The 72,089-nt window shown below is 41.7% G+C and overlaps 6 protein-coding genes and 5 pseudogenes across 6 annotated transcripts; 4 read left to right on the plus strand and 7 right to left on the minus strand.

The window, feature by feature from the left end:
* Positions 1 to 12,986: 12,986 nt before the first annotated feature.
* On the minus strand, positions 12,987 to 14,018 carry LOC139475509 (uncharacterized protein F54H12.2-like). Its single transcript, XM_071258703.1, has one exon. It carries the CDS (start codon positions 14,016 to 14,018, stop codon positions 12,987 to 12,989), a length of 1,032 nt encoding a protein of 343 aa, XP_071114804.1.
* A 2,874-nt stretch (positions 14,019 to 16,892) lies between these two features.
* LOC139475793 (toll-like receptor 4) lies at positions 16,893 to 19,362 on the plus strand (annotated as a pseudogene).
* Positions 19,363 to 27,553: 8,191 nt separating this feature from the next.
* LOC139474936 (ATP-dependent RNA helicase glh-2-like) lies at positions 27,554 to 28,156 on the minus strand. Its single transcript, XM_071258129.1, has one exon. The coding sequence runs from the start codon at positions 28,154 to 28,156 to the stop codon at positions 27,554 to 27,556; it is 603 nt and encodes a 200-aa protein (XP_071114230.1).
* Positions 28,157 to 29,931: 1,775 nt separating this feature from the next.
* On the minus strand, positions 29,932 to 31,055 carry LOC139475840 (uncharacterized). The gene is made up of 2 exons (XM_071259043.1): positions 30,556 to 31,055; positions 29,932 to 30,436 (listed from the first exon to the last, which is right to left on the minus strand). Exons 1-2 carry the CDS (start codon positions 31,053 to 31,055, stop codon positions 29,932 to 29,934), a joined length of 1,005 nt encoding a protein of 334 aa, XP_071115144.1.
* Positions 31,056 to 33,573: 2,518 nt separating this feature from the next.
* Positions 33,574 to 35,763, minus strand: LOC139475510 (uncharacterized). The gene has a single exon (XM_071258704.1). The coding sequence runs from the start codon at positions 35,761 to 35,763 to the stop codon at positions 33,574 to 33,576; it is 2,190 nt and encodes a 729-aa protein (XP_071114805.1).
* A 2,735-nt stretch (positions 35,764 to 38,498) lies between these two features.
* On the plus strand, positions 38,499 to 42,293 carry LOC139473604 (toll-like receptor 4). Its single transcript, XM_071256276.1, has 2 exons — positions 38,499 to 38,508; positions 39,805 to 42,293. The coding sequence occupies exons 1-2, from the start codon at positions 38,499 to 38,501 to the stop codon at positions 42,291 to 42,293; spliced, it is 2,499 nt and encodes an 832-aa protein (XP_071112377.1).
* An 8,156-nt stretch (positions 42,294 to 50,449) lies between these two features.
* Positions 50,450 to 53,382, plus strand: LOC139475511 (toll-like receptor 4; annotated as a pseudogene).
* A 12,301-nt stretch (positions 53,383 to 65,683) lies between these two features.
* On the plus strand, positions 65,684 to 67,345 carry LOC139475961 (uncharacterized). The gene is made up of 2 exons (XM_071259180.1): positions 65,684 to 66,362; positions 66,795 to 67,345. The coding sequence occupies exons 1-2, from the start codon at positions 65,684 to 65,686 to the stop codon at positions 67,343 to 67,345; spliced, it is 1,230 nt and encodes a 409-aa protein (XP_071115281.1).
* A 1,110-nt stretch (positions 67,346 to 68,455) lies between these two features.
* LOC139476134 (small nucleolar RNA U3) lies at positions 68,456 to 68,620 on the minus strand (annotated as a pseudogene).
* Positions 68,621 to 68,640: 20 nt separating this feature from the next.
* LOC139476136 (small nucleolar RNA U3) lies at positions 68,641 to 68,724 on the minus strand (annotated as a pseudogene).
* A 13-nt stretch (positions 68,725 to 68,737) lies between these two features.
* On the minus strand, positions 68,738 to 68,774 carry LOC139476137 (small nucleolar RNA U3; annotated as a pseudogene).
* Positions 68,775 to 72,089: the final 3,315 nt, after the last annotated feature.

A 72,089-nucleotide genomic window follows, 5' to 3' on the forward strand; every position in this document is an offset into this window, starting at 1 on the left:
TGTGTATCATCGTTTAATGGGTCATTCAATAAAAGTATGTTTGGAGGAGATATCAAAGGAGCCGCCCAATATACACAGTGTCGTCCGGTGAACTACCACCCCACCCTGTCCGTAAGAGTTATGTAATCGGTACACAAATATATTTGATGCGGTGTCAGTGTGGAAGGAGTTTGAATTACGTCCGCCACCGGCCACAGAGGTAATAATCAAAGTCATGTAACAATAAGCAAGATCAATGCCGTACTAATTACCTAGTGACGCACGTAACAACGACTGTCAATCTGTCTGCTACAGCTACCATACCATCATCCCTGTCACAACTGGCATATCAACGGCTTATTCAAAATATTAATTGTAAAAACGTCGTTGAGAGATTAACGTATGTCCTATACAGTCCTCATATTTGATGAAAAAAAGTAAATACGTCAATTGGGAATTCAACTGGATGTTACCTTCCTTATATCAGTCGACAGCCCTGTTTGTGAAAATATGTACTAGACATAAGATTTATAGACTAATAAAATCAATTGTAAGACAGCATGGACCATAAACCGAATTAAATATGTCTTGGTATTATCTCTTGTGTATTAGATGATGGTAATGACCTGGCATTCCATATACTAATTGAACAGAGTTCACCTGTACATGTCCACATTAGTGAGACAGACTGTAACCAAAAATACAATGAGCTGTAGCTCCCAATCCTTTATAACAACGACAACAACAACCAGGGTGAGGGCACAGTAAGGTTAAACCGTGTCCACCAGACAATCTCAGGTGGCTAACGCCATATCTCCCATCAAGTCAGTTCTATTTTTCAGCGCATAATTTTTGTTTTGTTTTGTGTAAAGGAACATATTCTCGCCCATGGGCCAAGCCTTTTTCTCGCTCATGGGCGAAATATTTCAATATCGCTATAAAATCGTTGAATTAAGTTAAAAGGAGTTAAATTTTGTGTCATGATACTTGATGGAATACAAATTAACTATTTGCGAAACAAAAACATGAGTTTTGTGTAAAGGAAAATATTCTCGCCCATGGGCCTGCCCATGGGCCAAGCCTTCTTCTCTCCCATGGGCGAAATATTTCAATATCGCTTTAAAATCGTTGAATTAAGTTAAAATGAGTTAAATTTTTTGTCATGATACGTAAAGGAATGCAATAAATTATTTTTTTACAATTTGAATAAAAGTGATTAAACAAATCATATTTAACAAGCCTACACATTACCAAATACAAAACTTTATAACCCTTTCTAGACTTCGTTCCAATTAACCTGGATCATATAACTCGCTCGCGAAGGTCGTATACGACTTTAAAGTGAATACATCTTCTGTGTACGAGTAACTTTTAATTGTATCATATATACTCATGATAAGCAATTCATTCCTAATTCGAATGAGTACATTCTGGGGCTAAATCTGCAAAATATTTCTGTGTACAATGCAAACGATAGAAACGTAGCGGCTGATAAATGACAATGAGACAATGACTTAATAATCTGCAATATATTATTTGTTCTCGTTTAATCTATTGTACATATTGAAGTGATTGTAAAGTTTCAAGGCGTACTTAAATGTTGTGGCGTTATGAATGAATTTAGAATATCAATAGCGAAAAACACTCACCATATGGGATGTACATGTATAACTTGTCTTCCAGCACCTAATCATCGGACAGACCAGTCAAGTGTGACCAGTGTACCTGCCTGGTCTTACCTCCTAATTACTGAGCTTCCCAATACTGTCATACTGTGGGCAGAATAAGCTGCTCCAACTCGCTGAGTGATAGAGATTAACCAGATTATAATTGTGTTTGTAAGTTGCGTTTGATCTGTGTCGGGTTGCAGTTGTTTTATTAGGCAAGACCAGGGGCAGTTTTTTCAATGAAACCTTTCAACCGTTGAGTTTGTTTTGCATTCATTTCATTAAATACATTGTTAGGTAGAATATTAACACGTTATATAGATTAAACATCTCCCTAACCTGAGTATAATCTCACATGTACTCTAAGTACCATACTATATTACATTGAGGAGACATTGAGTAGGCATTGTATGCTGTCGGAATGACTTTACGCAAATCCCTGCGTCAATGGACCCGTGAAGATCCGGGGTAGAACAGATCTTCAAAAAAACATTCTTGGCGTAAAAGGGCGACAGCGCTTGTCGTAAGAGGCGACTACCGTGATCGGGTGGTCAGGTTCGCTGACCTGGTTGATGCATGTCACCGTATCCCAATTGCGTGGATCGATGCACGTGATGTCAATCACTGGATTGTCTGGCCCAGACACGATTATTTACTGACCGCCGTAATATAGCTGAAATATTGCTAAGTGCGGCGTTACACATCTAACAAACAAACAAAACTTTGACGAATTCACAACAATCACTATGACGAGGTATGCATATCTTGCAATCAACCTGAATCCAGTTACTGGAATGTCAAACCCGGGCTTGGTTAAAACAAGAATTGCAGTAAGATCCGCTACATGTTGTAGATCTCCCGTAGTCAAGAGATGCAATACCGAGGCAGCAATGTCAATTTATGAGGGACAGACAACTACTCCAACATATATAAACAAAGCAGCCAAAGATAAAAATGAAATCATATCATGTACGAAAATAGAAATCATATCAACACAAACAGAGAAAGTGTATGAGTACTAAAACTTGCAATAGATATGTGTACCCTACGTACACACATAAGTCCCATTCGACAGTCTACAACACCCGAATAACTGTCAAACAAGTTTGGGTACCCCCTGTGTTCAGGCAAGTTATTTAATTCAATAATTTTGTATTAAAATCCTTTTCAATTTGTTTTCCCCATTTTCCCCATTCCATTCCATGCATGTTTATGTTGCTACATCTTATTGCTCATGTTCCCAAGAATTATAAAACTCTTTAATGTCTCTCCTTCCTAATCTAACGCTAAAACATTTCAGGTCATTACCATAATCTAATACACAAGAGACGATACCAAGACATATTTAATTCGGTTTTATGGTCCATGAGGTCTTACAAATGATTTTATTAGTCTATAAATCTTATGTCTAGTACATATTTTCACAAACAGGACTGTTATCTGATATAAGGAAAGTAACATCCAGTTGAATTCCCAGTTGACGTATTTACTTTTTTTTTTATCAAGGATTACCTCTGTGGCCAGTGGCGGACGTAATTCAAACTCCTTCCACCCTGACACCGCATCAAATATATTTGTGTACCGATAACATAACTCTTACGGACAGGGTGGGGTGGTAAAGTACTCACGGAAATGAAAAAACCCTGTTTTTTCGACCTCAGATCTTAAATAAATGCAGTTAATATACAAAATATGTAAATATTCAAACAACTAAATTAGTAATAATTGGGCCGTGGCACAAATACAGCGTATCAAATGTTTTTATGCCTTTTTACACGTAAAAGTGTGTAAAAATGTGATTAAAACAGACTATTGTGAAACAGGGCATAACCAGGTGTAAGTAGATCAAGGTGACCTATGACATCTTGACGACAGGTGAGAACAGGTGCATAATGCCTATATAGTCTGTTTCTGCTATGTCAATTTGGACTTAGTTTTATTTTTGAATGTTGAAAGTGCCGACAAATTACCTCCTGTAAAGTACATTTTGTATTGTTCACTGAGAATATCAGAAGGCTGTTTTTTCTGAACTGTTACCATTTTCATACCAAAGGTGACAATGCATTTAAAAGTTGTTTTAGTGTCATAATATTCACTCAATCGCCTGTAAACATCGCACCGCATATAATGAAATAATTAGTTCGAGATTTAGTTAGAATGTGAGATATTCAGCTAGACGTTATGCAATGAAAACGACTTGGGTTTTTCCCCATTAAAATACGCGCACGTGTACCTGTATATTGCATATCTATTGTCACTTAATTTCCCAATGTGACGTACTAACGAGACATAAAATGGGTAGTGAAAAAAGTAACAAACTAAACTTTAATTTGTTGAAAAATAATGCCAATAAATTGGTGTACACGCGCATGAATTTGTATTGGTGGTTCCATCCCCGGTCGCGTCGTACCAAATGACGTCAAAAGATTATACTTGTTGTTACCCCGCCTGAGGCTCGGCATTCAGGGGCTGAAACAAGGCCTGGTCGTCTCGGAATCAGTATAATGTTTTCGAGACCCTTAGAAGTATTTCTGATTACGTGGACCATGGCAATCCCAATACACTAAAATTAGGTCTTACCTTAACATGATGCATTTCTGTAAACACTTGGATGGTGACATGACCATGTCTTTTAAATTTTATAGTAACAATGCCTCGCCGAGCTGGATGATGCACCAATTTGGAGCCGTCACATGATATCGAGCCCCTCCATTACCTTTAGGGTAAAACAAGATGCATGACAGGGATGAGTCACATGACATTACAGACAGGAACTTTACAAACAGCAGCCGATACATCATCGGTGCACACGACTTTATGACGCAAAATTATCAGCAGATCAAGTTTGATTAAAATGTGCATGAGTGAAATAGTAAGTTTTGAGTTATGTTTTCATTAGTTATTGAATATCTTACCTCATGTAGCTTAATTCGCAATGTGACTTCAGCGTCAAGTGGCGAACACTTTTGACGTCTTCAATGGGCTTGAAGCGTCTACCTTGATAACGCCATTAAGCGCGTGGTCACGTATTGTTTAGTTCCTCGAAAAGAGGTGAGACTCAAAAACACGTGACGTGGGGATGTTGTGTCTAAGTGGGGTTTACATGGTAGACTGCGGCATGGGATCTGAGTGGGTTAGCAGCAGAAAACCTGCATTTGTCCGTACCAGTACAGACACACACACACACACACACACACACACACACACACACACACACACACACACACACACACACACACACACACACACACACACACACACACACTCACCAACACACACACACACACACACACACACACACACACACACACACACACACACACACACACACACACACACACACACACACACACACACACAAACAAAACAACATCGTATCGTCGCCATATGAGTACGATAGTCCACCTCCTGTTCTTAAGAATATATTTCCTTCCTCGATACGGCTTGTGGCTACATCCTGGTGTACACAATGGGGTGCCGTATTTCCTCTATTCACACAACTCGATGACCGGGCCTGTTTAATGGTGGCATGATGGCAAATCACTACGTTGCCGAATCGTATATTTTACAGTCAAAGTGGTACTAATTTCTCGCTGAACCGTAAAAAATATTATTACACCTGAGCACATGGATTATGATTATGATTTGTCCTATTAATTAATATTTTGAACTAAATCTAATTGTATCATCCACCTGAGGCCTTCCGGATCGGAAAAAAGTATTTATGTAAAACACTCTTTAATAAAAAGTTGTTTTTTTTTTAAATTTTTACCTTGACGTCATTTGGCGCGGTAAAGAAAAATCGAAAACTTCTTGCTTTTCAACGTGAAAACATTGTTATTTCATGCTATCGCATTTTTGTGTCACGTTTACCTTCATTGGGTTGGTTATGTTAGGATGTGTAACAATGTATAACCTATGTGTGATATATTCTGATATCATTTACAAAACAAAAACTGTGCGAGTATTGTACAGTCAAGTCCCGTTAATCCGACATTGTTGGTTGCATATGATTATATCGGATTAACGAGTTTGTCGGATAAACAAAAATTAGGTTGTATCTACGTTCGTGATCGAAAATTGGACAACTACACGATTCAAAAACGTTGTAATAAAAAAAGTAAAAAGGAGCGAGTTTACTGTCAACGTTGTTGGAATGATACTGCCTGGGTAATTGGTATGCTAATTTTACGTTGATTTGAACAGATATAAACAGAAGAGACATTGTTGTTATTGTTGAAACTATTTTAGAACGTTTTGTTAGTTTATTTATTCTCTCATGTTATATTTCAACTACCTCGTATTGGTCGCAAATAGCTGGCGTTAAACAATAATGTATTCACTCTCTTGAAGTATAAAATCGACAAAATCGACAATCTCTTCTAAAAGCAGAGTTCATTGTATGTTGCTGACTATAGCATAAGCATGTGTTTATGAATCATTAACAAATAGCGATGATACCAGGTGTTCGCGAAAAGGCGCCCGTATCCTGCCCTATCGGTGTCACTCGTCACAAAAACATGCAAAGGCAAATCGGTCGAAAAGTAAGAGTTTTAAGAGTCGATGATTAGCCAACTTTAAAACACATCTGTGACGTCATTAAATAGTTTGAACACTCCATTATTTTTCAGGAATGGAGAGTTGCTTGTCAACTGTACATTGAATTAATTTCTACTTGGAACACGGAACTATTATTTACATTTATTTACAAGTGAATAGTTCCATTTTATCCCCGAAAACCATGTCGTCAGTGGGGTTCGAACCCGCATCGTAAGATTTGAAAACGTTTAATTGTCAACCTCAGCTACTGCGGCACATACAGGTATGGTGTGAAATAAACTATTAAATATTTTCATAATTTTGCATAATGCTTAAAAGCTCAAAATAATATGTATATATTTTGTGTTACAACAGGTTACCCAAAACAATGTTTATATTTATAGCAGTTAGATAAACCTTTGATGAGAAAAAACCCAAATAAGGTATTGTAAATATCGCTTGTTCGGGGCTCTATATTTCCTTTTATACCCATCAGCATGTATTGACAACGTGCAAGCGATTGATAAATACTAGTTTAGGACCAGACGAAATTATGGAGAGCCGTGTACCATGCATTGTAAATATCAGCTCGCGACGGAGCTTGGCGCACGTGCAACAGCATTCGTCACCACTCGCCCCTTTCCGTAACCTGCAAGAAGACTCGTCCCCCCTGTCGATGAATGTTATGTGCGAAAATACGACAAACCAATCAGAATGCGCGTATGATTTCGAGTTCTTTGTCAAATAATCCATCAGAAATATATTTTGATTTTACATATGTCTTGCACCTAAATATATACCCAAGACACAGTTAAATATGTTCAATCATAATGTATAATTCCGCACGTCCCGATGTGCTTTAAATTGCATCTGAAATATATATAATATATGGGGTAATATATGTGAACCATTACGCAACGAGTTGACAATTGTTTTAGGTATGCCCGTTTGCGCTAAGACGGAACCCAGTCGCAAAAATGGCCATGAGAGGGGCGCGAGTCGCTATTCGGCATGTCCCGGAATAACACGAGTTGCTCACGAATGGTGCAACAGCGGCAGAGAACGCATTCCTCGTGCATCAAGCAAAGTCGACTCAAGCAGTATAAATACAGACAACAAAGAGTTCTGGGTTTTTTTCAAATATTTTCAACTACAGACTATTTTGTAAAAGTGTAAAAGTAGGGATGAGTTTTAAGTAAGGGGAATATCCTCGTAACCCTCCACTCCTTAACAATAATGGGCCTCTGCTTCATTATTTTAAGGAATGGAGAGTTTCTCGGACAGTCACCTCTACGTATCTTCCCGTTATGACTACTGTAAGTTACAATACACACAATTCTTAGCTCAGTGACTGCTTACTACTAATATCATCCCCGTCACCTATTTCTATGTTTGTAAGCTTTATTTGATTCAATATTATTTAAGACCATAACTAATTAAATGATAATAACGTTCAGTTTGTTTGTCTGAATAAGTTAATTTGTTAAATAAGCTTCAACTTCTATCAAAGACTTGGGTACCCACAACACAACAGTTACAACACATACCAATTGGACATATGATTCCTTGGGTTGTATATACGACATTATACGTAAAACTTTCCTATCGTAATACGTTTCCTCTTCGCGAGAATTTTACTTTGTCCCGCAGGTTGTAACCATGGAAGCATTACATCTGGTCATGAATCACGTACTATCGCATAATGATGAAATGAGGTTATACCCAGTTATACTCAAAACACCAACAAGAATAGCTTCAAAACATATGATAAAAATTACTCACTGCGGCGTAAAACATCAGTCAACCAAAAACAATCAGATAATTCCAACAGTAAATCCATGATTGTACAGATGTTTTGGTGCATATAGCTAGGGATGGGTTCGTATCAGGTGTTCTATCGGTTTTGGAAGATTAAAGCATTTGTGGATGATCGAACACAGGGCCCTACAGTCAGTTCAATCTGCATGTAACTATTCAGATAGTTCAGTCTGTATGCAACTATTTTTTAGGTAGTCCACTTTGCCAAAATCACATTTCAACAGATCAGTATACTTAACATTATACAATAGGGCGTCAAAGTCGTTACATCTATACATCCGGGCTCAGAGTCATATGTGTGTCCATGCATAGAGACATCTATGTGTTACATAATTTTGTGTGTCCAGGCATAGAGACATACACGTGCTACACATGTGTGTCCGGGCATAGAGACATACATGTGCTATATATGTGAGTCCAAGCATAGAGACATATATGTGCTACACATGTCTGTCCAGGCATAGAGACATACATGGCTACATATGTGTGTCCAGGCATAGAGACATACATGTGCTACATATGTGTGTCCAGGCATAGAGACATACATGTGCTATATATGTGTGTCCGGGCATAGAGACATACATGTGCTATATATGTGTGTCCAGGCATAGAGACATACATGTGCTACATATGTTTGTCCGGGCATAGAGACATACATGTGCTACATATGTGTGTCCGGGCATAGAGACATACATGTGCTACATATGTGTGTCCGGGCATAGAGCCATACATGTGCTACATATGTGTGTCCGGGCATAGAGACATACATGGTTACATATGTGTGTCCAGGCATAGAGACATACACGTGCTACATATGTGTGTCCTGGCACAGAGACATATACGTGCTGCATATGTGTGTCCAGGCATAGAGACATACATGTGCTACACATGTCTATCCGGGCATAGAGACATACATGTGCTATATATGTGAGTCCAAGCATAGAAACATACATGTGCTATATATGTGTGTCCAGGCATAGAGATATACATGTGCTACACATGTCTATCCGGGCATAGAGACATACATGTGCTACATATGTGAGTCCAAGCATAGAGACATCCATGTGCTATATATGTGTGTCCAGGCATAGAGATATACATGTGCTACACATGTCTATCCGGGCATAGAGACATACATGTGCTACATATGTGTGTCCAGGCATAGAGACATACGTGGCTACATATGCGTGTCCAGGCACAGACATACATGTGCTACATATGTGTGTCCAGGCATAGAGACATACGTGGCTACATATGTGTGTCCAGGCACAGAGACATACATGACTACATATTCGTGGCCAGGCATAGAGACATACATGGCTACATATGTGTGTCCAGGCACAGAGACATACATGACTACATATTCGTGGCCAGGCACAGAGACATACGTGGCTACATATGTGTGTCCAGGCACAGAGACATACATGGCTACATATGCGTGTCCAGGCACAGAGACATACATGACTACATATTCGTGGCCAGGCATAGAGACATACATGGCTACATATGCGTGTCCAGGCACAGAGACATACATGACTACATATTCGTGGCCAGGCATAGAGACATGCATGTGTTACATACAAGTATGTGTGTCCAGGTACAGAGACATACATGGCTACATATGCGTGTCCAGGCATAGAGACCTACATGGTTACATTTGCGTGTCCAGGCATACACAATGTGCATGTTCGTCATCAATGTGTGAAGCTTAGGTGTAACTTCACGACGAAAGTCCCTTGGCTAGATTTTGCCACCTGTATTAAAGGGCAAGTAAACTCAACATAGCAGATTTTAATACTTAAGGGCACACTTAATCACACATGCCTGAACAAAAAGTAAGTTTGAAAAGCAGAAATAGCTTAAAATAGACGATGACAAACGACAGGCGAAATCCTGTTGTTTGATACAAAAGATAACGGCACAACTAATTGGTGAACTATATTCACATACACTACTCTGTAAGTGTGAGTTGGACTGTCAAGTAATTACTGACATGAAATAGTATCCTGCAGTGGCAAATACGCAGGTTGATCTACAATTTATTCCCAATCCTAAGAGGGGTCGACACTTGACTTTTGACGGAAACTATTATCCTTATTCTCGTCACCCTTCTTTCTAGGTGAAGTTGAATACGGAGTTGGAATATTTAAAATTGTGAGTGAGTGAGTTGGATTTAACGCCGTTTTAACAGTATTCCAGTTACATCACGGCGTGTCAGCTAATTGTGGGAGGAAAGCCCGAAGTGATGCAGGTCTCAGACGTTTACAACTTCGGTGAAACCCACGAGCAAGGATATGGTGCTGACAAACCTAGATAGATAATCGGGGCGAGCCCGTTTCCAGCGTGCGCAAGGGACGCACAACTCTGCACAGCGAATCGCGGCGCATTAGACGACTGAGCCGTTATCTATTGTAGGCACCACTCATACCTTGCCCCGTGCAACGACCACATTCGGTTGGTGCATCTACGGAATCAATATGAAACCGCCACATTAACGGCTTGGAAAATTCCTGGATTGAGAACAATCAGTGGCAGAACCGTACGCAACTGGTTGAGGGAGAACAACATCCGGTCTGACGCTTCCGCGTCACCATCTGGCACGCCTAGCTTGATGTAGACAGCATCTGACGTTCAGAAGACATGTGAGTCCAGGTATCATCTGGATAGTTCTGTTGGTCGTTCAATGGTCTACAAGCGTTCCGTTACTCAGCGTCATCAGTTTGTGAGTAGAAATGTAATGATATGGGTTGGCATCACAACTCATGGGAGAAGACAATTCGTCATTGTTAATGGCAATTTCAATGGCGTGCGCTACCGGGACGACATCGTTCGAGATCGCGTTCTTCACTTAATGCTGAAAGAGGGACGTAGCGTCAAGTTACAGCAACATCGTCCGAGCAGACGCTCCCCCACTAGACCACGGAGGCGGTCGCTCGCGCGTAAGCATACAATGAGTTGTAATAGATACACATTCTACAAGTCACGCCTCCCGTTCCTCGGGACCAAACAAACAGGATGTGACGAGTGGGCGCACATTTATCCTCCTCTAGTGTAGACATCTTGAGAGTCGCTGTGGATGTGTCTCCCATGTGAGTACAGTTATCAAGTGTGTGTGTGTCGTGTGTGTGTATGTGTGTGTGAGTGTGCGTGCGTGCGTGCGTGCGTGTGTGTGTATGTGTGTGTGTGTGATGTATGTGTGTGTGTGTGCACACATATGCGTAAATAGGTTGTGTATTTACATATTTAGGGGCCGACTTTTCCATATTGGGGGAGGGGGAGGTGGGGCGGGGGGAGTAGGAGAGAATATATGAAATTATGACGTTGAATTTGCATCAACAAGGAGAACGTGTGTTGACAACAGTGGTAGATTGGAATGTTACGTTTCGTTTTGTCGATGTGTGTACATCTGACTGCACTTGCTAACGTTATGACAGGACACTGTCAAAAACCCAGGGAAGCGGTCGTAAAAGGTGAACACGATCGCCATGGTTGGTGGGGGTGTGGTGGTTCTAAACATAGACGTGGTGGCGGTGGTGAAGGGAGGAGGGGGGTGGGGGGGGGGGGGGGGGGGGGGGGGTGGTGGTGGTGAAGGGAGGGAGGGAGGAAAGGAGGAGGAGACGGGTTCATGGTTTGTTTTGTTTTGGGGTGTGTGTGGTGATGACATGTGGAGATGATAGCTCACTGAGACGAGCTTATCATACACAGTCGACGACTCTGCCACTTTGTTGCTAGGTTGACGTCATATCGGCGAAGGATCTTGCGACAACATTCCACAAATCATGTCATTGGGTATGGTGATGTGATTGTCAACTTTGAGTTGTAAGGTTTCGTTCCACAAGGCGATCGTGTATTGTAGCCCACTATGACAGTCGTTCGTCTAAGTTAACAGTCGGTGAGTGGCGATCACCTTAGCGCTACGATCATGGTGTGGAATTCTAAAGGTGTTGCCTGAATTTCTAAAGGTGAATCGACAGGCAGAGACATGGACGTGGTGTAGGAATGCAGGAAACGGTCAGATGTAAATCTTGTTTTGTTTTGGTTTTGGTTTTCTCTGGGGGGTGTGCATGGCGATCCTGGTTTGTTTTTCTTCATCTTACAGACAACACAACACGACTATGGGTTCAACTTTTTTAATCCCCCGTTCACATGAACCAACACAACAAAACAAAAGTCACAGGATTAGGGGCTTCCCTGTGACTTTTGTGAACATGAACGTATGTACACGTATGTGAACGTATGTACAGTTTGAAAAAAGAACTTTTGCCACTTTGATAGTGAACGTATGCAATTCCTAAAACGCAGTGAACGTATGTACACTCCTCAATCAGGAATGTTGACAGTCAGGTGATCGTAGGTTCAGTGAACAAGTGTCAGGTCAATAAGGGCAGAAAGGTTGGTTCTTTTGATGTAGGGTACGGGTCTGGCCACTCAGTCGAAAGGCAGGCATCTCATCCACAGGGACGGAGATAGACACTTTGGTATAAAACCATGCTAATACCGTGGCATCATTCTTGGCGGTGTCCTTACAGTCCAACGTATCTAACAATTGATTAAAAGTCCACCCAAGCACGCGATAGGTCAGCATGTAGAGACAGTACACACCACACAACGTGCTGTATCCATGTTGTAAGGGACGTGTATTCCATCGTTGTTGAATCTGACCCATGCGATTCAAAATCTCTTTAAACAGGGGTAATGAATACAGTCCATAGCTATCCATCATTTCCACGGATCCAGGAGCTGGACGATAGATGCTCACCCAATCTGTGTTGATCACGTAGGCTTTGGGATAAAAGGGGTCATCCTGTTGCCATCCCAGTCTGGCAAAGTCATCTCTGGCCAGGGTGCCCCGGTAGATGGCATGAAGTGGTTCGTCATCAGCCACGAGGGCTTCTAAATCCAAGGTGCTCAACCCAAGCCATTCATCCATGGTTCCTTGTAGGAGGAGAAAAATTGTGGCATGACCGTCTTTCGCTGCTCTTTTTATACCTTCATCGCATTCCGGAAACGATCTATTTCCAGAACATTTTCGTATTCCTCAAAGCAGATGAGGGTGACTTGGTCCTCGAGAGCTTGTCCGAACTGGATTTCCAAACCCAACTTGCCAGTGTGTTGAGGGTAGTAGATGCCTTCATCAGCGCCAAGGTCTGGGGTGAGATCCACCACCCACAAGGTGTAACCTTGAGTAAAGGCCTTGGGAGTCAGTTCGCAGGTCTCAGGTTGCCATAGCTGCCCCCTGTTTCGGAACAGATTCATGTAGACTTGTTTCAAATGGGCGCTGTTGTTGCTGAAGTCGCTTTTCATTTCCGTGCCATGGACTTCCTGACCGTTGACTTTGAGCTTCATCATGGTGACATGATTGTGTTTGAAGTTGTACGGATTCTTCTCTTTGCTTCCTACGTAGGCACTATTGTCCACTAGTCCCTGGACCACGCGTTTTGGTAATTGGCCACCGATGAGGTGATCCTTGTGAAAGTCCCTACCGCCTCTTGGGATGTCATGGGCAGTCACATGCACACGTGAAAGGGGATACTTGGCAGTCACCCCAGCGTTCAGACTGGACACGTGTGTTTCTCGGATAGCAGGATCGATGTTGAGTTGATGGACATAGAATTCGGCTTTGGTCAGGGCTAGTTTGTAGACACCATCAGCAGCACACATGAAGAAGAACTCATCGGGACTTCGTAGCAATTCCAGTTTCATAGGGACACCATCCAGCAGATAACGGTCTTGAAGAAACAGGTCACAGTGTAGACGGCCTGTAAGTTCCACTTCTTTGGTGGGTACGATAAGATCGCGTCGCGTTCTGACACCAGTGTTTCTTGTGTTCGCATCTGCATCAGGATTGAAGATGTCCATTTTACCAGCATCGTCGGTGAACCATCCAGGACATCGAAGGTGAGATGTTTTGGCTCCTGTACCATAACTCAGAAGGGTTTCCAAGTAGGCTCTGTAAGGGTAAGTGCCCATGGAGGGTGTGATCTCCAACTGATTGTGTCCCATTTGCAGCCGCATATCCCGAAACAGGGAATGCATCACATTGTTGACTGTTGATACGGGGTTATCCGCTAGAACGGTATCCGTGCCATCATCTTTCGTCACACGTAGACATACTTTCAGGTAGCACTGTTATTAAATCAATGTAAGCGTTCACGGGATTGGAAATGTTAAACTGGAGTGGTCCTGCTACAGAGGGTGGTGCCAAGGGACTATAGCGAATCCACTGACCCTCTTGCGAAGAGGTGGACACAGGGGGCACAGTAAAGAGATCCAACTGGGCCTTTGAACATTCGCAAGCATCTCGGCGCATCATGATGATGGATGTTTCGCCCTTTTCTCTGCCTTGAAGGACGTCTGGTCAGATTGAAAGTCTGATGAGGACTGACCTTTAAACCATTTTTCTTTTCCTTTTACGCTGTTTCTGGTGGGAGATGGTGGTGGTTGGGACGACTTTACGTCTTTTAGGGGCTCTCGGCTCTTCACGTTCCTCCAAGACATCCATCAGGGCTGCTGTGCCATGATGTTTCAGACTCTCTGACCATTTGCATTTGCCTGCAACCACATCACTCACCAACCCAGACAGGATCTTTTTACCCATCTTGAGCACCGATGTTCCGGCAGATTTAAGGAAAGGCAACGCCATCTTCAAGATACCTCCCAGGCCACTGCCACGTTGATGATATCGTCCGTTGTATACTTTGATGCCACTCCCACGCTGGCCAAACTGTCCTCGATTCATTTGGTGTGCCAATGCATGTCCCAACATGTTGCTTCCTGCGTTAGTAGCGGCGTCTGAAGTGAAGTGTCACGATGGCTTTCCCCATTTGAAATGGCATGGGTCGCCCCGTGTCGTCCATGATATAGAGTTTAATACTGTCAAAGGAACCATGCCGCAACCCAAGGTAGTGAATGTGCTGAGGGCTTTTGATCACCACACTGTCTTGCATCATCTTCTTTGACACAGGGAGCCATCATATTGCCCACAATTTGATCTTCGACCAGGTTGGTGTAAATGTACACAGTATCAAATCCTGACAGACGATTCGCTTTTGTGTCACCTGTGATTTCCACATAGCCACCGGTCATGGGAGTAGCCCCCACTTGCCAATGGGCCAAGGCAGTCAAGGGAACGGGCGTCTCTGTGTAGGTTTTATAGTCCTCCTCACCGAGGATCGGTAGTTGAACAAATCCGAGCATTCTCGAGAGTGGCATGATCACTTCCGTGGAATAGAGTGGTCCACCAGTATTTCCCATGAGAGGATGATTGATTGCTACTTCTTGAGGGGCTTGGAATCGCACCTTTCCATCTTCAACCATGTCAAATCGAAGACTATCTGCGGCATACTTGACATCAATGACAAACCGTCTCCCATCACTCTGGACGCTGTCTGAGGGCTGTTCTTTCAAGACATCCGTAATATGTTCCTGAATCAAACAGTTGATGGTTTTCACCAAATCTTCAGATGAATAGACGCCTTTCTCGATAGGAATCTTCTACCTTTCATAATGGACAACACCATACTTTGGGTGTGGTATAGCGCTCCCCGCGCTTTCACACACGAGGGTGTCTTTTTTCAGTTTGAAGTTCAGAGCAAACCAGTCAAAGAGTGGGGCGACGTTGTACCATGTCATCGGAAAGTGAACTTTGCTGACGCCCAACTCCCACTGTTGACGGTCCAGATGCAGAGGATAAGGCAACTTGATTTCATACACATTGACAGTGTTGTTTGGATAGATGTCCATCGAGGCATCACTGGGCAGGGTCATGTAAAAGCCTTGTTTCGAAAAAAAGGTGGCAGCCATGATGACGTGAGCTAAGGTAGAAAACTCTGGGTGGATGAGGTATCAAGTTGAGGTCTTCTGGTGGACGGGGTCGTCGTGGGTATGCCTGGTGAGGCGGCCAAGGTGGGTGGTGGAAGTATGTATCCCAAACAACTGGAGAGCAGGGCTGTCCACAACAGTTTCTCTCCGTGATCCAAGGCCAATGCTCATGATGATCACGCCATATATCACAAAGATCTGAGCAAAAAACACGACTTCACTACAGGGTAACGTCATGCCAAAACAACACCAAAGTGAGTGTCGGCGCTGGTGATGACGTGGTGCAGCAGCATCGGTTCATCGGTACCCACGGATGCTGAGAGGCTTCTCTGCAAAGGTGATGACGGTGGTGGTTCTGTCATCGCGTGTGTCCACCCTCTGAATGAGTCTGAGAGACAGCATGCTCCTTATTTTATCTGTAAATGATCTGCAGGGATCCACGAATTAAAACTGGCAGGGTAGCCAGTCCATGTCCAGGAAGCATGTAGTGGTGGATAGTTCTTAATCAATCTAAGGACTTACAGAAAGCTTGATGTGTTACCTGATCATGCCTTGCATTTGCTGTCGACCTACTGTGTTATATTACATAAAAATGGGTGAGGTGAAGTGGGGTTTAACGTCGCGTCCAAGATTATTGCCCTTACGTGCATGTACGTGTGTGTGTTTGTGTGTCTGCTTGTACTGGACTGATGTCAATTTATAGTGCTAGCTCATTGAGATACCATGCTGCAGTTTTAACATGAATACTCCACCCAGACACAGTATACTCCGAGCCGACCAGTCCTTGTTTTAGCCCCTTAATGCCGAGCGCCAGACAGGGTAACAACAAGTACCATCTTTTAACGTCTTTTGGATCGAACCCCGGACCTTCCGCTCTCCGGGTGGACGCTCTACCACTAGACCACGGAGGCGGTCCCCAAAACTCAAAATGATTGACAGAATGAGAGATTTTGCCGACTAACCTATCCTAATTTATATCATACAAGAACGTAACTGTCATTATTAGTCTATAAGAACTGATATTTTGTGTTATTATTTATATAATTATACGTGTGTTCTAACCACCACATGCTGAACCACGGTGGAACCATGTGCGATCGAATGGCGTTGGTGATGGTCTTGATCTTGATCTTTGTATCGGTCACTGCAGAATCTACACATGGCTGTATCCAGTCTCACGATCTCCATGGAATTTCTGTGGATTGCAGGAACAGAAACTTTAAAAGCATTCCTTCCGATCTTCCACAAAATACAACACGTTTAGATATGAGTCATAACAGCATTTCGCGCCTTGTAAAGAGATTCCTACATTTGCCGAACCTGAAATATCTGGACTTATCATTTAATACTATCAAAATACTCGAAGAAGGAGCATTTCTGGATGAACTCTATCTCTATCTCAATAACAACGAGTTCCACCACCTACCCAGATGACGTATTCCAACCTTTACAGAAGCTTCAGATGCTCCATCTGCACAACAACGACCCCCGTTACGAAGGAACGTATCCGGAAAAGGCCATTGCAAAGCTTAAGCATGTTCAAGAACTGAAAATTGACACTTTTACCTACTCCAATTTTGGACCAGGATTTTCAGAGCTTACAAGTTTGAAGCGCCTTATGTTTGGATTTAGCCAGTGCAAACTTTTATTTCTTTATAATGACACTTTCAAATCATTTCAGTACAATGTGCAGATAGAGACACTGGATCTCCATCTATGTCCACTTACCAGAATAGAACCAAATGCATTTCGGTACCTGGGGTCCCTGAAGAATCTGGTCTTGTCAAACGCAATTCCATTAACTCCCACTGAAGCGGTATCTGCAATGTATGGCCTGAGAGGAAAAAAGTTAACCTCCATCAAAATTAATTATATCTTTCAATTGTTTAATCTTAAAGTAGGTTTAATGAATCAGCGGATATTAGATAAAACCATCGTTGCAAATCTGAAAGATGTCTGTGTGGAAAGATTTGAAATGATCAACTGTAAGCTGTTATGGTTTGACAATTCAATTGTAGATGATGGGTCCACTTTTGCTTCCTGCATTAAAGTCATTGACTTTTCTGGGAATGATTGGTTTGGAGATCCCAAAATATTGTTTGAAATATCCCTTATGCCAAATCTTGTATCCCTCAATTTGTCAGATACCTTCAGCATGACACAGGAATCTACGAAACAAAAACTTGTAGAAATCTCACTCCCGACATTTGGCCTCACACTCCCAGAAACATTGGTGTATTTGACCATCAGTGGTAAGAACTTTGGTTGTGTTTCTAATGTAACCATATATAATGGTATGTCGATGAAATATATGTCCTTGACATATGCAGGGCTTGACAGATTCGGTAGTACAGTCAGAGGGCTTCATAACCTTTCTTATTTAGACATATCAGGTAATAACCGTGCCGGAATATCGTCTTTGTTATTAGCCAGCTTTCCTATGCTTGACACCCTGATTATGTCTGATGCCAATCTTGATCTGGGAGAGGCATTATCTAAAGTACAACATGGGTTATCTTTTCTGCCTTACCTACATACACTGGACGTAAGTTCGAACAATCTTTGAATGCTCAGTGTCACCTCCTTTGAAGGCGTTCCACTGAAGTCCCTCATTCTGTCAAACAACAGATTTTCAACAATACCTTTTGACCTATCTACAACGCCCTATCTGAGTCACCTTGACCTAAGCTCCAACTCAATAGCAGCGCTCTCAACAACGGAAATGAAACAGCTCGATGCCCTGGCCGTAAGGAACATCCTATCGTTAGACCTGAATGGTAATCTCCTGTCATGTGGATGTAAGACGTTAGACTTTATTATATGGTTGTTCAAGACAAATGTGAGAACAACGGCAGAAAATTCCTCATGTGCCAAAGACGATGGTGCCGTGACAAATACGTTCTACATATATGAACATTACGATGAAATATGGAAGCAATGTGTAGGGGGCTTTTGGCTTTCTGTGAATGTTGTTTGTTATGCTGTCATACTATTGGTGATGATTGGAATATTTTATCGAAGAAAAACGCTTCTCATAAATATTGTTTTACGTATGTTTGGTTTCAAGACAACAAAGGAAGCACTGAAAAGAAAGGATTTCCCTAACGATGCTTACATCGCATATAGCGAGAACGACTACCAATATATTTGTCACACTGTGAGAGATCACCGTGAGAACCAGCATGGGCTTAAACTGTTCCTCAAGGACAGAGACACCATCCCTGGAGGACAAATTGCTGAAGACATCATCGACGGTATAGACTCCAGCTGGAATGTAATTCTAGCTCTCATCCAATCCTTTCTTGAGGATTAGTGGTGCCGCTTCATTGTCAACCGTGTAGTATATTCCTCGTCTAGAAAGCCAGCAGGGAGCATTGTTCTGGTGTTGTTTGAGGACGTGCGACGAGCGGACATCCCTCCGACCTTGCTGAACGTTGTGGAGGAGAAACAAATCTTCGACATGGAAAAGTACAGGGGCGAAGAAGGGAAACTGTGGAAAGACGTCTGTCAGTGTATTGTGATACCCAAAGACAAATAGGTTCCATCTCGAACTCTGCTTTCGTGCCCCGCTTATACGGACTTCAGATATCCGGAAACCTCGGTTCCCGGACGATTTTCATTCAAAACGAAATAATTACTATATAAATTTACCCGTATATACGGAAATTCAGTTTCCGGAACCGGACGGTCATTTTCATTCACAAAACACTGAAATGCACTCAAAATTGTCTCACTTATCCGGACAATACACTTCCGCTGGTGGTAATCCTTTGATTCGTGAGAAGTCAGTTAACCAAGTGTCACTGAGTTACGTTTGAGACGAGCTTGTTTATTTTACATGTAATCCCCTTCGATAAATATGGCGTCTGTGGAGGTCAGAGGTCAAAGTTGACCTTGATTATGTATTACGAGAACACAGGCGATCTGGACAATTTGGAATTATTGTTTAAAATTCAAACCTCAAAATGTGGTAAAGTTCAAACTTCCATGACAAACTTTTTGAAACGTGTACCGTATTTTCTTGAGTATAGTGCGCACCCATGTATAATGCGCACCCCCCTCTAGCGGGTTCAATATTTTGGAAATAAAGAAATTTGAATATTATGCGCAGAAAAAAATTACACCGTACCCTTTCAGCGAAGTCCGGCAGTACAAATTCGAAATGTTTATTTACCGTTTAAATAGTATTTATTGTTCTGCTAGGCATTGTTTTATATCCAGGGATTAAGATTACCGTGCGTATTTTCTCGTAAATTTAGCCGGACACAGCAATCAGCTGAACACACGTTTTCTTGGAATCGACCGGTGATTCGGTCAAGACACACCCAATGATATAACTTTATAGGATTTTTAATGCAAGGATCGGCAACAATTGTATCTGAAACTATTTTTTTTATCAGGAATAATATATTCCATTATTTTCTTAATTATATGCAGCCTTTACTAAACATATTTAAAATAATAATAACCCTAAGCGAAGCAGCTGATCGCTATTCCCGGGTATTATTTTTTACATGGAACCAGTCTGACCAGTCACCGTCAAGGCTCACGCGCACGTGATCGCGTGATCGCGAGAATTTCACGTTGACATAGAATCGTCAAACAAAAACAAATATGACTTTTAACGAGTCAAAGTATCTCATTTATGATATATTTATCCATTCTCTGTCAACTAAAGTTCGTTTCAAGGCGTCAATAGCGGTAATCTGACCCTGGTTGCTGTTAATAACAGTGAGTTGTGCGATCTTCCGATCGCTTCACACACGATTTCGCCGAGATTAATAAAAACAATATTATAAGGAATTTTGTCATTAGTTGCATAATTGAAGGGAAGTAACTCTTCCAGTAAGAAGCTGGTTTCAGTTATACGGAAATTCGTTTATACGGACGAATTGTGAAATGACGCAAGTGTCCGTATAAACGAGGCACGACTTAAATTGTATAAAGTGTATTGCATTATTCATTATCATAATTCAAATTACTCCATGTAACAAATGTAAAATAGAAAGTAAAACAACCATCGCGTGATGTTTGTGGTGTAAGAGAGAAGCAACAAAGAGTCGATTGTACTATTCTGACTATATCATGAGTAGTGAGTGAGTGAGTATGGATTTACGCCGCTTTGAGAAATATTCCAGCAATATCACGGCGGGGGACACCAGAAATGGGCTTCACACATTGTACCCATGTCGGGAATCAAACCCGGGTCTTCGGCGTGACGAGCGAACGCTTTAACCACCAGGCTACCCGACCGCCCCATATCATGAGCATGTGTCTGTGAATCACTATGACATTGTGGTGACATCAGCTCACGTGTTCGCAAAAAGGTGAAACATGATAAACTGTTTGAATTTGGCATACTAGAAGTTGATGACTAAATAAGAAACATACAACTTCAGGGATAACAACTTCTGGTTTCTTGCACTTAGCGATTCTTCCACCGATATCAAGTTCGAGTGACCAAGTAATGAAAGGCAGCATTTTACATTTCTTTTTGTATACAAACGCAAATCAAGAAGCATTTGTAAATCATGTGAAATATCATGAAACTAACGAAATGAATAATAGGAAATACTGAAAGGAAACGGGGACGGGGGATGAAACTTTGGCAGATGGTTCATAAGAATGAACGTATCAGTGGATTCTCGGGAATTGTTCATACCGTATTTAATGTTTTAAACATTGTTTTTTTGTTTTGTTTAACGCCACACTCAGCAATATTTCAGCTATATGGCGGCGGTCTGTTAATTATCGATTCTGGACCAAAAAATCCAGTGAGTGATATCATAACTACACACAGTTAAAAGAGATCAGGTGTGTGTTTTTGTAAGTATGTGTATGCGTGGTTATTTGAAAGTAATACATTTATTTTTTTCAATTGTTTCACAAAAGCTCTATTTCCATAATGTTGCCAAATATCCGCATGTAGTTTTATAATTGGTTCAGATAGCTGTATCTGAGAAAGCTTCAGAAACTTCATGCTAACATAAAGACTTCTGACTTTGACTTTCGACTTTCGACAAGTTGTTCAAATATATTTAAATAAAATGATGTATAATACAAAGAATTTTATTAATCTGTTGGGGTGAGCATCTATGCTGCATCAAAATCTTGTGTAGTTGGAAGGTAATTTTGACCCTTTATTCTGTATTATATGGGCATATTAAAAGGCAAGGTATTCATCCGTTACTTCGACTTTACAGACCCGTGAAGATCCTGGGTTAGACTTGGTCTTCAGCAACCCATGCCTGTCGTAGGAGGCGACTTACGGGAGATCCACATTGCGAAGATCGATTTTCGTCATGTCACTGTATTGTCTGGTTATTTACAGGCCGCCGTCATATAGCTGGAGTGCGGCATTAAACAACAAACAAACAAATCCACCTTACAACTAGGGCAAAATCTTAGTAACCTTTCAATGGACAAGAATATTCCTTTCAGAAGCCTTAGCATACTCTGACAAGTACAACAAGAGAAGTACGTGTCAGTTTCAATTTACGTTTACCATTTCAAACATTTATTGGGACGGTCGGGTTAGCGTTAACTCGTCACTACGAAGGCCCGGGTTCGATTCCCGACATGGCTACAATGTGTGAAGCCCATTTCTGGTGTCCCCCGCTGTGATTTTGCTGGACTATTGCTTAAAGCGACGTGAAACCATACTCACTCACTTACTGAAACATTTATACTGGCCTATAGTGTAGAGGACCCTTTTTGCTTGTGTTTTGACACCTGTAAGAATGCAGGACGACCCCCGTCAGGGTGTGATAACCATACGAAAGCACGACAACGTGTAAACAACATAGAACGTGTACGTGTAGCTCTCTTAATGTGACCACTGAGGTCGATATACAATACCATGTATATGTTTCATGGCATGCCAGAGTTGACATGTGAAGGCAATACACCACAATGTTGACATGTCAAAACAACATGCCACACAGCTGACATCAGCATGTGTAGACAATACACCACAAATTTGGCATGTGAAGACAATACACCACAAAGTTGGCACGTGAAAGCAATACACCGTAAAAGTAACATGTCAAGACAACATGCCACACAGCTGACATTGGCATGTGAAGACATTACACCACAAAATTAGCATGTGAAGGCAATACACCACAAAGTTAACGTGTCTAGACAACATGCTGCACTGCTGACATCGGCATGTGAAGCCAATACACCACATATTAAATGTAAATGAAGGCTGAATGTCTGGAATCATTGAAATAAGCAATCGACAGTACTATGCACACGAAACCACAACACCAGAAACTCTGTGAATTACTACAAGGGCAAAAGAATTGTCGTATTGTTAGAGCAAGCCTACATATGAAACCAGCAGAGAGCTACCAAGCAGTGGAATGCCACACACTGTAATTAGAAATAGCCACACAAATTATAAACAAGACACAATCCCCACAAAGTGTGCATCGTAATGATTAACACCCGCTTTATTTTCAATGGGGGCGGTCGGGTAGCCTAGTGGTTTAAGCGTTTGCTCGTCACGACGAAAACCCGGGTTCGATTCCCGACATGGGTAAAATGTGTGAAGCCTATTTCTAGTGTCCCCCGCCGTGATATTGCTGGAATATTGCTAAAAGCGGCGTAAAACCGTACACACTCACTCACTCACTCACTCATTTTTAATAGAACAACAAACCGAATGCGTGCGCAAATCGGTTTGTTTTCGATGTGCGTGATTTACTGTGAAAATCTGGCCTGTAGTGTGTACACCTAGATGGAGTGGACGGAATACAACTGTTCATGTACTGCGTGTCTATACATGACGTGCGCATGCCTCTATAAAGCTGTGACCAAATGTTGTGAACAACCGAAAATGCGTTGTTTGATTGTTCATTGTTATCTCACCTTGCCTCCGTGGTCTAGTGATAGAGCGTCCGCCAGGAGAGCGGAAGGTCCGGGGTTCGATCCAAAAGACGTTAAAAGATGGTACTTGTTGTTACCCTTTCTAGCGCTCAGCGCTCATGTTGAACTGCGGCATAGTGTCATAGTGAGCTAGCTCTATAAATCGGCATCAGTGAGGACTAGTTCAAGCAGCCACACACACACGTGCATGCACGTCGCTATATCGGTTTAATTGTCATCTGACTTTTTTTTTATCATCAAATTTCATTTTCCGGACAAGGTAATGTTAAATTTCAGAAACTTTGACAAAAATTACCCAGATATTTAAATGACAACTTTTCATGCAATGTTACTTGGGGTGACGTTTCTTTTACAGTTCAGTATATAATGTCTTATCAAAACGTTAACTAGTAGTTAATATAACATCGGTAATATAACCCCACTAGGGTGAGTCATGCTCCTCCTTTTCATCAATGCATGTATGCATTATAGTGGTGAACGCGACTGAACACGTAGTTATCTCAGGACGTGTGTTATGTAAAGGCAGTACTTCAACACGAACACGCCTTTCGAAAATTTATAATCCTTTCTCTGTCACAAGGAAGGCACCAGACAAGGAAGTCACAGTTTCTAAAAGAGGCACCTCTTGCAGCTACTTGTGCAAATTGAAACCCAGTGTGCGTTGTACGCGCTCCGTTGGAGGTACATGAGACCATTGCTTGAAATCAAGGCTCAGTTCTGACCTAGGTAAGGTATTCACCATAAGATACACATAATTTAAGATTCAACAGGTGTTTGAGAGCATACGGTACGAAGACTGCTTTAAATAATATCAGATGCTTCAATTCAAGGCGCAGAAATGTCAAATCCAGTCATCATGAGGTAGCATGTTTTGAATGCCTTTCTGCCTTTCATTTCGAAAAGTTCTTCAGGTTATTGAAATGCCATTAGGAAAGGGCGTTAAGTGAGTTGTCGTCGTTGCATGACAGGAGCACTGTTGTGTTATGCCCGGCAGCAAACGCATACTTTTGAACTATGCCTATTATGGGAGTGACGTGTGCTACAGGTGGGGCAGGACATGCTTACAATTTTCGCGAACACCTGGTGTCATCGATGATTTTCAGTGATCCAATCGATATGCCCAGATGTATGCTGATTTTGACTTTGTGTTACAATAGCTGTGTTGAGGTTTGTACAAACAATTAATTCTTTTACAAAAATTGAATCGATAAACACATGCTTATGATATTGTCAAAATAGAGCACTAGACGTTGTGTTTAGAAATATACTTATGATTATGGAAAATGTTTGTCGCTGGATATATTTTCAATGTTGTGTTATTTGATTAACAATGTTTTGCTTGAGGACATTCAAACATTTCTGAATTTCAAAGCAGCAGTGACTACATTTCGTCCTGCATTTAAACTAAATATGTATATTTTACACATGATTTAATATTGCCATAAAGTCATTTATGAATTTACATATATTCAAAAACTTTCCTTCTATTCCGGTAGTGCTAGGTTGTGCGGTTCCTTGAGATTATAATTAAAGTGGTTTAAAGAAATTATTGCGTCAATTGTACTATTAATTGTGCTTAAATCAAAATTGAATTCTTGTGCTATTTTAAATAATCTACAGCTTTAAACTTTTGTGAATACTTTCCCAAAATTGCTTAAAAGAGTTATACCCCTGTAATTATTAGTGTCATCCAAACTTACCTTTTATGTGAAAGTACTAACTGACCAACTGATTGGAAATGGCCACCATCTAATAAACAATGTGCCCATTAATTCTATCAAAACATCAATATTCCTTGGCTGTTTTGTACATTTTCTTGAGTGGGATTGCAAGCCTAACTTTATCCAATTCTATGGGTGCGTTTAATATTAAGTGCATAGGTATCACCAAAGTTGCTTAAGGGGACACGGGTGGCCGAGTCGTCTAAGGCGCAGCGATTTGCTGTGCAGAGTTGCGTCCTTTGGGAACGCCAGAAACCTATGATTGTGGGTTCGAATCCCGGTTCGCCCCGATTATGTCCCTAGGTTTGTCAGCACCATACCCGTGCTCGTGGGTTTCACCGAAGTGGTAAAGTCTGAGACCTGCATCACTTCTGGCTTTTCTCCCACATTAAGCTGACACACCGCGATATAACTGGATTACTATTAAAAGCGGCGTTAAACCCAACTCACTCACCCAAAGCTAATTACTTGTATTTATATTAACTTGTAGCAATTACCAGTCAATTGAACAACAAAACCTAAACAACAAAACTGGCACCAAAACGCACCCAATTCCTTATGACCATCTGCATTGTGTCTATTGCGAAATAACATAACGTCCCAAATTAATTATGATTTTCATAATAAACAATACCAGCACCCATGGGTTTCACGAAACTGGGAAATGTCAATGAGCAATGTCGATCTTACTTCCCACGATAGTTAAAACCTACACTCTGTGATTTACCTGACAGGTCAAAGCATTCGCTTACTCATTTACACGTTAAATACGCCTATGTGTTGCGCAACGAAATGTGCATAAATTCGCATGTGTCTTTCTACAAGAAGTGATATTTAACTCATGTCAAAATGATTCCGTACAATGTCGTCAACGCCAGAGAATAACCAGGCTCGATTATCCAACGAGATTCCATTGGGCGTAAAATGGAAAAAAAAGCGGTGACAATCATATGAATGGACCACTGAAAATCAGTTAAAACACCATGTGTTTGCGAATTGGGTAAGCATGTCCTGCCCTCCATCTAGCACCCACCACTCACACAAAAACCATTTGATGGGAAATGGATCGCACTTTCATGAATGTAATACAGTAATAAGTGCGAGGGATTAACATGATGACGTTAACTAAAAACAACAGACTCTGAAGGATAATATTGTAACAACATGATGGACAGAGAACACTTGTGACTATTAATCCTTCACCTACGATATGTAATTCTGTACCAACCTAATGGTTGTCATATTTTTAAGACTCTCCCCATGGCCTTTGAATATTTTTTTATCAACCTCCCTGAAAAGAAAAAAATGAAAAAACTACATTTTTTATCAGAAAATATCCATTTTATCAAGACCCTCCCCAAATAAGTGCATAATTTATGATCCTCCCCTAGAGACTGACACATCTAGTACATGACCGGCCCTTAAGTATGAGAGCTTGTATGTCAGGTCCGGGGTGCCGTTAGTAGTTATGCACATCAGTGTAGAACCACCTCAGGATTATGGAACCACTCAGGATTATGGAACCAAGATGGCGGCACATCCGTTTCCGGTCACGTGACCTGCGCAGTGCATGATGGGTACCTGCGCGTGCCTCCAAGATGGCGGCGCTTCCGTTTCCGGTGGCGTGCGCATCCAAGAGGGCGGCACTTCCGTTTCCGGTGGCGCACGCCTCCAAGAGGGCGTTGCCTCCGTTTCCGGGGAGAAGGAGGGGGAAACCCGGAGAAGCGCCCGTAAAAGGTGAACGGGATCGACATGGAAAGAAGCGCGTCAAAAATCGTTTGTTGTTGTTGTTGTTGTTGTTCTAAACATAGACGGGGTGGCGGTGGTGAAGGGAGGGAGGGAGGGTGGTGGTGGTGAAGGGAGGGAGGGAGGGAGGGAGGGAGGAAAGGAGGAGGAGACGGGTTCATGGTTTGGTTTGGAGGGTCGTCAAAGCAAAGGAGGAAAGTTGTCTTTCGGGAGAGATGGGTGTCCCTGAAAAGGGCTGTTGGAAAACAAACTGGAAACTGGAAACTGGAAACGACAGGAAACGGCAGGAACACTGGAACACTGGAACACTGGAAAAACTGCAAACGATGGGACACTGGTAAAAAACATTGGGGCAGCATGGCCCATGCGTTAGTCACTTTGTTCAGATGATCTATCTTCTTCATCCTCTACTTCCATCTCATCCTCGGACTGAAGGTGTCGTCGGCGCTTTGAAGCGTGCTTTCTTGAGAGGCTTCTGACCCGTTTTCTTTTCTCTACACGAGGTGTGATGCCCGCACGGAGTTGTGCGAGGCATTCTTTTAGGTCGAGGACATCGACGTGCATGTCTTCGATGAGATGAACCACTTGTGTCACGGGTGTCACGGGTGCCACGGATGCCACGGGTGTCGACGTGGACGGTGTTGCTGGCGTTTTCTTTCGACTGGGTTCTGGGCAATCTGCAGCGAAATGACCCAGGGCTCGACAGTTGTAACAGCGGTCCAGGCGATGGGGAGTCTTCTTTCGACTGGGTTCTGGGCAATCTGCAGCGAAATGACCCATGGCTTCACAGTTGTAACAGGGGCCCAGGTTCCGATTCTCCTGCTTCTCTTGACTGTTCATCTTCGGACAGATATAGTGACGGTGACCTTGAGTGTTACACTCGAGGCATGTCACTTCAGGGCAGTACAGGTAACTGTGACTGTCGGTCTGGCACTTCATACAACTGTATCGAGCTGGCATGATGGGTTTCATAGAATGTAGTGTGTGTGTGAGTGGCTTCGCTCTTGTTTTGTTTTTATAGGAGAGCCACTGACACCCTGGTTCCTGATTGGTTCCCCAGGCCGCACCCCCGATTGGTTCGTTTCGGGGCCTAGTCTGCACTTCGGTTTTCCAAAACGGACCGACCCCTGTGTTTCTTTTCCATAGGAAATGGATTTTACCATGGGAGAGAAAGCACAACCCCGGTTCGACCATGCAGAGTTCCGCATGACCCGAGCACGGTCTCTGATTGGTCGACAACCCAGGCTTCGGATTGGTCCGATTTCGATCCGGTTTTTTATCGGGGTGTGCATTTCGATCCTGTTTTGTTTTTCTTCATCCTACAGACCACATAACACGACTATGGGTTTTAAAAAAAATTTTAATCCCCCGCTCACATGAACCAACACCACAAAACAAAAAGTCACAGGATGAGGGGGCGTCCCTGTGATTTTTGTGAACACGAGGGTATGAACGTCTGTACTCTTTGAAAAAAGAAACTTTGTCACTTGGGGTGAACAAGACACTCGACTCTTCTCTTCCGTGCTTCTTGGGACACCAAACGTCTGTATTTTTCGTTCACTTCTCCATCAGGACAAAACACACACAAGTATTCGCAGGGGACTTTGGCGTGCTTCAGATGTTCTTTCCAGGGTTGGTCTGTGGCTTCCCATTGGCGGAGTGCCACACCGCAGCAATAACAGGTCACACAGTCACCTTGTCCTGGATAGAAATAGCCAGCCATGGCCATGTCATACGGGGTCTGGGTCATCTGTTTAGGCCACGTTTTAAAAGACCTCAGACGTTCTTGAAATGAATCATAATGAGGATGAGAAGGATGACACAAGGTGTAAGAAGGAAAAGGTCCCTCCAGAATGTCACTAAAGAGGGGACGTTTTCTCGCTTCTTGTTCTCTCGCCTTTTCAGACACCCACTCGGAATCGGTGACGACATCTCGGGAGGATGACATGGCATTCATAGAACGTCTTTGCTCCATGATGACGGTGACTTCACTGAAAGAAGGTCTGAGGGTTCGCCTGCTTTTATGAAACTCTCCACCCTACGCCCTTCAACGGAAGGTCATGACCTTAGCTTCCACCTCCTCCACCTCCTTCACCTCATCACGTGACGTCATCCTGTGTTTGGGTTGACGGACACACGGCATGATCCATGACATGATCCATGACATGACATGGTACACGGGGAGGGGTGTGGGGATCGATGCGTACTGGAATGACTGACACCAGGCAGCTGATCTTTCAAGCATGGCCTTTCTCTTTTATCTATTTTTATTTTAATTTTACACTTGGGTGTGCACTGACATGGCAGATGCACAGACAGACAGACAGACAGACAGACAGACAGACAGACAGACAGACGGACAACGTTAACGACATCTCAACTCAACCTCTACCCTCGGTTCGGCACTCTATTGGAGTTGAGATCAATCAAGACACAAAGAGTCAGTTCAATCAGTCACTGTTTAATCATGAAAAAAACGAATCACAACCAGATACAATGGAAATACGAAAAGTCAATGGAGGAGGGAGTGCTTTGCATGTCCCTACAACAACCACAACAACAACAATAACGCGACAACGTTTTCCTCTTCCATCTTCAAGCCCATTAGAGGTGATCCTCCCTCAAACATGTGAGAGGTCCATCCGTTCAACACGTACAGCCTATGGCCTCCCTGAAACAGACATGACACATCACTTGATCACGGTTGCAGCTTACGTGTTGTAAAGTTCTTCGAGTGAAGAGGAGGATCACCATAAGATGTGATCCTCAGCAGATGTGATAGGCATGTCATCATGTGTCATTATGCTGTCATAGGTCAACATACTACAAGTACAGACTATGAGCTCCAGACAACAGACATGACACATCACTTGCCCGCTGTTGCAACTGATGTATCTTAGCATGTTGTTGTGTCGGCAAACACGACATTCGCGTTGTAGGGGAGTGAGTTGAGCTTCTCCATAAGGATCCAGGTCAACGTTGTCATCAACATCATCATCATCGTCGCAAACCATGGGCGTACCTGAGGAGTAGACATGGACATCTTCCGGGGATGCTGGTGACCAAGAAGCCTCAAGCAGGGGGAGCGTGTCCAGATCCATGGAAGGGAGAGTGGCCAGCTTGAGCGCTTCATGATCATCACGGTCACCCGTCGCCATCGTCACAGGGGCATTCGGTGAATAGGTGGGCTCCCGAGGGGTTTGTTCCCACCACTGTTCTAGCACGGACTGGGCTGAACTGACATCAGGGGTCCCGTCAATCATAGGACAGAGTCCATTTATCATAGGAATAGGTAGAGTCATCATCAACATCGACATCAACATCAACATCACATCAAGAATGACCGAGACAAAGAAGAGCAGGGTACTTACAGCTGTTCTTGAGGAGAGATCTTCAGAGATAATTTCTTCCGTGATCGTCTTTTTGCAGGCGTTGCAGGTTTCAAAAAGGATGTCCCCATCGTTTCGATGTCTGTTGTCGCTGCAGCCGTTGTTGCTGTTGCTGCTGTGGTGGTGGTGGGGACTGCCGCTGTGGTGGTGGTGGTGGTGGTGGTGGTGGGTGTTGCTGCTGCTGTGGGGGCCACAACGGTTGTGGGTTTGCTTGTCTTTTTCTTCTGGATCTTCTTTATCGTCTTCTTTGATGTGCCTTTCTCGGGTTCAGTCAGCTTCCTCATCTTTGAACGTATCTGTTCGCACATCAGGTTGTCGCCCTTCGCACGTAACTTGGCGTACGCGTCGTCGGTCTTCATCTTTAAACACAGCAAGTCGTACACTTCACCCCACAGTTCAGCAGTCATGTCACCGTTCCCATCTCCACTGCTTCCTTGGCCACTCATGTCGCTTCGTGTCTTGTCATTCAATCGTTTCGACATGATGTTGTCCGGATGTTCTCTTCGTTGTTGTTCTTGTTGTTTCTTTCCAAGTCTTCACGGAGGTGTGTCAACACTTGATGGTACTCTCTCCAAACACGTGTTTCTTCCAGATAAAACGCCAACAACCAACACAACGTGAGGAACATCAATCAGAGGGGCGATGTTGTTGCTTGGTCCGTTCAGTGAAAAGTGATGACCGGAGAGCATCGGTCGTGTTAAAAGCCACGGAGGTCCTGCTTTCTGATTGGCCCGTTCCGGTGTCTGGTCTGAGTCTCCATTTTTCCAAACTGGACCGACCCTTGTGTTTCTTTTCCATAGGGTTAGGCTTGTAGCATGAGAGAGAAAGCACAACCTCGGTTCGACCAATCAGAGCCCACCATGGCTCGAGCACGGCCTCTGATTGGTCGACAACCCAGGCTTCGGATTGGTCAGATTTCGATCCGTTTTTTTCTGTAGGGGTCCATGTCGATTCAGTTTCGATCCCCTGTCATGAAAAAATTTATAGAAAGTCGTCTCTGTACCCAAAGGGGAGCGTGTCTACAGGTAGGCCTGTGGTTTCGTCGTAGACGACACGTCGCTTGTCGTACACGGTACGATAGTCTTTTCGGGTGGGGCGGGTCACGAGTGCGTTTTCGTGCCGAGGTCCTTTTCGAATGATCTGATGAGGGTAATCCAAACTGATTTTCTCCTCCTCCTCTTTCCCAGACCGTTGTCCCAGTATCAGTCCTTTCATGGTGTCAAAGTTGAGATGGCGTTGGTTTCGGTAATTCAAAGTGAACCCTCGCACTTTGCAGGTCGTGCGCGTTCCATCGGGTCTGGGGTTCATTAACTCATAGCCATAGTTTTTGGGGCCTCCTGACACAAACGTCTTGATGGTGTTTCCGTCCAGTTCATCCGTAAACTCACCCAACGAATGATCCAGCTCTGGATTCGCGTCGTGGGGTCGATGAATGTAAATGATGCTGTCCGTGTCAAAGTACAAGACCCTGCAGTCCACCAGGGCAAGGGTCTCGTACAGCTTGAGACGTGCTTGGGCGGTGACCCAAGCAGCGATGGCGACATTGAAATGAGAATGAGGGGTTTGGAATTCTTTCTGCTGGGTATAGGTCACTTCCACCATGTGTTCGTTGACAACGGTCACATCCTCGATGGTATTGCGTTCATCCCTCCACAAGGCAAAGTACTGTACAGGATCGTTCATATAAACGTTCTGACTGTAGTCTACCCGTTGCCCAAACTTGCCCCAGAGCGAATTCAGTTGCATCTTGGCAATCGTGCGACGTCCTGGATTTTTTCGATGCGGTCCTTGTCCAACCTAATGCCTTCTTTGTCGTAGATCTCCTGGATGTAAGCGTCGTGATCCGTACATCCTTCGGGGTATCCGCTGGCTTCGAGCTTCTCCTTGAAATGTCTATCGATGTAAGTGTCAAAGAGTCCCACTTGCTGGGTGTCGGGGTCATGCTGTGCAAAGGTGTCAAAATGCCAAACGTCGTAGATCTGAAGCACCCGGTAGTCATACTTCTTCACGGCTTCCTGGAGTTCTACGGTGGCGTACGTCCCCACCCATGACATCTCTTCGTCCGTGTGCTCGCTTCGGCACACGTACGTCACAAAGGACAGAGCAGTTTGCCACCCGATCTGTAAGGCAGTAGCGGATGGTAGAGTCGCTTCGGGGGTAGGACACGGCATTGGATCAGGCCTTTCAGTTCAAACAACGTGTCCACAGGGGGTTGATGGAGAAGGGTCGGGTGTCCCGTGGGAAACGCTTCGGTCTTACAAATGTAGGGATAAAGGGAACAAATATCGATGTACTTGATGGTTTCACCTTCTTGGGCTTCGTAGCATAATCGCGTGGCATTGGTGCGTCCTCCATAGAAGGCGTCGCGAGGGTTGAGCGGCCCAGGGACGTGACTACAGTGGGGTCCCTGCAAGAAAGCACGCACAGCGGAGTCCTCCCGTTGCATTTTCGTAAACTCGTGCTCCCACAGGGTGACGATCCGTTTCACCTCAGGGTGTTGACTCAAGAGACTCAAGCGGTAGTGGGTGTCGGTGTAACGGGCTCCCAACGACGAGCCCAGGACGGGATGCGGTTCTCCACGTTGGGTCTTGTGACAGACCTGGCACCCATGCCAGAAACAGCCCAGGAATTCGTAGATGGTCCCTGTCGCTGGATCGTACCCATCCATCTGTACCGATGTTGGCCCTCTCCACACGTGAACTCTTTTTCACCGCCATTCCTGGCGTGCTGGAGGTGTAGATGGGGGTCCGTTTCCATCAGATAGTGGAGCCAGTGCATACAGGCCTGGGAATAGTTTCTCTTGGGTTGGTAGCCTTGAGGTGGAAGAATGGCGATGGTATTGGGTTTCAGGTCGTGTTTTCGGAAGGATTTTATGGTGAACGCTGCAGCTGTCATCACTTCCACAAAGGGATCCATACCCACCGAGTGGATGGCGTTCTGTCGGAAGTCGGCGCATCCGCGTCTCAAAATGTCCACATCGCTCTGGCAGTAAGCTAAAAGTTAACCTTGTAAGTCGAACAAGGCTCCTTCTTGCACTTTTTGGGTATGCCACTGGAGGAAGGCTGTGCGTTCCGTGGGAGACATGCCATCGGGATCGTACGTGACGGCTGGTGGATAGGGACCTCTGTAGGTCTGGTTGACTCTCGTATTGAAAAAGTGTGGAAAGTACCCTTTCTTCATTTCTTTCAACCCAGAGCTCTTGGGAAAGGCTTTCAGGGGGTAAGGGATGAAATTTAAGCTGTCTTTGAAACACAACCGTCCCAGGGTCATCTGCAAAATTTGTCGGCCATGTCGAATCTTGGTGGGGAGTGTCACCAGGAGGGGGGACAGGCCCTTCAGGATTAAGTGTAAATCATAGGATCGTGCATTGTGGGCCATCACATAAATGCGATCCTCCTTCGGGACTGTATGGCGGGGGGTGTTCTTGTTCTTTGGCTTCTTTGTTTTCTCCACTTCCATGACCTCTTCCACCTCCTCCGCCTCCTGCTGGGGTGATGCATGTCGTTGACGTTTGGAAGCGTACTTTCTTGAGGGGGTGCCATCCCGTTTTCTTTTTTTCCCCAGGTGGGCTGTTGTCCCCTTGCGTGTGCTGCCCTCCTCTTCCTCTGGGTTGGGCTTCTTCTTGGGTATTTCAGACAACGTGGTCAACCACACACACACATCATGTCGCGTGGTGGGGCCTCGAAACATGATCTCACGGCTGGGACCATACCCTTCTTCTCTCCATGGACAGTGTTCGCACAAGTTCTTGCTCACTTCACTGATGCATCGTCCACATCCTAGTTGCACAACGCACAAATTTGGAATGTGTTCCCCCGTGTCTTGCATGCATTCAAAATCGTAGAAGACGTATTGGACGTCGTCTTGTACGTGATGTTGTTCCTCTTCCCCCTCCTTCTCCGCTTCCTCTCCCTCCTCCTCCTCCTCCTCCTCCTCCTCGTTTTCTTCACGGAGAGGCGTCATGTAACAGCGATGATCTGGGGTCATGGGTTCTCGGCACACCAAGCAGGGATGTTCTTCGTCGAAGCACTCGTGGTGAACCATGGGGGCCTCCAAGACGCGGACCAGCTGAAAACAGTTCGGGCACCTGTGAATCGATTGACAGGCGCTGGGTTTTCCCTCTGACGGTGACTGGAGATGTCGGGTGTAACACGTTGGATTGGGGAACCAACCTTGACATGTCAAGCAAGGGATCCCGTGCTCTTCCTGGGGTCTGCAATAACTAGAGTAGAAGCAGCGGTGACAGCGGTATTCCTTGGTGCAGGGATGTTTTTCGGGATGGTCGTAACGTTTGTCGCAGCGTTCGCAGTAATGGTTAGAGCCATAAAAAGCGGACATGGAAGTGATGACATCGTAGTGCTGATCATGATGATATAAATACAGCACCGTGGCGTGAGGTTGAGCCTCATCACACTTGTACAACAGTCTCTGACCCACCTCTTGACTGTAGACTTTCAGTTGATAATGCAGGTGGGTCAAGGCCCGCCCCACGCGTGCGAGGTCGTCCAGGCCTTGACAGGGACCTTCAGGCAGGCCAAAGCGTCGAAACAAGGCCCGTGCCTGTATGCCTTGAACGTCGACGCGATCCGTTCTCGTCAGTCTCATTCGCCGGGCGGACCATGCTGGGGTCAGAGGATGGGGTTTGTGGGCATAATGTTGTGCCACCACCAGGGCCCGTGCCAAACAAGATTGATCTTCGTTCTTGATCCGTACGATGCACTTTTTGCGTGTTAAAAAAGCTTCGAGTCCAATCACGTTTTTCAGCTGGGGAGCACCACTGTCCGATCCTAGCCTGTCGGGATCTGCGACGTGTACTAAAGTCACATCCATGGTGGCATCGATGTTCAGGTCTTTGTTGGACTGTTGGACTTTTTCCACGGCCTGCAAAATATTTAGCCCATGGAGATCTTCAAAACGTCGAAAGGGAATCCGTATGGGGGTGTTCAAAGCGGGATGATCGATACCTAGACCAATACGATCTCCCTTCTGACCTGACATCTGTTCATAAAAGTCATCGATCACCCTGTCAATTAAAGCTGGCAGTTCCATGGGGACGCGTTCCGGTGGTACGGTGTCCAAGTAGTCTGGGTTGAAAGTCAAACGATAGGTATGATTAGCAGTTCTTAACCGTCTGGAGCGGGTGGTATCTTTCCTCTCCAAACGATAGGGCGTACTTTGGTTGCTCGTCATGATAGCGATGTGTGTCTGATGAACGCCTGTACTCTAAGAGGGTCTGAACGTCTGATGGATGGACAACCCTTCCCCAAAACAGGATCGAAATCGGACCAATCCGAAGCCTGGATTGTCGACCAATCAGAAGACAGCATCGACCAATCAGAAGACAGCACCCGACCCGAGTTGTGCTTTCTCTCCCATGGTAAAATCCATTTCCTATGGAAAAGAAACACAAGGGTCGGGTCGTTTTAGAAAACCGAGGTGCAGGCCAGGCACCGGAACGAACCAATCGGTGCGTTGCGTTTTGGACCAACCAGGAAGCAGCCAATTTCGATCCGGTTCTTCCCCCATAAAACAAGAGTGGATTCGAGTGGGCCAGTGTCACTTGTAAAATTGATGTGATAAAATCAAGAATGGCTGAAACAAAGAAGAGTGGTACGACGACACGTGGCGAAGATGTGGTGATGGATAGTACAGATACTCGTGGATGTTGGAGTAAGAGTCATGCCGAGGAGGCGGTGTCACTGCTCAGTCAAACGCCATCGCACTATTATCTATGCTTTGAAAGAAGGCTCGCTTCGTTTGAGACGTGGCCCACGCAAATGTATCAGACTGCTGAAGAGATGGCTCATGCGGCCTTTGTCTACACTCAGGGTGCCGATGGTGTGTGCTGTTTCCAATGTGGTGTGCGGCTGAGACAATGGGCACCCCACGACAATCCTTGGGCGGCACATCACAAGTGGTCCCCAGACGGCGATTACCTCAAGCTAACCGGGCTGGTGAAACACCAGAAGCAACTACAACTACACTATCTCTGCGAAGAGAAACAGAGGTACACGAATAACGTAGCAGAGCCGGCTGCCTAGGAGGACGTTTCCCGTGTCCTGCGTTCCCGTTCAAGTTCCCGTTCAAGTTCCTGTTAATACGGCCCTTTTGAGGGCCACCCATCTCACCCAAAAGACAACTTTCCTCCTTTGCTTTACCAACCCAAACAACAATCCAAAACAAAGAACCCACATGACATTCCGATTGGCATGGGAGTGACACACACGTACATCACGTAGGCATTCCCACGTTCATGTCTACCTATGAAGGTCCACCTTCCTTTAGCATTCAGACGACCGTCTACCTACAAAAAAATACCAAGGCTACCCAAGAAGAAATAAACCCGGATCGAAATCGGACCAATCCGAAGCCTGGGTTATCGACCAATCAGAAGCCGCGCTCGGGCCATGGCGGTCTCTGATTGGCCGAACCGGGGTTGTGCTTTCTCTCCCATGGTAAAATCCATTTCCTATGGAAAAGAAACACAGGGGTCGGTCCGCTTTGGAAAACCGAGGTGCTGGCCAGGCACCGGAACGAACCAATCGGGGCTGCGGCCTGGGGAACCAACCAAGAAGCAGGGTGTCAGTACCTCTCCTATAAAACAACAGTGGATTCGAATGGATCAGTGTCACTTGTAAAATTTATTCGAAAAATCAAGAATGGCTGAAAACTGGGATCTGGAGCTAGCCTCAGTGGTGCACCCTTTGCCACTGTGCAAAGGGTGTCGCTCGGAGTTGGAGAAGAAAGAAGCAGTACCGCCATTGCCATTGCCTCCACCATGGCAATGCGGTACATGCCAAGGGGGCCTGCCTGTGTACGCCCTTGGCACAAGGGCACGGGATGGAACATTTCAATGTGTGTACTGTAAGACCATCCTCAAGGACACCTACGTGCGGCGGTTAACGCACACCGGTAGGTGTCCTGTGAGGAGACAGATGAATGTCCACCCGTGCCTTTGCACCATGGCGTGTACATGCATGTAAACATCAAAACGGCCCTTTTCAGGGCCACCCATCTCTCCCGAAAGACAACTTTCCTCCTTTGCTTTGACGACCTTCCAAACCAAACCATGAACCCGTCTCCTCCTCCTTCCCTCCCTCCCTCCCTTCACCACCACCACCCTCCCTCCCTCCCTTCACCACCGCCACCCCGTCTATGTTTAGAACAACAACAACAACAACAAACGATTTTTGACGCGCTTCTTTCCATGTCGATCCCGTTCACCTTTTACGGGCGCTTCTCCGGGTTTCCCCCTCCTTCTCCCCGGAAACGGAGGCGCCGCCATCTTGGAGGCACGCGCAGGTACCCATCGTGCACTGCACAGGTCACGTGACCGGAAACGGATGTGCCGCCATCTTGGTTCCATAATCCTGAGTGGTTCCATAATCCTGAGGTGGTTCTACACTGATGTGCATAACTACTGCCGTTTCACGAAAGCCTCTTAGCGCTACGACCTCCTAAACCACGTCGTAAACTCCTCTATGTAAGACAGTGAGTACCGTTTTCAGGAACATGGAGAATACATCAGTGATGCTATTATGAAAGTGATGCTGTTATAAATGTAAATTCCTTTTGTCCCCTCTAGCAGTATATTACTTGGATTGGGGTAAGGGTTAGCTGCACACACAACCACACCTCAACCGTTACCTCAAACACTGTATATATAAAACAAATATGTATCATAACGGCTCTCTCATATTACATATAATGTCGGACATATTTCGTGCATAAGCATACGTGTTGCATAGATTTACTCCTCTTTTTTGGCAGGGTCATTATTTCCGTTCACGTTGTCACAATGATAATAAGTCCTTGAAACCCGGATCTCACTTGGGGCGTCAATACAATCAGAGCTCACTTGCACCACAACAGCGGAAAAGACCATAGCCGGCGCACTAAGAAGTAGTTGTGTTGAACGAAGATCCATGTTAATATGTAAGTATCGTAATGTATTTAAGTGAGTGAGTGAGTCAGTGAGTGAGTGTCATAGTGGTATATGACTAAATGCTAATATATTGGGAAACTGCAGTCAGTGTAATATCTCAATGCAAAGACTTTGTACTTTTGTTGTGATGACGGTGTAATTACTACAACTGCCGAATAGAACATGATTTGGTTTTGGTTTGGTTTGTTGTTTAACGCCGCTCTCAGCAATATTTCAGCTATATGACGGCGGTCTGTAAATAATCGAGTCTGGACCAGACAATCCAGTGATTAATATTATGAGCATCCATCCACGCAATTGGGATCGATGACATGCATCAACCAAGTCAGCGAGCCTGACCACTCGATCCCGTTAGTCACCTTTTGCGGCAAGCATGGGTTGCTGAAGACCTATTCTACCCCGTAATCTTCACGGGTCGAATAGAACATGAGGACCAAGACTAAACATTACCAGGTCAGGTGAACATGATGTATTTTCTTTAAATTTTAAATTTATAGTTAGGGATGAACGACATGAAGTGGGTTCAATGATACTTAGCAACAGGATGTTATCTCTCTTTCAAAATCAAGGAGGTCTCACCAACGCATATCGTCCTAACTGTAGGATGAATTAGGCCGGAGTGTATGAGTAATATCACATTTTGGGCAATGAAATGCTTTCTGTGTCCTATTTAGAAAAGAACCAAAGATACCTTCCTCCCAATAAAATGTAATTAATTCAAAGTAAATTTTGATTCATGTTCATAATGGCGTGAAATGGTGTAAACAGTGATACTTAAGTGCTTAAAAATGCTTGTCTTGACACAACAGATATACAAGCACCCTGTGAGGATTCCGGGTTTAAAAAGATCCTCAATAACTATACTTGTTGTGTCAAGCGATTAATGGGTCGGGTGGTGAGGCTCGATGGCTTGGTGACTTGGCTGATTGTATGTCACCGTACTCCGACGGTGTGATACGTTGATCATAATATCAATCACCGTTATGTCTGGACCTGATTGGAGTATTTACAGACCCCGTTATTACCTTTGCTGAGTGCGGTATTGAACAAGAAACAAGCGCAAATAAGGAAAGAACGTTGGATTAAACTTTAGGCAAAGTAGGGGGCGTTTCAAAAGTGAGACAAGAAAAAAAAGTATGATTAAATCTGGACAATTTAAATCTGGAAAGCTCGACCAAATTTGAATTAGAAATTAAATGAAATACTATTAGTTCATCTTAATTGTGATGGTTGTGAAACCCGACATCTCATATATGCTACTTAAAATAGTATTTGTTCCATTTCAGACAACCTAGAGATGACAAACAACATACTATTATTTTTTGTCTGTCTCTCTGGAGGAGTTATTTGGGCCTGTACGTTCCATCATGACGTGAAGTATGGAGGGATATTTGTTAACTGTTCCAACAACAACCTATCCAATGTACCAAATGATCTACCCCAAAATACAACATCGCTCAATTTGAGTACCAATCACATTGCCGTGTTGCACATTCAACCCAACAGTTCCTTGAATGCGCTGAAATACCTGGACGTCTCCAACAATAAGTTATCAAAGCTACAAAATGGGACATTTGAAAGCATTAACAGCTTAGAGGAGCTATTCTTGCAGAACAACAATCTGATGCTCGATTCCACCACCTACCCAGATGATGTCTTCCTTCCTCTACAGAAACTTCAGAAGCTCCATCTGCACAACAATGATCGAAAGTCGGAGGGTAGCTATCCAGAAACTGCTTTCGGTAAACTCAGGAGTGTTGTTGAATTGAAAATTGACACATTTGAAACCTCCACCTTTGGATCTGGGTTTGCCAAAATGACCAGTCTCAAAAGGCTTCTTTTGGGGTTTAATGGTTGCAAGATTCAAAGAGTGTCGAACGATACGTTCCGATCTTTTAAACACATCCCAATTGAAGACCTTGATCTTCGTATTTGCCCATTAGAAGCTGTAGAAAAAAAGTCATTTGTCGATTTGAAAAGCCTGAAGGATTTGAATCTTTCTCAGGGTAAATTAGTGAGCCCAGTAGAGGCTGTTACATCTATGTATGGTTTAAATGGGTTAAACCTGAAAAGGATTTTACTTGATGAAAATTACAACTTCCATAACTTTCAGTATGGTAGTATTGAACTAAGAACTCTTACAAAAGAAGTGCTGGATAATGTACACGGTGTATGCGTTGAGCAGATGTCCATGAAAAAAAACCAAATAGCATGGATTGATTCTTCTATCCTAAAACCCAATTCACGTTTCTCCAACTGCATTGTACATATTGACCTGTCTGATAATGATTTGCTGGGAGACAGGAATATTTTATTCCAACTTGTCTTTGCGCCTCAATTAGTATTTGTGAATATTACAAATCACTTGAGAAGGAACGAGTTCTTCCCATCAATGTCTCAACACAACTCCTTATTGTCAGTACCAACATTCCAGTTCACTTTGCCCCCCAAACTAAAGTACTTTTATAGCCATGGCACCTTTGGCATGGGCTCCATACAGGGTAACATTGAATTTAAAAATGCTGTATCGCTCCAAAGTTTGAACCTTGCATTTAACGGATGGTATGCCTTCCAATATAATATATATGGTTTGGAGAACCTCACTGATTTAGATATCTCTGGAAACTACTTTACCAACATGAATCCTGGTGTCTTGAAATCTTTCCCAGGCCTAAGAACTCTCACGATGTCTCAGATTGGCTTTAGCAAATACTTCCTTCTTCGGCAGGGACGTCAGATGTTTTTGCCTTTACGCAAATTAGAAAATATTATTCTTAGTCGCAATGATTTAGCAGTCATGGATCCTAAGATATTTTCTGGAAATCAACTGACTGCTATTGATTTATCCTTTAACCGTTTTGAAAGAATTCCCTTTGACATCACAACAACTCCGTCTCTGCAACGTCTTGACCTCAGTTCCAACTCACTGCCTGTGTTATCAGAGTTAGAGAGAACCCTGTTTGATTCCCTAGCAGCAACAAATAACTTCACGTTGAACCTTGACAACAACCTTCTGTTCTGCGGATGTGAGAATTTAGTCTTTGTGTTGTGGCTGTTCCACACAGATGTGAAAGTTGAAAACAGAGATTCTTATACCTGTGTATCTGATAGTGGCCATATTACACGCCCATCATATATTTATGATCATTATGATGAAATATGGAGAAAATGTTCCGGACCGATTTGGCTGTCACTATCTGTTTCTGCCTTTGCACTGATTATATTATTCATGATTCTAATCTATTTGATAAACCAGAGAAAGACATTACTTCTAAACATCATTTACCGGTTGTTTGGGTTGGTAAATGTTGCCAAACCGCCAAAGCGTACTGACTTTCCCAACGATGCCTACATCGGCTACAGTGACTGCGATTATCAGTACATCTGTCACACTATGAGAGAGCACCTGGAAGACAGACATGGAGTCAAACTCTTCCTGAAGGATAGAGACACCATCCCTGGAGGACAAATAGCTGACGACATCATCAACGGAATAGATTCCAGTTGGAAAACGCTCCTAATTCTAAGCAGATCATTTCTGGAAGATCAATGGTGTAGCTTTACTGTTAATCGTGTTGTGTATTCCTCCTCTATACTACCCACAGGAAGTGTCGTTCTTGTGCTGTTTGAGGACGTGAAACAAGGGGACATCTCCCCGGCCCTGCTGAATGTTGTGGAGGAGAGACACATATTCTGTGTAAAGAAGTACATGGACGATCAGGGGAGACTCTGGAGAGACGTTAGTCAGTGCATCATGACTAAATCGGAATTATAAAGAAAACGATGAAAATTGCTGATCTGTGGAGATTACATGTTCCTTGTACATACGACCTGATACTAGCATGCATTCGTTTCGGGGGTTGTTTAATAGTGTGGACCATGTAAACAACACAACATTACTGACACCTATGAACTGTTGTACCAAATGTGGTGACCCACTGTATGGGTTGTTATTGCTCTTTAAGCAATGTTGAGTATACAATTGATGCTATACACTGCATTCTATACACTGCACTGCATCCCACTCAGCATATACCTAGTGAGAGACAACATATACCTAGTGAGATACAGCTCAACATCTCTTGGCTTATTCAACGACATTGCGTGAGATGATAGATCACTGAGAGGAGCTTATGCACACTCAATGGCCGCAGCAACCCCGTTGCTAGGCTGACATCACATGGCATTGTTTCGCCTGTGGATCTTGCAACAAAATTCCACAAATCACGTCATTGAGTATTGTGACGTGATTGAAAACGTTGTGGTGCATGTTCCCGTTCCACAAGGCGATCGTACTGTAGCACAACGACAGTCGTAAGTTTCTGTTAAAGCATGTGAGTTACGATCATCTTAGGGCAACGATAACTTTGCTGAACGGACGCCTGATTTCTAAAGGTGGACCGTTGTATGGTATCAAATTAATATGTGTCAACGTTTGACGTGTTTGAAGTATTGTTCTTTTAAACTCAATTGGATTACGTTGAAAACCATGTAGGTGTTTTCCTATTCATTCGGGAATTCATTCATTTCGCTCGTCAAATACCACAACTATTCACTGTTTCATAAAACTGGTATCACACGGGAGCTCGTTTAATTCGTATTCAATATTTCTGTCACAATATGACCTCCCATATCCAGTATATCAGAGGCCAAATGAATTCTCCACATGGGTACTACGTGTGAAGACCATTTCTAGTGTCCCCCGCCCTGCTATTGCTGGAATATAGCTGCGAGAAACCATACTCACGCACTCACTCAGAATAGGAAATGGAATCGGTCCCTCTGAATAATAATGGGAGTTTAGCATGCTGAATCCTATTAAATGTTTTTGGGAGCCAGACTTCCATATGTGGCTTTACCTGATACTGTGTGCTGAAGTGTGTCTACTTGGGTAGCCAGTTGTTCCTATTCTCACCGAAATATGTCATAGCCAGAAAACATTGGTGGCTCACATCGTTATACTGTCATCATTTCAGTATTTTACAACGTCCTGTAAACTTGTAAAACTATAAATTTGTGAAAAACATTTGTTTTGTATAATAACTTTTACTTCTCTTTCCGACTCAATAAACCTTCATTTCAGGGGTCATATTTTAGTTGAACCTTCGGATATTCTATGCTGTCTATGTTGACATGCAAGCGGCTATTTATTTGCCAAGTAGATCTCACGGTTTTGCTCTCGATATTTCCGGGCTCTTGATATTAGCAGCCATTTATACTCCGGATGTTCAACCAACATATTTATGATGCGTCATATATTCGTACACTTACTAAGAGTTTATCGGTTTATTCGCTCCTTGACACATGCAGAACATTTTAATGTCAGGTTACCACATTTTCATGATAAACACTGTTTGCTTTACGTTGGACCTCGTGGCTCTGTAATGCCATGATTGATAAATAAAAACTAAAAAAGCTGCTTTCGGACTTTATTTATAATATGATACTTTCGTACGATATTTCTTTTTCTCTTGTCACTAAGTATTCACAATCATTGGGACATAATATTGTTAGAAAATTATGTTTCTGGAATCTTTTATAATTTCCTGGGTATTTTACCATTGCTGTAAATTTAGAAAAACATAATGATTGAACATAAATACAGTATGTATTTATCACAAAGCACAAGTTCAGTTCAAGCATGTTTTCAATGTACATTGAATGGAAACTCTACTTACAAAAATGAAAATAACTCTGTCCAACAGGGGACCGCCTCCGTGGTCTAGTGGTAGAGCGTCCGCCCGGAGAGTGGAAGGTCCGGAGTTCGATCCCCGGCCGCGTCATACCAAAAGACGTTAAAATGTGGTACTTGTTGTTATCCTGTCTGGCGCTCGGCATTAAGGGGCTAAAACAAGAACTGGTCGGCTCGGAGTCAGTATACTATGTCTGAGTGGGGTATTCATGTTAAACTGCAGCATGGTATCTCATTGAGCTAGCACTATAAATCGGCATCAGTCCGGTCTAGTACAAGCAGCCACACACACACACACACACACGTGAATGCACGTCGCTATATAAGTGCAATAATCCTGGAGGCGACGTTAAACCCCATTTCACCTCACCTGTCCAACAGGTAACCGCCTCTGTGGTATAACTAATAGAGCGTCTATCTTGTTGATACCCTGCCTGGCGTTAAATAAAGACGTGTCGGCTCGGAATTAGTATAATGTGTCTGAGTTGGGTATCCAGGTTAAACTGTAACTAATAGAGCGTCTGTCGGTGTTCGATCCCTTGGCTGCGTCATACAAAGAGACATTAAATCGTGGTACTTGTTGATACCCTGCCTGGCGCTAAATAAAGACGTGTCGGCTCGGAATTAAGATACTGTGTCTGAGTTGGGTATCCATGTTAAACTGTAAAACTAACATAAGTCCGGACTAGAAAACTAGACACACAGTCGCTATATGAGTGAAATAATCTTGAATGTGACGTTAGACCCGATTACACCTCACACCCAATTACACCTGTCCTACAGTGTTTATTTGTGTTGTCTTGCTTTCGTTATTACAAATTACACCAATGCTACTCATATCATGAAATGAAATGTCATGTTCCGTTTTCAGGAAACCCTAAGGGTCCCAAAAGCAACCTTTTTCATTGTTATACTCATGAGAACTGAGAATTATTTCTTCAGTTGGTTTCTCACTGTATGTGTGACACAGAAAGAAGCTGAAGTATACAAGAATAAAAAGTAATGTGAACACCTGCCTTGCTATTGACCATGCGTCATTTGACTTTTTTCAAGGAAGGGATATATACTCTTCAAAAAAAGAAACGCAAAGCTAGATTTGTATGAGGTAGGAAAATACATTTATACGAACCGTACAAAGTATTGAGCCAAAATGTTGTGGGGAGAACACTAGTCATATCTGTACATAGGAAAAGTCCCAGGTGAAGGCCAGCTACCATCAAAAACGCGCATGTCCCCCGTTGGAATCGATAGTGGCCTGACATCTCCTTCCCATGCAAGAGCCGAGTATGCGAATCACATCCTGGGGAATGGTAGCCCACTCAGCCTGCAACGCAAAAGTCAACTGCTGCAACGCCTGGGGTTGTTTTTGACGTCGGCGTAGCCGTCTATCCAATTCATCCCACAGGTGCACTATCGGGTTCAAATCCGGGGATCTGGAGGGCCAGGGGAGAACATCAACGTTGTTGTGTAGACAGGCCGAGCGTTGTCCTGCTGGAATACACCGTTGCCGTTGGCTGCAATGGGGAGGACGTGTGGTAGGAAAATTTCGATGATGTATCGTTGAGCCGTAAGATTGCCCTGGATATGGACCAAACCTGTCCTGCCATGATGAGAGATATCCACCCACATCATAACGCTACCCCCACCAAACCTGTCCACTTCCTGTACGCAGTTTCCGGCGTAACGTTCTCCTCGGCGTCTGTCAACCCGTGCTCTTCCATCCCCGGATGACAAATCTTGATTAGTCGCTGAACCAGGCATCTCTCCATCGCAGTTGATGCCATACCCTGTGTTGACAACACCAATACAGTCGTTGTTGACGATGTTGTCGACTTAATATGACGCGTCGAACAGGACGTCCTGCTCTTAGACCTGCTGCCCTTAAACGGTTTCGTACGGTCTGGTCGGAGATTCTGCGCAGTCCGGGTATTTGGGATGCGGTTGAGGTGGATGTGATCATCCTCTCATGTAGGTGGTGCAGTCGGATGTAGCGATCTTGGGCGGGGGTGGTTACTCCTGGTCGTCCCGACCTGGCCAATCATGTGTTGACCCATGCTGCTGAAACCGATCCAAACCGAAACCATGCACTTTAATACCGTTCATAGTGCTGCTGCACGTGAAGTACGTGCAGCTCCATGGCCCTCATGTTAATGCACTGGGTGCGTTTTTCCGAATCGAACGTGTTTCCCGACTTATGGTTTGCATTTCTATTTGTCACTGACACTACAACACATTAAACCTCTTCATTTTGCACCTTTTGGTCCGCTAGTTTTGCTTTTATGGCTAAAAATATCCGTTTAGCGTTTCTTTCTTTTTTAAGAGTATATAAGAGAAAGATTGTCCGCGTACAAACAAGACCGCATTAGACTGTCGTCGAGGTAGGGCGTGTTGTCAGTCGCTCTCACCTGTTTTGTTAGATTGGGTCAGATAAGATAAGGTAATTCATGCTTTATTGCCCGTGAGAGAAATCTTTTTACATCAGAGTGTCACAAATGTTACACAAAATATAATACATAATATATAAAACGAATACAAATACATATAAAAAACATAGACATAACATGGAATATAACATATTAAGAGCATTTTTTTTTAAAGGTAACGGATACAATTGCTGTAGATATTGGGCTAAAAAGCTTAAAAACACTAGGTTTAAACACATTTAAATGTGCTATGCTAACTGAAATAAATAGCGTTACAGTTCATTCGTTTTTGGTTTTAACAGGAATTTATATCACCAAGATAAGTTAATATCACTGTCAGCATCAAATAACAGCAGCTTATTTTGTTTCCATAATTGCTATTATTTGGTATTTTCGCTGTACCACGGACTTCTCGCCCCACGTGACTGGTATCAGTTTTAGTTGGCTGTGTTTTTTGCGTGGTCGTCGTTGGTCGCAAATCGCTTCAGTTAAGTATATCGTTAGTTGGTATGGTTGAACGCCGTTTTTAGCAATATTCCTGTAATATCACGGCAGGGGGACACCAGAAATGGGCTTCACAAATTGCCTCTTTTGCGGTATCAAACCCGGGCCTTCAGGGCGATGAGCGAACTCTATCACCACTAGGCTACCTCACCGCCCCCTATGGATAGCGATAATGACGGGGATGGCGATGAAGATAATTCATATACAGCAGAATTTGAAGAAGCGTCTACTGATTATATAGAAATTTATAGAAACTAACATTACCATAGTAATAAAAAACGCAAGCACCAAGACTTGACTCAAGGTGAAACGACCATTTCGGATGTGCCCATTAAACCTGTGGTGCTATTTACGACAGTTGACGGGGGCACGGGTGGCCCAGTCGTTTAAGGCGCCGCGATTCACTGTGCAGAGTTGCGTCCCTTGGGCACGCCAGAAAGCTATGATTGTGGGTTCGAATCCCGGTTCGCCCCGATTATGTTCCTAGGTTTGTCAGCACCATACCCGTGCTCGTAGGTTTCACCGAAGTGGTAAACGTCCGAGACCTGCATCACTTCGGGCTTTCCTCCCACATTAAAGGGGCACTGATCTAAAGCAATTCCCCGGGACTGGTTGTTGCCTTTGTTGTTGTTTTTTCCAAGTGAGTACCTGGATGTATAGCAGAAATCTAGACTAGTTCGCGACCTCTGCTGCGCCATTCGTAAGCGCATTAGTCACTTTTATCGGTAGTAATAAGGGCGTATGGTCACATTGATCAACAAAATGAAATACAGTTTTCGAGATAATAAGGAAATGTAGGTATCTTTGTGGGTAGCATCGGTAAAGGTGACGAAGTTTTGATAAGTTACTTGCTTGGTAATTTTGCGATTTTCGTTTACACTGTTTTGACTTGCAACACAAAGTAAATATTTCCCCTGAGCATTGCTTTTTTATAGTGTGTATATTTTTTTACTGTCAAAATGTGTAACATTTTAAAATTTATTAAACGCCTAAATATTCAGTTATTTTACAAAGTGACTGAAAAACATTTCCATCTGTATTATTATAATAACGAATTCCAAACATGTTGATGTTTAATGTCATCACCAAGAGACTGAAAATGTTACGTTGAAAAGTACATTTCTATGTTGTATGGCTTCTAATCCTACATAATAATCTGTTGTGATGTTTTTAGGCCCTTTTGATCGTCTTAATCAATTTTAGTGAATCTACAATCAAATATTTTGAAATATATATATCGTTTCGGGATGTTATAACCCGTGTTCGTTTCTCAACTGATCACATAGATTGTTTCAGGTGTTTCACATAGGTGTCAAGTCTCAAGGGTCGGCTGGGAAAGCCCACGTGACAACTATTGTCATAACGTCCACGGTTCCTAAAAAATACATTGAGTGATAGATAACAATGAGCAATCAATCAACGTATTATCAGTTAACCCTTTGAACAAAGTATGTTGTTTTTACACCGGCACTTTACGCCATGATATGAGTGTATTCCCTTTGTTTTAGTAAACCTAGACATGTAAACACTCACTTTTGACATATCCCCTGTGCAAGATAACAGTGACTAATCAATCAACGTATTTTCTGTTAATCCTTTGATGACTAGGAACGATCCGTTGATTTACAAAAAAAAGTAAATCAACTGATCATTCACCTCTTGCTGGGCCGCCACGTGCATATTACATAACAAACATTTCACCTCACTTCAAACCTGGATTTAGATTGAATAATTACCCCAGACACAATAAATACCAAATGGGACCCTTTGTCAGGTAATCTAAGTGGTGCTACCAATAATTGTACCTGTAATAAATTCATTAACTGAGCATCAAGTGAATGACGACAAATACACAAGTGTAGGGTTATACCAGAAGACGTGGATGACAACGAGGGAGTAGTAATCATATGATAGACGCAATCCGCAATTTACTGCATGGATACTTTTTTTATACTTAAGCTATAACTATCTGGAGTATTTCCAAATGACGACATCCGATGAGCTCCACCGTTCTTTATGTCCGTTTGTTTAGGCTGAAGAAATTAATTAATATGCGCCCTTTGTCGAAATCTTTATAGATCACAGTTAACCAATCATTGTTCAAAAATGCGTAAAACAAATATTGCCTCCAGCCTCTAAGTTTATTTAGCTGTCCTTGCAGACGGTAGCCCAGTCTCTGGTCACGCTCAGTTGCGTTGCTTATCATCCGGGTACTCACGGGGGAAAAACAATAACAAAGTTAACAACCAGTCCGGGGAATTGCGTTAGATCAATGCCCCTTTAAGCTGACACGCCGTGATATAACTGGAATACTGTTAAAAGCGGCGTAAAAACCCAACTCACTCACTCACTCTAGCACCCACCACTCACACAACAAAGCAAAACCATTTGATGGGAAATGGATCGCACTTTCATGAATGTAATAAAGTAATAAGTGCGAGGGATTAACATGATGACGTTAACTAAAAACAACAGACTCTGAAGGATAATATTGTAACAACATGATGGACAGAGAACACTTGTGACTATTAATCCTTCACCTACGATATGTAATTCTGTACCAACCTAATGGTTATCATATTTTTAAGACTCTCCCCATGGCCTTTGTATATTTTTTATGAACCTCCCTGAAAAGAAAACAATGAAAAAACTACATTTTTTATCAGAAAATATCCATTTTATCAAGACCCTCCCCAAATAAGTGCATAATTTATGATCCTCCCCCAGAAACTGACACATCTAGTACATGACCGGCCCTTAAGTATGAGAGCTTGTATGTCAGGTCCAGGGTGCCGTTTCACGAAAGCCTCTTAGCGCTAGGACCTCCTAAACCACGTCGTAAACTCCTCTATGTAAGACAGTGAGTACCGTTTCAGGAATATGGAGAATACATCAGTGATACTATTATGAAAGTGATGCTGTTATAAATGTAAATTCATTTTGTCCCCTCTAGCAGTATATTACTTGGTTTGGGGTAAGGGTTAGCTGCACACACAACCACACCTCAACCGTTACCCCAAACACTGTTTATATAAAACAAATATGTATCATAAAGGCTCTCTCATATTACATATAAAGTCGTACATACTTCGTGCATAAGCATACATGTTACATAAATTTACTCCTTCATGTGTGACACGGTCATTATTTCCTTCCTTAACCAAGTTTCACGTTGTCACAATGATAATAAATCCTTGAAACCCGGATCTCACTTGGGGCTTCAATACAAATGAATCCGAGCTCACTTGCACCACAACAGCGGAAAAGACCATAGCCGGCGCACTGAGAAATAGTTGTGTTAAACGAAGATCCATGTTAATATGTAAGTATCGTAATATATTTAAGTGAGTGAGTGAGTGAGTGAGTGAGTGAGTGTAATAATGGTATATGACTAAATGCTAAAATATTGGGAAACTGCAGTCAGTGTAATATCTCAATGCAAATACTTTGTACATTTGTTGTGATGACGGTGTAATCACTGCAACTGCCGGATAGAACACAGAACATGAGGACCAAGACTAAACATTACCAGGTAAGGTGAACATGATGTATTTTTTTTTAAAATTTTAAATTTAAAGTTAAGGATGAACGACATGAAGTGGGTTTAATGATACTTAACAATAGGATGCTATCTCTCTTTCAAAATCAAGGAGGTCTCACCAACGCATATCGTCCTAACTGTAGGATAGATGAGGCCGGAGTGTATGAGTAGTATCACATTTTGGGCAATGAAATGCTTTCTGTGTCCTATTTAGAAAAGAACCAAAGATACCTTTCTCCCAATAAAATGTAATTAATTCAAAGTAAGTTTTGATTTATGTTCATAATGGCGTGAAATGGTGTAAACAGTGATACTTAAGTGCTTAAAAATGCTTGTCTTGACACAACAGATATACAAGCACCCTGTGAGGATTCCGGTTTAAAAAGATCCTCAATAACTATACTTGTTGTGTCAAGCGATTAATGTGTCGGGTGGTGAGGCTCGATGGCTTGGTGACTTGGCTGATTGTATGTCACCGTACTCCGACGGTGTGATACGTTGATCATAATATCAATCACCGTTATGTCTGGACCTGATTGGAGTATTTACAGACCCCGTTATTACCTTTGCTGAGTGCGGTATTGAACAAGAAACAAGCGCAAATAAGGAAAGAACGTTGGATTAAACGTAAAAAGTAGGGGGCGTTTCAAAAGTGATACAAGAAAAAAAAAGTATGATTAAATCTGGACAATTTAAATCTGGAAAGCTCGACCAAATTTGAATTAGAAATTACATGAAATACTATATGTTCGTCTTAATTGTGATGGTTGTGAAACCCGACATCTCATATATGCTACTTAAAATAGTATTTGTTCCATTTCAGACAACCTAGAGATGACAAAGAACATACTATTATTTTTTGTCTGTGTCTCTGGAAGAGTTATTTTGGCGTGTACGTTCCATCATGACGTGAAGTATGGAGGGATATTTGTTAACTGTTCCAACAACAACCTATCCAATGTACCAAATGATCTACCCCAAAATACAACATCGCTCAATTTGAGTACCAATCACATTGCCGTGTTGCACATTCAACCCAACAGTTCCTTGAATGCGCTGAAATACCTGGACGTCTCCAACAATAAGTTATCAAAGCTACAAAATGGGACATTTGAAAGCATTAACAGCTTAGAGGAGCTATTCTTGCAGAACAACAATCTGATGCTCGATTCCACCACCTACCCAGATGATGTCTTCCTTCCTCTACAGAAACTTCAGAAGCTCCATCTGCACAATAATGATCGAAAGTCGGAGGGTAGCTATCCAGAAACTGCTTTCGGTAAACTCAGGAGTGTTGTTGAATTGAAAATTGACACATTTGAAACCCCCACCTTTGGATCTGGGTTTGCCAACATGACCACTCTCAAAAGGCTTCTTTTGGGGTTTAATGGTTGCAAGATTTCGAGAGTGTTGAACCGAACGTTGCGATCTTTTAAAAACATCCCAATTGAAGACCTTGATCTTCGTAGTTGCCCATTAGCAGCTGTAGAAAAAATGTCATTTGTCCATTTGAAAAGCCTGAAGGATTTGAATCTTTTTCAGGGTAAATTCATGAGCCCAGTAGAGGCTGTTACATCTATGTATGGTTTAAATGGGCTAAACCTGACAAGTATTTTACTTGATGAAATGTACATCTTCCTTAACCTTCAGTATGGTAGTATTGAACTAAGAACTCTTACAAAAGAAGTGCTGGATAATGTACAAGGTGTATGCGTTGAGCAGATGTCCATGAAAAAAACCCAAATAGCATGGATTGATTCTTCTATCCTAAAACCCAATTCACGTTTCTCCAACTGCATTGTACATATGGCCCTTGCTGATAATGATTTTCTGGGAGACAGGCATATTTTATTCCAACTTGTCTTTGCGCCTCAATTAGTGTTTGTGAATATTACAAATCACTTGAGAAGAAACGAGTTCTTCTCATCAATGCCTCAACACAACTCCTTATTATTAGTACCAAACATTCCAGTTCACTTTTCCCCCTAAACTAAAGTACTTTTATAGCCATGGCACGCTGAGTGACATTGGCTACATAAACGGTAACATTGAAATTAAAAATGCTGTATCGCTCCAAAGTTTGAACCTTGGATTTAACGGATGGTATGCCTTCCAATATAATGTATATGGTTTGGAGAACCTCACTGATTTATACATCTCTGGAAACTACTTTACCAACATGAATCCTGGTTTCTTGAAATCTTTTCCAGGCCTAAGAATTCTCACAATGTCTCAAATGGGTTTTAGCAAATACTTTCTTCTTCGTCAGGGACGTCGGTTGTTTTTGCCATTATGTAAATTAGAAAATATTATTCTTAGTCGCAATGATTTAGCAGTCATGGATCCTAAGATATTTTCTGGAAATCAACTGACTGCTATTGATTTATCCTTTAACCGTTTTGAAAGTATTCCCTTTGACATCACAACAACTCCGTCTCTGCAACGTCTTGACCTCAGTTCCAACTCACTGCCTGTGTTATCAGAGTTAGAGAGAACCCTGTTTGATTCCCTAGCAGCAACAAATAACTTCACGTTGAACCTTGGCAACAACCTTCTGTCCTGCGGATGTGAGAATTTAGTCTTTGTGTTGTGGCTGTTCCACACAGATGTGAAAGTTGAAAACAGAGATTCTTATACCTGTGTATCTGATAGTGGCCATATTACACCCCCATCTTATATTTATGATCATTATGATGAAATATGAAATAACGCAGACCTATGAATGATTACATCGAACATTTCTGGGCACTTGTTCCTTGAAAGGAATGTCAGTTTTGCGATCTTTCTAGAAAAGTGTTCTTTTGCAGTTCTGCACGTTTGTACATTCAAATCCAATTATAATCCAGGGAACATACTTACTAAATAGTGATTCGTAAAACCGGTTTTTGGACGTAGTGCATATTTTCTTTGACAAGTACGTTTCGAATTAATGAATTTCGATTAGTCAAGCAGAGTTAGCTCTCTTTTCGAGCTACACATAATGCGGTTTTGCGGACTCGTCTGATAACTTTCATAACAATTTCACTTGCATACTGCAAGTATTCCTCCTACACCATGCACGTCTAGATGTCCTTTACAAACCTCGTCCAATTGCGGGGTGTCGTCATGTTAGACGTACACATAGATTTTGAAGAAATGATTCCAATGCTCATATCCAAATTATCTGCGTCCAGAATGGTCCCTATATGGCTGAAATAATGACGGTGTATCGTGAAACAAATGCCAGAAATTACGTCATAGGGTATTGTGACGTGACCGTAGACTTTGTGGTGCAGATCCGCATTCCACAAGGCGATCGTAGCGCAACAACAGTCGTAAGTTTTTGTTATTGTATGGGACTTACGATTACCCCAGCTCTACGACAGCTTTGAGGAACGGACCCGTGAATTCTGAAGGCGGGCCATTGAATGGTACTAAGTTAATACGTATCCGTCATTAACTTATAATGGGTTTAAAAGTATTTTTCTGTTGAACTCAATTGGATGATGCTGTGGATCGCATATATGTCTGCCTATTTACACATTACAGTGAAATTTAAGAAATAGTTTCAAACGGCAAGTAAAAAATATGATACTATACTCGCTGCCGTGTTATACCAATTTTATGAAACTTGTGAATAGTTCTGGCATCTGACGAGTTTAGTATTCTATGTTTATCTGGACATAACGGTTTACCTGCAGGAGCAAGTGGACTTTGAATTGCATTATGATACTTTAGTGCACCCTCTGTCTGTCTTATAGCACAGTGAAATATTCTGGACCCACGAATAGGTCTATGAACACATTACCGCAATATCCTTTTATCACACGTGGCCAAATTACTAAGTGCCCACATAACCAAAACATTTACCTGTTCTCTAACTCTACGTTTTTGGTAAAAATGACAGGCTGTGATGATGCTTCCAAACTCAAGTAAGTTATTACAGTTACATAGGAAACACAGAACACTGACATATGCCTTCTTGTATTGACAGGGCTCGAATGCAGGGTATGGTGAATATAACGGGTGACTGTTTTGCAGCTTCTATGCTAGATCACTTCTTCCCATACATCCCCGTTGGTCAAACAGATGTCGATGATTCCAGGGCCTCTGAAGACGAAGACGAAGCCGTGAAAGCGGGCACAGACGTATAAGATGGGCAACTCCGAGATCAAGTAGTTTGTATAGAATAATAGTTTAAATACTGTGCAATACACTTGTAATAAGTGCTGAATATAGGCCTAAGAGCAGACTATAGATTTCATAGGCATGTATTGCCAGACGTTCGAATTGCGTTCGAATGATCAATGAGCGCCCTGTCACCTAAATAATGTATAGTGTGATTATTATCATTATTTTCCAAATGTTGAGAAGCATTGATATATCACCTAGACTTATGTTGACGGGAGCAGTGAAGTGGGTCAACAACATTTCACTACATTGGATTAACTATTAATCAAATTAAATGGATTTCAAAATAGCCAAGAGAAGGATATTTTGAAGTACATGAAGTGTCACATTTTTAATAACATTAAAAACTTGTCGTTGTACTACTTCGTTTTGCAGCTACATTCATAGCTGTGATTAATAGTTTGTCAAAATTCTATTTTTCTGGTTGTATCATGTTTTCATTAAAAACAGGATAAGAGTTCATTAGACATTCAGAAGCAAATCAGAAACGTGTTCCCGCGGTGCCATTGGGAGAAGTCCATCAACCTCAGTACAGGAAATGGCGTTGTGTGTTCACATGTACTTCCACACCTGCGTTAACACCTTAAGATCTTAAGAGTGCTACACAGCATGTACCGTTATGTCAACATAAATGACATTGTTGGGAGCTGCCAAAAGTAACACACATACCGTGAGCTTCTGACTATTTGGATTATTATCACGTTTTCAGAGAATCTACTGCTGGTTAGATTGTGTGGCTATATTGGCTATGGCAGCATCATAGCTGGTTGAGGGAGGAAGTTTCGTTATGACGTATAAAACTCATTCACAATAGATGCTGTCTTTGTCTTATTTTCACACGTGGGACACATGATATTGTTGCATAGCGCACAGGAGAAGTGAAAAAACATCGGCTGCAGAGAGATGGACTGGTGACTGAGCCTGACAACGGAGAGATTCAACGTCTTGAATAAGATGCTTTAAGATGTTGTGTTTCCTTAGACAAGTGACTTTATTCGAAACGGGTCTCTGTTCACCCAGCACAGCAAATGAGTATCAGCAGGATTAAATAGTAATGTGGCTATTAACCTTCTAGCACCTCATAAATACATTGCATATTAGCTGAGTAGAATGAAATTTGCAAACTGATCCATTCTTCTTCTTCTTCATCATCATCATTATGATTATTATTATTAATTTACTCATGTACTTTGGAAGGGAAACTTTAAATGTTGAATACCACAAATAAGTTTTATGAGTTTGTATAAATAGATGTTTGTGAAGTCGATGTTACAGTTGTACTGAGTCCTGGCATATTTAAATATATAATTCAGTTTGTTACTACGGTAAAGTGGCACAGGAATTTCCATTTGTATCACAAATATTTCCTATTCATTTAAAGTTTAGATAGTGCTTAGATAAAACTAGTTTCATTGTAATGCAATTATTCCCAAATCCTGGGATCAATTTGATGAATGTAAATAATAGCTTTCGAAATATGCTTTTAATTTCCATAAACTATTTTTGTTTCCTCTGAATTTAATGTAAAACACTCAGTTTTCACAGATAAAAGAATCATATTAAGAACTTAAACGTCACTGGTGTTTCATCATAGTATTTACATATATAGAATAGTATTATATCTTCCTAAATAACTGTTCACAGTTTCTAAAACAAACACGGTGGTTAAAGTCAAGACATTTTCCAGTTTACTCTCAACGTAGTCTCTGTCAGAAGTGTTTAGCCTGTGTTCGGTCCGACTTGGCCCAGGTGGTCGACGTGCAAAAGTATCTAAGAAAATAACAATTAAATCATAATTTCTAGATTTTATAAATAATAAGAACAACTTGTCCATGTAAGACACTTGTGTTCTGTCCACTTTTCTAGACTTGGTGATTTGGAGGATAGAGTTACGACACAAGGCTACCCGGGCGGTTAAAAGCAACTCAAGCCTGACGGAAAGCATTAAATTTTACGTCTATTGACATGTTTTACTCGCTGGCCCGACTTGTAGGCAATCCTAAATAAATGATAATTACGATTTTGTCTGTGTTTTACGGGTGAGGATGTAAACCTTCCAAACTATATCTTGCAGAAATTATGTCTCTGGAGTTACACAATACAATTTTGGTTTAAACGTATTTATTCCATGATATGTACATGGCCGGATCGGCAAACAAGCTGTGTGGGCTTATTTGAATGCCTTTACATATAACATGGCTAGCTTGCTACTCATTTATCACGTACATCGATACTATGAACCAGGTGTTTCATTTATATAAGGTGACTATAATAGTCGTTGTGGCAATTTACTAGATTATGTAGAGGGTGTGGATGTGATTTTTGAAAGAGGTCGTTGATCCAACTATCAATTCCCATGGTCATGTATTTACGGATTTTCTAATTAATGCCAATTATGCTTTTGTTAACGGTAGAAACAGCCGAAGTAATGACTATACATATGTGTCATCAAGAGGGTGCTCATTGGTGGACTATTGCATATGCCCATATGACAACCTACACGGTATCACAGACTTTGAGGTGACCCGACCGAATGCACTGTTGGAAGCGGTAGGGTGTGTCTCGGGGTATGACGCTAGAACTGTGTGAAAGCTAGACCACGCGCTTCTCACGTGGAATGTGAAATTGGACCTCACGTCAGCCTTAAGATGAATATAGATCGAATAATTGTGAAAAACCACAAAGTACTGGAAAAATTAAGTGTGACACTTCAAACGTGCCAAGTGACTTTATGCAATCAGATTGACAGACTGAGCTGCTGAATGACGTCATCGACAAGTTGGATTCCAGTAAGCAAGAACAGGGTGATATTGACGAGACATATAGTGAGTTTACAGTCTGACTGTTATCAGAAATGCAGCAAACACTTCCCACACGTAATATTGTCATTAACAACGGTAAAAGAAATAAGAAGAGGCGAACTCGGAAGGAATGGTGGAACGACAACATGTGTGTACTTTGGAATGACATGGTATCACCAGAGAGGAATTGGACTAAATGTCAGGGACCACATAAACAGCATCTTAAAAGTGTATACGTATATAAGCGTAATTTGTTTGACAGAACTGTTCAACGGACTAAACGCCAACATACTAATGCTGTTCTTCAGGAGCTAAAACATCTGTGTGATACGGACTCCGGAGAATTCTGGAAGAAGATCGACCGGATATGAGTTGGACAGGAGAGAGAAAAGAAAATCCCAATGGAGGTGTTACTACAGGGTGGGACTGTGAGTAATGATACGAACAGGGTGCTTGAAGAATCGAGACGATCGTACTGTGAACTTCTCAGTAATCACTCGACTGAAAACCCAGTGCCTGTTTCTAATATTAACGAAGACGAACACGATGAGCTAAATGCGCCCATCTCCTTGGATGAAGTAAAATTAACCATCATTAAATCGAAAAATGGTAAATCACCTGGTCCAGATTGAGATCCCAACTGAAGTGCTCAGAAGTAATAATTGTGTACTTTTTCTCCATAAACTGTTCAATAGGTGTTTTAAAACTGGAATCCTACCATCTAGCTGGAGTAAAGGAATTATCTCCCCTGTTCCCAAATCAGGGGGTGATCCGAGGGACCCCCTGGCTTATCGAGGCATAACTCTCACTAGTTGTGTGTATAAACTTTACTGTGGTATTCTCAATCGAAGATTGACGAAACATGTGGAAGACAATGATCTACTACATGGTTCACAAAATGGATTTAGAAAAGGCCGGTCAACTGTAGAACACGTATCTAGTCTTACATCCATAATAGAAAGCCGTAAATCCCAACGAAAATCAATTTACACTGCCTTCATTTACTTCCGTAAAGCTTATGATAGCCTTGACAGAAACCTGTTGTGGGAAAAATTGACTGAAAAAGAAATTGGGTTTTTAGAGTAATAAGAAAGCTATCCGATCTTGGCCTAAATCATTTTGCTAATATCGCCAATAATTATTTTGCCAAATATGTAGTTGCATCTGTCAAGAGTAAAGTGTAAATGGTACAGGAGGAAAAAAATTAAGAATGTATTGTAATTTTAAGTATTTTCCAAATTGTGAGTTTTATGCTAGTAATTATATGCCTTGTTCTTATAGACGAGCAATTGCTAGTTTTAATAGTGGAACAGACCCTATAACGATTAAGACGGGACGATACGATGGCACAGTTCTAAATGAGAGATATTGTTTTTAATGTCAGAATATTTTAGAAGATGAATGCCATGTTATACTTAAATGTCCTTTATACAATGTTGAGAGATCCCAGTTACTTGATCTATATTTTAACACTTGTCCAAATTTTGATATTTTACCTGATATTGAAAAGTTATGTTTTATTGTCCAGCCATGATATTTGCTATGTTGCGGGCCAAACCTATTATATTTTAAAGAAAAGAAAAGAAATTTTATATCGTCGTTAAACACGTTGTTTATATACTGTTTAAATATATATCTGTATATATGTGTAAATAGTATATAGTCTCTCATAACTCCATGTGGAGTGGCTCAAATTTTAATAAGATGCTGTATTTTATAATGTACATTTATGAGGTGAGACTTAAATAAAAATATGCCTGTATGTCTGTCTGCCATAGAGTCAAGGAATACAATGATATAGTCTGTGTGCTGGAAAGAAATAGTAAACAAACCAGATTATTGTAGTTTAAATCTGTCTGAAAGCAAGATAAAATCATGCACAGAATTTTTGTGTTAGTTTCTTTAGATTTATGTGGATTGCCATACAGGACCGAGTTAAAATCATATTCATTCAGATAATAATACATATACAATGATATTGCAATATAAAAGGCAGAAGAAAAGTAGTGGAAATAATCTTCACACTGATGACCACAGAGATAGTAAGTGGGGCAATATATGTCGCGTGATCTTGTTCAAATTTAAATCGTAACTGTTACATAAAGTGAAGCATCGTCTGCGAAAAGACGGATTTTCCTTTTGGTGACTTCAACAATGTCAGTATAAAATGAACAATAGCGGCCCCAAGACAGACCCCATGGGCACATCGGCTATAACTGATTTAGCATCAGATTTGGAACCCTGTACAACAACATGTTGTATTTTATATGAGATATGAGTTTTACCATCTCTGAATGTTACCAGTAATTCCATATTTTCGTAGTTTAAATAAAAGACCCTCATGCCAATCTGTACGTCATTGTGCTTGATAAAAGCTTTGTGTCTGGGTTTTTCAGCAGTTTAAGTTGCTGCACTTGATGTTCTTGCTGTTGTTGATTAACATTTGATACAACGTACACTATATGAGAGGATGACCTTGGAATGTTAACAGGCGTTATTATATGTCCAAGATGACATAAATGCCATGTGTGGTACATCCAGTATCTAACATATAAGGGAAACATTTCAAAATTGAATTCAGCAGTTCCATATAATTTGGCCTGACACTACCATGCCGAATTAAATTCGTGGCGCACTACCATCCCAGCAGTATAAAACAATGCTGATATCAAAATCCTCCTCTCCCATGTGTTGATATGTCGTAGAGTGAGTGAGTGAGTGAGTGAGTGAGTGACACTAAATGTACATAATATACACATAAAATAGGTTCATTTCCTTTGGTGTAACTGGAGACATATTCCCTCTCATCCAAAACGTTGGGTCTATGTATAAATTGCTCTGGGAGATTTTAATATCAAAACGTATACTCATAAGGTCCTTTTTGAGTGCAAGCCGAATACAAGCGCCGTCAGTGCATTCCCCGAGTTTCACGTAAAATAATTGGAAACGAAAGTAAATACACGATAAGACATGAATGGTTATTGAATAAGTAAATGGTTTGTCTGGCAATCAATATTTTCGATAATTAAATACGATCGCAAGATTTGAGATCTGCATGTCATGTTGGTACCTATCATTGCGTGTGGTTTGTAAATAGTATATTGTCCTCAAGCATACCAATTGCGTCATCGTCAATGAAAGTTTGATAAAGAAATAAGATTAATACATGAACCTGGATACTTTAAGAATGTGTTATATTCCACATTACTATCACCCTAAAACGTAATGACAGGATAGACCGGTTGTAGTGAGGAGTATCAGGGCATCTGCCCCCCGGATTACTGCCCCTGGGCAAATGCCCCCACAAATTTTGACCCAGGGAAAGTACGCTAATCAATGACAGAATATAGCGGATATATTTATCTCTGACAGCTATCAGTTCCAGGTAACTGCAGTTACCGTGTATGTTATATAAAGGGATTCTACCGACCAGCTCTTTGAAAGGTCCCTCAGCCATTGTCGTCAACAATCAGACCACTGTAGCGATCGTAAGTAAGGCTTACATTTCGTGATTGATTTCGTAATTGTTTCAACGTTTCTTTCAGTATTTTATGAATTGCCATATTTCAGAGATTTTGTTCATCTCTTTATCACATATGTGTAAGAAATTCTCTTCAGAGCTTTTTATTTCCGTATTATTTCGGACCCGTGAAGATCCGGGGTAGAATAGATCTTCAGCAACCCATGCTTGCCGTAAAAGGCGACTATGCTTGGCGTAAAAGGCGACTAATGGGATCGGGTGGTCAGGCTCGCCGACTTGGTTGATGCATGTCATCGATCCCAATTGCGTGGATCGATGCTCATTATATTAATAACTGGATTGTCTGGTCCACACTCGATTATTTACAGACCGCCGTCATATAGCTGGAATACTGCTGAGTGCGGTGTTAAACAACCAACCAACTAACCTTATTATTTCACTTATTGTCATATGACAAACATTTATTATTGATAAAATGAATGTTCTGAATATACTTTGAAAATGAATGCAAATGACATTAAATGTATAAGATGTAATGGCTTTTTGGAAGTAGATCCTGGAAATGTTAAGACAAGTTTAATGTTTTCACTACGCGTTAGTGCATTACATCATTCAATCCATGTTCATCTTTGGCTCCTTGGTATGCTGCCCCAAACAATGCAAAATAAATAACCTTGAAAAATATGTTTTAAAAAAATAGAACGAATTACTAAATGCCAAACATGTACATTAACGTCTGGTAGCATTGGTTTGTGTTGGATTAATGTTTCATTCCGCTCCAGGCGACTTCATTTTTGGTGACGATTCATGAGATAATACATTCCTGAAAAAGAAGACATTTTAACACGTGCCTCTGTAAAGTCACCTTAATAATACAATTACGTAAGGTAGCTGTGTGGCCCACGTCGTGAGAACATTTTTTTATTACTTTTATTATCTCGAAACTTTCTGTTTAGAAATAACGTGAAATTATCTTTCACTTGAAAATACTGTCCATCGCTAAATTTCATTGTTTAGCACAGGGTTCCCTGGATAGGTGCTTACGCTGACAAAGTGAGATTGTTTTATATTTTGTGATCCGAAAGTTACATCAGCACTAGCAGTAAATATAAAAAAATGAAAACATTTGAAGAATCAGACATAAGTTTTCAAGTTATCACAGTTGAAAATCAATCTTCAGTGAAGAACAATTATCTACGTCATCAGGAGAAAAAAACCCAAAGATTATTTTGTAACATGTAAAAAACATGAACTAGACAGATACAGGGTGCAGAAATGCAGTATATAGGGGTAATACATTTTAAAAAACAAAACAAATGCAAAATACCAGAGATAGAAAGATACAGAAAAATAGATACTTTTTGAGGTAACTCTCTTAATACCCTATTGTTTTGAGATTGAGCAATCTTATTCTTAGGTGCAGGAAACGTGCGAAAACCCCTAGGGCACATTTGACTACATTGTATCAAATAAACCCTACACCTTTGATTCTTTTGATCTTGCTCATTTCAGTCAAACTATAATACAGGTAGAAAACAAAGCAATATAGAAAGTATGGGATACCATACAAAACGTTCTCTGTCGAATATTCAGAATAGGATTCCTTTAATTTATGTAACTAAATTTCCGTTTCGGGGGGGGGGGGGGGGGGGGGGGGGGGGTGTCATTTCAGGAGGTGTTTTTCTTACATTTGCCACTACTTAGAAGACAATATGGGAAATGAGTGCGTTTGGTTTAACACCGCTTTTGACAGTATTCCAGTTATAGAAGAAGAAGAAGAAGAAAAATGGTTTATTTAAGTGTCCAGCGGTGTATACATAAAATTACATCAGTTTATACAGGAAATAAAATATATTAAAAGATATACATCGCCCGGCCAACGTGGGCCTATTAGACACTAATGTTCTTAAAAGCACTGCAAGTGCTAAAATAGTTATAGTGGACAGTGATGAATTTATTAATGGTGCACAAAATAAGTGATAAAAGTATAATACTCGTACATTTATAACAAGCATTGCTATACAATGACATGTTTTATAAAATATACAGGGGCATACAATACTAGAATTGGTTTATGACACGTTGTTATATAACCTGCGTTTGTACATTGATTTAATTAGTGCAGCCACAGAATAGGATAAATTATCGCACTTCATTATCGTTATATTATCGTTATATCGCGGTATGGGAAATGAATATAGACTGCCAGAGTAAATTAATACTTTGCAGATGGGAAATCTTTAGGGATTTCTATTTGTGGATCACACCTTCTTTATTTTACTGTAATAGCAACGTTTATGGATCCTTCTACCGTTGCCAAGGTTGACTGAATAATGAGCATGGTACAGAATAAATATAGTGGGTGGAGGATCAACAGTACCAACATAGGAGGTGGATGGGAATGAAATGCCTTGATCTCTGTTGATTGATGGCTCATGGCGGCGAATCTGGACTGCTTCTGTTAGTTTTAGTGAACTCGCGGGGTGTTGTTGGGTGGGATTTGGACATTCATTTTTCCAATTGATGTTGTGATTGGGGCAGTTGGTGATATGGTCCGAGATGGCTGATTTACTGTCTGATTTGATGGTTGAGGTTTTGTGTTCTTTGATTGTGGGGTTGAAGGTCCGGTATGTTTCACCTACATAGGATTGTCAGTCAATTTTATTCTACACCTTTAGGTTCTTTGAGTGAACCATGAAATGAGACCTGTAAACATCGTAAATTGACCCTTTTAATCGTGCAATATACCACCTGCTCCAGCTAATGACGTTCACGGTTCTCAATTGTTTAGGTACTGTAGAGTAAAGGCCTGGTTAAGTCAGAGAAATATAATGATAAACATTAAAAGGAATTCACCAAATATGACACGTCGCTTGTCAACATGATCCGCCATGTTATCCCATACGAGGACCTGGGGTTTTCACACCTCCTTCCTCGCATTCAGTTACTTAATGAAACTTTTGTGAGTAGCGGGTGCTACCGGTAGAGCAGAGCAGGTTATGGTTACCCATTTCGGAAACACCTGGCATCATCATTGATTTTCAGTGATTCATTCATATAATTGTCATCACTATTTTGCCTTTTAGGCTCAATTGAATCTGTCTTGGCAGATATTCGAGACTAATTATTCTATGGCGTTGACCTTTAGGAATTAGCTAGGTTACTGATAACAAGAGAAACGAATCTATCATATTATGGATGACCGACCTCCTTCATAGTATTACTCATTTCTTTTTGTCTCGGGTGCGTTCACAATCTGTTTGATTGTTTATTAGCAACAGTTATTTGAATGTGAATTTGTATTTTCAGACAGACAGATAATGTATTACTATTTCACCTAATATATATATATATATATATATATATATATATATATATATATATATATATATATATATATATATATATATATATATATATAGTAAAATAGAACATGTTGCTCTACACAGTATTCAACCACGGGCAAATCAATGAAGCTCAAAAGCACAGACGCCTCACATGCATAAAGATTTACTTAATCCCAGCCAACTCATTACCTCACTGTGATTGTTTGTTTACACATGTCACAAAGGGGTGGTGGGAAAGGAATTGATGTGATCTTGGCAAACAAAGGCACCGAGACGTGTCAGATCCGTAATGAAATTGGTGAGCTGAACATGTTTGTTCAAGTGAACCAGGCAATAAATCCTACTATTGCCCTGTCACATGTCAGCTAATGTATAGTCTATCTCCAACCTACTTGTAGGCTAGAGTCAGCGTGTCTGAGTCCCACTGCGTTTTGAGAATTCCAAAAAATTGCAGATGTTTTCGGATTATCCAAACAAAAACCAGAATTGATCACTATTGGGGGTTTTAATTACGGAAGGGTTATTTCTTGTTAAACGACGCAGTCGGCAGTGTTTCAGCCCTTTCATGACAGCCTATAAATATTCGTCTCGGGGCCAACAAACCATTGGTTGTTAACAGGAAAATGCACTGCATTGGAGATTACGGGTGGTACACAATCATCCACCCGATATTTTGATTGGCCCCTTACGCAAGCTGCTGTCGATCTGTTCTAACCTCAAATCCCCATTGGGATTCGTATTTGATATAATGATGTACACGTACGTTGTGATTTAGTTTATCAAAAACAATACCAACAAATGTGTGCCCATTTCTAGTGTCCCCCGCCGTGATATTGCTGGAATATTGCTAAAAGCGGCGTAAAACCATATTCACTCACTCACTCTGAAATGTAACCGAATCTAAACAATGAAAAAGGCAAGGATCTTACTCATACTCATCTCAGGAAAACATACTACTCAAGACTGCTCTTAGTTGACAGTGTACGTGTGTTGCCGACAGACAGAAAATGCGCAGCAGATCCTACATAAATGTACAAAATATTAAATAACACCATTCTTATCTTTTGTGTGAACAATAAATGTTAAACACTGGATTATTGATAATGGTGATGTAATCCCTTGTACTATTATAGTATCCGGTATTTGTTCAATGTAATTTCCCATGTATAACATGTATAATTTATTGTTTGTTTCAGAGTTGTCACCATGGCTTCATGCAAGAAGATGTTGGCAATGATGTCATTGATAACATGGTGTGTGGTTCTTGTTAAATACATGTACACCTCGCCAGCAACAACATTGAACAATGAACAGTATAATCTAGCACTCAAAACATCGAATAATCCTTCATCTAAAAGCATCCCACCATTCAATCAGCACTCAAGCATCCTGTCGCATTTATTGACAGGGCACTGGAAAACACGACCTCTGACGAAAACTGAAGACGAACAAATATCGAACTTTCTTTCTGACGCAAATGCCCGATACCGGTTCCCTACGAATTATCAAAGGACTGACGGTCTCTGTGGAAATGTTACCCACATCAAATCTAAAGCTGCTGAGTGGATAAGGGCCTTGTGTGATCCGAAAGGAACAACTCCTTGCTGCTTCAACAACAAATGTGCTTTGAAGTCTGTGGAGGAATGCGTGTGTCCTGATTGTTATGATATGAGGAACCAGAAACATGCTGAATATTCCACCTGGATACCATCAGACACTAAATACGTCTACAAGGAACACAGCCCCCAAGAAGCTTGTAGCATCCTCAACGGTAGCACGATTCTGTTTGTTGGGGATTCTCTGGTTCGTCATGTGTACACGGCTATGCTGCTTGTTGTTACAGGAAATATGAAAGATGGAGCTATGAGGGATAATGTACCAGAGAGTAAGTTCAAATGGTTCAATGCTTTCAGCTATTAGAATATTTTCCTGCTTGAATCTAAACGAATGAACGAAGAACAGTTTTGTAATAGAAGTGCATATAATGCATATGCACAGTTATGTCAATGTCAAAATAGAAGGAAACACTCGAATAGACATACATTTATAGTAATATCAACACAGACGTCGATGTGTGTTTGTTTGTCTGTTTAATATGACTTGTTCATTATTTTGAGAAAACCGTAGAAGTCCTGATATAAATAAGATAAGCCTTCTTGTGGAATATGTTGTTAACGCTATGTGCTTCATATGCTTCTTTAGATGTATTCTGAAAGATGTTATAGCAGAAGCAAAACATTGGTCATTGAATGTTTAGTATTATATTTGCCTTGCCATGTTGAAGTGTATTTACAAAAAGCCTTATTTTGTCTTTCAGATATTAGAAACATGTGTAGCGGAATGTACATGTTCACAGAAAAGGTTTGTCGACTGAATTTGAAATATGGGTTTAGTGCTTGCAATGGTGCAGTTAACCTGGATCTCAAGTACTACTTCTATGCAGCTTTTGGCCCAGAGTTGAAACAAAGTGCCGAGAAATTAAATAGCAAGTCTTTAATTTTTACTGGCGTAGGAATTCACAGTCATTATAACCATAAAGAGATTCAAAAGTCGTTTTTGTTAGCAACACTCAAGTACATAGAGAACAATACGAGACCCTGGCCAAAACTTATGTGGGCAGCTAGTCATGCCCCTGGTATCATGAAGTCCCCGATGGTGTCGTCCCAGTCTTATGACAGTGTGAAACGCTTCAATGACAACATGGATCCTTTCCTCAGATCTTGGAAAGTTCCTGTTTTCAATACTTTTAACATGACCGATGGAATGGCGAGTTTTGATGGTGAGCACTACGGACTTGGGATGAATGTAGTGAAAGCAAATCTACTTCTGAGTTACCTACATGAATTAAAAAATAAAGGATTGTGGTGAGATTGTCGGTGTTGGTCTTATTGAGTTTTAGTTTTTCTATTTGACAAAGAAACCAATACGAAAACAGTTTGTACGTGTCTGTTTACAATCGTTGTATTTTGAGTGAAATCAAATAGATGCATAATATATGATATAGCCGTATATCTTAACAGTTTCATGTTTATATGTATGTGGAAATAACACGACATTATGTATGTTAAAATATGTTCCCCTAAGATGAGAGATATTTATCATGTAACATAGTGACCAACTTGCACCTTCTCATTCCAAACAGGGGTTGTGAAGGATTTGGAATTGAAAGGCTTATCAACAAGAGTTATGCAAGTATTTCAATAAAATGACCATCATCAGAATTTTAATTCATTATTCTAGAGTCAAGCCTTCATCTAACTAGTCATCTAACTAATAAATTCTCACCATTTTCGAGATTTTAGTTGTATCATTCTTTTATCCTTTTCTTGTCAGCAGTCAGCAGTCGGCTTGATACACCGAGTTCTTAAAATATCAGATAGATTGAATAATGTTTCTAACGGAGAGCAACAAGAAACTATTAATCAATATCTACAGATATGTAGGTAAGCTTAAAGACAGCCATATGACACGAGAGTGTAAATAAATAATCAACTCCATAACAATTCTGATGGTTTGTATTCATTTGATTCTCACAATATATAGGTGTTGTCAAGCGAGAATGTTTTGGTATAGTAAATATCCTGTATTAGGAAAAAGGCATTTTATTTAGTGAACCTTGTCGATCTGATATGGAAATAAACTGTTTCGCAATTTGTACCTCCAAAGTTGCGCAAACTTGTATAATGACCCGGCGTCGTATATGTTAGACACTAATCGCTGGTACCTTTGACTATTATTTGGATAATGGTAACAATTCTTCCAGCAATTTGTCCAGATCCCCTATGGTTAATTCTGACTCGATAGGCGATAGACAATGGATTTTATGTTTGCATATTTATCCGTATATGACCCAATCGGATTTTATCCGTTGGCCTTATCTTGCCGAAAAAAACATCCATTATATGGTATTCCGTAGGGGATATACATGTACACCAATGTCTGGCAATGAAAGTAAGTGATTTACGAAGACATCAAGCTCCCAAACAGAACATTGTGACAGCCATGAAGCACATGACTCCGGAGAGCACGTGCAAGGGGTCGTTTGCCCGATTTATCATGTTCACTTAGATTCGGTAGACTGTCAGTTTTACCTAAAGTCATGGCGATGCATACTATAGAAATGATCCCTAAAAGTATGATCTTAAGAAGTCATGGCGATGCATACTATAGAAATGATCCCTAAAAGTATGATCTTAAGAAGTCATGGCGATGCATACTATAGAAATGATCCCTAAAAGTATGATCTTAAGAAGTCATGGCGATGCATACTATAGAAATGATCCCTAAAAGTATGATCTTAAGAATTTGTTATATTCTCATGGCTTCGGACATGTGTGGGAATTTCAAGGTGCTGGTGACCCTGAATATGTGATAAGTGAGTTTATACTGAGGGCTGAGGTCATGCACAAACATGGTATTCTGAAGTGTCTGGATGCTCGAAATTAGAACTGTATTCATTATAAAGACATCATTATCACTTGAACCGTACCTATTAAATGTATCATCAAAATGCTTACCCTTTTACGTATTGGAGAACTGGGAATTATGCATAACACAGGAAGGAGGGATGGCATCGTTAAGACACTCCGGTTTTGTCCATTGTGCCAGTTAAAGGCAGTTGAAAATGAAATTCATTTCATTCTTGTTTGCCCTATTTATGAAGATAAATAGACACTTTATTAAACACATTTAATCATTAAGGAAGCAACAACATTGATCCTGCGACGTTTGCAACGCGCTGAACGTTAACATTTGTGGGTTTCACCGAAGTGGTAAACGTCTGAGACCTGCATCACTTGGGGCTTTCTTCCCACATTAAGCTGGCACGCCGGGATATAACTGGAATACTGTTAAAAGCGGCGTTAAACCCAACCCAATTATTGTCTGCTAGTTTTTCCGACCATCTTTATAAAGCATTTTTAACATTGAGCTTGGGTAAACAAATATTACATTGATTGTATATGATATGCTGGACTCAAATTTGGTGTACTTTATACTTCCAGTTTATACATTTAGCTGACTGTTTACCTTCTGTTCATGAGAACAACTTTCTCAATTTGAAATCATTCATATACTCTTAAAAAAAGAAACGCAAAGCCAGATTTGTGTGAGGTAGGAACATACATTTATACGAGGAACCGTACAAGGTATTGAGCCAAAATCTTGTGGTGAGAACACTGGGTGATTGTAGTAATATCAGTTATCGGTACATAGGACAATTCCAAGGTGAAGGTGAGCTATCATCAATAACGCGTATGTCCCAAGTTGGAATCGATAGCGATCTGCCATCTCCTGCCTATGGAAGAGACGAGTATGCGAATCACATCCTGGTGAATGGTAGCCCACTCGGCCTGCAACGCCAACGCCAACTGCTGCAACGTCTGGGGTTATGCTTGACGGCGACGTAGCCGTCTATCCGATTCATCCCACACGTGCTCTATCGGGTTCAAATCTGGGGATCTGGAGGGCCAGGGGAGAACATCAACGTGGTTGTTGTGTGGATAGGCTCTTATGATCCGTGCTGTATAGTATTTGGGATGCGGTTGAGGTGGCTGTGGTCGTAGATGGCGCAGTCTGATGTAGCGATCTTGGGCGGGGGTAGTTACTCTTGGTCGTACTGACCTTGGCCGATCACGTGTTGACCCATGCTGTTGAAACCGATCCCATAGCCTTGTGTTTGTGCTGGGAGCTACATTAAAAATCCCTGGCTACAGCTTATCGGGACTTCCTTGACGTTAGATACCAGGCAAACAAAAACTCTGCACTTAAATACCGTTAATAGTGCTGCTGCAAGTGCAGTGCGTGCAGTTCCATGGCCCTTTTGTTAATGCACTGGGAGCATTTTTCCGAATCGGACGTGTTTCCCGACTAAAGGTTTGCATGTCCTTGTTGTGATCATTTTGATTCGAGCAATTTGCCACTGACACTGTAACACATTAAACCTCTTTAGTTTGCACCTCTTGGTCCGCTAATTTTGCGTTTATGGCCAAAATATCCGTATTGCGTTTCTTCTTTTTGAGAGTATATTTACCCGTCTTCTCCACGGACCAAGCACAGTTTTCCATTGAACAATATATTCGGTGGTTCCCCGTCGTTGTCACCACTTGTTGCCTTATTTGGAGTACATTTCCCAACCACAGGGAAACATCTACACCCTTGGCTCTGAATGATGTATATTAGAGCATCGTCATTAGATCCCCATGTAGCAGCACCGTACATGATAATAGGTAAGACAGTGTAGTTTTATAACTTTGTAAAAACTTGAAACAACGTACCACCAATTGCGTAACTCCTAGCAATCAAGAAACCTAATGCTCTGCTGGCAGACTGAGCTACCGCTTCGGCTGTAATACCGTAATCTAGGAGGCCTAAGTAAGTACACCTTCCAAATTACCACAGCTTAAAATATAAAGGGAACGAGAGGCTGACGGAATACGAAAGTGTTTAGATTTATCAGCGTTTTCTTGCATGTTGACATCTACACATCATCTTCCAAGGTAATCGAGCAGGTTAATGTTTCCAACGGAGTGAGTGAGTTGAGTTTAACGCCGCTTTTAACAGTATTCCAGTTATGTCAGCTTAATGTGGGAGGAAAGCCCGAAGTGATGCAGGTCTCAGACGTTTGCCACTTCGGCGAAACCCACAAGCACGGGTATTGTGCTGACAAACCTAGAAACATAATCGGGGCGAACCGCGATTCGAACCCACAATCATAGGTTTCTGGCGTGCCCAAGGGACGCAACTCACGGGGCGAATCACGGGGCCTTAGACGACTGGGCCACCCGTGCCCCTGTTTCCAATGGAGCCCATATCAGTTGCATCTATCTCTATCAGTTACCGGTAACTGCAGTTATAGTGCAAGGTGCATACAGGGGTTGTAGCGACACCTGTTCTTTTTGATATTCTTGGGCCATAGTCGTCTACTACCACTCTAAATGTATAAACCACTGCACTACGTAAGTAAAAGGTATATAATGATTTCATTGTTGTTTCAACGTCCATTTAAGTAATTCTTAAAGTGTCATTTTGAAGAGATTTTTGTCACCTCTTTTTAGCAACAGTGTGTAAGAAATTCTCTTCCAAGTTGTTCAGTTTTTCATTATTTCGTTTATTGTCCTATGATACCATTTATTATTGAATATGAAATGAATGTTCACAATATGATTAAGAAATGAATACAAACGACATCAAGTGTATAAGACTTTAAACGGCTTTCTGGAAACTTTATGAAAACTATTTTTATTTGGGGGTTAGTGCATAACCGCATTTAACCCATATATATCACTAAACGAATCCCCGTTAGATAGCCTTTTTGATTACAACCCGCTGAGTTTTGAAATATACGTACGACATTAAAGAGATTTTATAACAACGTGTGTATTTCAACGAGCGATAGCTATAGATTTTCATCTCAAGGTGCAACCTGGCATTAAAGTGCGCAAGTGTCTCCAAGGCCGATTGTAAGAAACGTTAAGATGCCGATTCTAAACTTATGTTCATAATAGCGTTTATATACACAAACACAACCAGGTTAGAAACTTCTGCATTCAACTAAAACCTAGCTTGATTAAGGTGAGGGGAGCCCGCGAGAAGAGCCATGTCATCGAGCCAT

This window comes from Haliotis cracherodii, unplaced genomic scaffold (assembly GCF_022045235.1).
Source record: "Haliotis cracherodii isolate W230 unplaced genomic scaffold, xgHalCrac1.p SCAF_3, whole genome shotgun sequence".
Lineage (NCBI taxonomy): Eukaryota > Metazoa > Mollusca > Gastropoda > Lepetellida > Haliotidae > Haliotis > Haliotis cracherodii.

Bases quoted from the DNA above. Each gene is read 5' to 3' on its own strand.
- LOC139475509 (XM_071258703.1), bottom strand. From the start codon at position 14,018: ATGCGGCTGCAAATGGGACACAATCAGTTGGAGATCACACCCTCCATG.
- LOC139474936 (XM_071258129.1), bottom strand. From the start codon at position 28,156: ATGAAACCCATCATGCCAGCTCGATACAGTTGTATGAAGTGCCAGACC.
- LOC139475840 (XM_071259043.1), bottom strand. From the start codon at position 31,055: ATGTCGAAACGATTGAATGACAAGACACGAAGCGACATGAGTGGCCAA. The intron at 30,437-30,555 runs GTAAGTACCCTG...TATGATTGACGG, and splicing joins ATCTCTCCTCAAGAACAGCT to GACCCCTGATGTCAGTTCAG.
- LOC139475510 (XM_071258704.1), bottom strand. From the start codon at position 35,763: ATGACGAGCAACCAAAGTACGCCCTATCGTTTGGAGAGGAAAGATACC.
- LOC139475961 (XM_071259180.1), top strand. From the start codon at position 65,684: ATGGCTTCATGCAAGAAGATGTTGGCAATGATGTCATTGATAACATGG. The intron at 66,363-66,794 runs GTAAGTTCAAAT...TTTGTCTTTCAG, and splicing joins GAGGGATAATGTACCAGAGA to ATATTAGAAACATGTGTAGC.